The 62859-nt window shown below is 46.2% G+C and overlaps 2 protein-coding genes and 1 long non-coding RNA gene across 6 annotated transcripts; 2 read left to right on the top strand and 1 right to left on the bottom strand.

Annotated features, from left to right (window-relative positions):
* Nucleotides 1-5010: 5010 nt before the first annotated feature.
* Nucleotides 5011-28716, bottom strand: EZH1 (enhancer of zeste 1 polycomb repressive complex 2 subunit). Of its 4 annotated transcripts, none has more exons than XM_081883992.1 (20): nt 28592-28716; nt 26318-26438; nt 25786-25914; nt 24358-24477; nt 23024-23144; nt 22341-22514; nt 21649-21751; nt 20253-20416; nt 19216-19307; nt 15840-16017; nt 13954-14150; nt 13745-13836; nt 12786-12826; nt 12239-12364; nt 11905-12083; nt 10409-10504; nt 8940-9021; nt 8646-8726; nt 7188-7272; nt 5011-7087 (listed from the first exon to the last, which is right to left on the bottom strand). In XM_081883992.1, the coding sequence occupies exons 1-20, from the start codon at nt 28600-28602 to the stop codon at nt 7027-7029; spliced, it is 2253 nt and encodes a 750-aa protein (XP_081740118.1). In that variant the 5' UTR covers nt 28603-28716; the 3' UTR covers nt 5011-7026. The 4 variants fall into 4 exon arrangements, 3 of the variants coding, with proteins under 3 accessions (XP_081740118.1, XP_081740117.1, XP_081740119.1); XR_014162170.1 differs by having other exon boundaries at nt 7035-7087; nt 8940-9092; XM_081883991.1 differs by lacking the exons at nt 5011-7087; nt 7188-7272 and having other exon boundaries at nt 7792-8726; nt 8940-9092.
* Nucleotides 28717-34124: 5408 nt separating this feature from the next.
* Nucleotides 34125-46074, top strand: LOC309354449. Its single transcript, XR_014162311.1, has 3 exons — nt 34125-34237; nt 37440-37478; nt 46047-46074. It is a non-coding gene; the product is annotated as an uncharacterized lncRNA (long non-coding RNA).
* Nucleotides 46075-47602: 1528 nt separating this feature from the next.
* On the top strand, nt 47603-52758 carry LOC309354342 (receptor activity-modifying protein 1-like). The gene is made up of 2 exons (XM_081884501.1): nt 47603-47749; nt 52329-52758. The coding sequence occupies exons 1-2, from the start codon at nt 47703-47705 to the stop codon at nt 52672-52674; spliced, it is 393 nt and encodes a 130-aa protein (XP_081740627.1). The 5' UTR covers nt 47603-47702; the 3' UTR covers nt 52675-52758.
* The last annotated feature ends 10101 nt before the right edge of the window (nt 52759-62859 follow it).

Here is a 62859-nt window from a genome sequence, read left to right as displayed (position 1 = left end):
TAACTACAGTGGTACCTTGGGTTAAGTACTTAATTCATTACGGAGGTCTGTTCTTAACTTTAAAATGTTCTTAACCTGAAGCACCACTTTAGCTAATGGGGCCTCCTGCTGCCGCCGCACCGCCAGAGCACAAGTTCTGTTCTCATCTGGAGTCTGTAACCTGAAGCATATGTAACCTGAAGTGTATGTAACCCGAGGTACTGTACAGCCATGCGGTGCAATCATTGAGGGCGTGTTAAAGGTAAAGGTAAAGGGACCCCTGAACATTAGGTCCAGTCGAGACTGACTCTGGGGTTGCGGCGCTCATCTCGCTTTATTGGCCGAGGGAGCCGGCATGCAACTTCCGGGTCATGTGGCCAGCATGACTAAGCTGCTTCATGACTTCTGGCCATTTACCTTCCCACTGGAGCAGTACCTATTTATCTACTTGCACTTTGATGTGCTTTCGAACTGCTAGGTTGGCAGGAGCAGGGACCGAACAACAGGAGCTCACCCTGTTGCGGGGATTTGAACCGCCGACCTTCTGATCGGCAAGCCCTAGGCTCTGTGGCTTAACCCACAGCGCCACCCGCATCCCGAGGGTGTATTAGGATGGTTCAAAATCTCCACTGTTGCAAAGTTCCTGCTCTAGACTCACGTTCCTTTTGCACATAGAGAATCATAGAATCATAGAGTTGGAAGAGACCAGAAGGGCCATTGAGTCCAGCCCCCTGCCAAGCAGGAAACACCATCAGAGCACTCCTGACATATGGCTGTCAAGCCTCTGCTTAAAGACCTCCAAAGAAAGAGACTCCACCACACTCCTTGGCAGCAAATTCCACTGTTGAACAGCTCTTACTGTCAGGAAGTTCTTCCTAATGTTTAGGTGGAATCTTCTTTCTTGTAGTTTGGATCCATTGCTCCGTGTCCGCTTCTCTGGAGCAGCAGAAAACAACCTTTCTCCCTCCTCTATGTGACATCCTTTTATATATTTGAACATGGCTATCATATCACCCCTTCACCTCCTCTTCTCCAGGCTAAACATGCCCAGCTCCCTTATCCGTTCCTCATAAGGCATCGCTTCCAGGCCTTTGACCATTTTGGTTGCCCTCCTCTGGACACGTTCCAGTTTGTCAGTGTCCTTCTTGAACTCTGGTGCCCAGAACTGGACACAGTACTCCAGGTGAGGTCTGACCAGAGCAGAATACAGTGGCACTATATGTTGGGGTGAGAACGGCAGCAGCAACCCCCCCCCCCATCTTCAAAGTCTGTTCTTCCGTTTTCTGCTGCAACTTGTACTTTTTTTTATTTTAAAAAAGGTCCTCATGAAAATTCATCAGGTGTTGAAGAGAGGATGGAATCACCCGTCGTTGTAAATAGCCGCCCAGAGTGGCTGGGGAAACTCAGCCAGATGGGCGGGGTATAAATAATAAATTGTTTTTATTATTATTATTAGTAGTAGTAGTAGTAGTAGTATGAGTATTAGTATTATTAAATGTGTTTCCTCTTCCTAGGCAGCCTGGATGCATTCTGAATTGTGCAAAATGTCTGCTACTTCTCCCCAACGGTCAAAACTCCCATTGTTCTAGGTGCGTTTTGCGACAGGGAATTTTGTTAACGCGAGCAGTTTCTGAGCTCTGGGCGCAGTACTGAGCCTAAGATTTCAGATTAAAACTGCAGAGTGGAAGGAAAGGAGGACCTTTTTCTGCCTCTCCACCTCCAGCTACTCTCTGAAGACCAGAAGAGAGACCCTCTTAAGAATATTAGGGGTGTGGGCAGGGGAAGGACCAGACCATGTGAAAAATGAACATAATATTTTAGCTGCAGTTCGTTCATTCTCAGCTTTGTATTCTTGTTATAAAGAAAAAGCGCACCTAGACATTCCATTGTTGTGTCCATAACCTAGGTTGAAGGTACCATTTAGCTCCTAGCTTTCGTATCTCAGTTTCTAATGGTGCTACTCTGCCATGCCATCTCAAAACTCTTACCAAATGTCCACACCTTCCACTTTTCTCTTTCCCTCCTGCTTTCTCTCTCATTGGATTTTTTCTTACCATCTAGCGTTGTTGTTGTTGTTTAGTAGTTTCCGACTCTTCGTGACCCCATGGACCAGAGCACGCCAGGCACTCGTTTTCCACTGCCTCCCGCAGTTTGGTCAAACTCATGCTGGTAGCTTCGAGACCACTGTCTAACCATCTCGTCCTCCGTCATCCCCTTCTCCTTGTGCCCTCCATCTTTCCCAACATCAGGGTCTTTTCCAGGGAGTCTTCTCTCCTCATGAGGTGGCCAAAGTATTGGAGCCTCAGCTTCAGGATCTGTCAGTCCAGTGAGCACTCAGGGCTGATTTCCTTCAGAATGGATAGGTTTGATCTTCTTGCAGTCCATGGGACTCTCCAGAGTCTCCTCCAGCACCAGAATTCAAAAGCATCAATTCTTTGGCGATCAGCCTTCTTTATGGTCCAGTTCTCACTTCCATACATCACTACTGGGAAAACCATGGCTTTAACTATACGGACCTTTGTCGGCAAGGTGATGTCTCTGCTTTTTAAGATGATGTCTAGGTTTGTCATTGCTTTTCATTGCCACCTAGCCTAGGGATATCAAAAGCTTGCACGCCAGTTCATGACATTTCAGTCAGCTTAATAAAGACACTGGCTTAATATGGGTCCCCCCCCCCTCTTATGGACCTTTATTTGTAGGGTGACTGAGATGAAACATTCCTTTGGGTACCTCTGACTTCGTAAGGCAAGCATTTTCAGAGACACAAACCACACGTGCAATACAAAACGAAGTAGAAAGCACAACATCATCACCCCCCCACACTTTTTTGTCCTTTCCCCTCTGCTGTGAGACCCTATATACCAGTATTTCCCACACTCCAGCTGTTTCTGGACTACAACTCCCATCATCCCTAGCTAGCAAGATGATTGGGGTGCTGGGAAGCGTAGTCTAAAAAACTGCTGAGACCCAAGTTTGGGGAACGCTGCCCTGTGCAAATGTCACGGGGATGATTCTCAGGGTCCCTTCAATTCTATGCATGTGTATCTCAAGCTGTTGATGCATTACTCAGTTACAGTGCTGTCATCTCGAAACATGCATGTACTGTCCTGTCCCTCGGTCTCCTGAGGGTGTGGGAAGTGCCAGGGGGAGGGGGTTAGACCAGATCTCTCTATTTGGGCCCCAAACACCCCTGCTCTTTGCCCTCCTCAAGTGTTTTTGCCTGTCCTTGGCCTGTGCTAATACAGCCTGCTTGCTTGGATGGGTGGAGAGGACACCATGCTGCACAGAGAGGTAAGTATCCCAAAAACGACTGCTCTTATCAACTTTTGCCCGCAGGCTGAACAAAGGCCCCAACCCCCTGGGTCAGACAAACACTCACTCCAGCTTACTGTCCCCGGGCAAGCTGGAAAAGACACAGACTTAACTCAGCAGTCACTACAACTTTATTAAGACAAAACTCTTACAAGCCATAATATATAAAGTGCACATAGGTTGCCAGCAGCAAAGCACAGAGACACAAGCAGCCAGAGGAGTTGGAGCAAGAGGCCAAGACAAGAGTGGCTTTGAGAGAAATTGCTCTGTCCCCCCCAATTTCTCCCAACACAAGAGCAGTTCCATTAAACTTCCTTTTGGTGTGTGTTGTGTTGTGTTGTGTTGTGGGGGGTGGAAGTAAGCATACAAGTTCACAATGCTGCATGCTAAACCTGCTCTCGTTACCACGCTATAAATGTTCTGGGAGGCCTCTGCCCCGGCCAACCTCTGCTCCGTGCCTCAAAAGTGTCAAGCGATACAGGCTTGCATTATAAGAGGGAACAGAATGCACTATGGATGCGAGGTCCAAACACCCAAACAGCTGCACAAACAATGCCTTTTTATGGGTTAAGGTACTTTTGCAACGGAGATGAGCAGATGAAGCGCCTATTACTATAGGCCCAGCCAAAGTATTAAAACTTGCATCACCTTAAAACCAGTGGCAGGTTCAGCACTGGATAGCTCCTTTCTGAAAGGCAGCAGCTCAGTTTGGCACTTCAAGCCATTGGTCAAATCAGAGAGTTGCAGACCTTCCCACTGCAGTCGGCCCCAGGAACCATATTCTCCTTAATCTAAAGTTGGGTGCAGAGGTAGCTGAGGGGGAAAAGTGCATTTGCATCTATTTTATTTAGCTACAACCCCATAGCTAATCTCACACTCCAATTCCACCTTCCCTGCTACCAAAAATGACTTGCTGCTATGCAGATAGCAATCCGAACATTAGCCTCCTTCATGGCTTTAGGCAGCATTTAACGCAGTGTTTCCCAAACCTGGCCCTCCAGCTGTTTTGGGACTACAATTCCCATCATTCCTGACCGCTGGTCCTGCTGGCTAGGGATGATGGGAGTTGTAGTCCAAAAACAGCTGGAGACCCAAGCTTGGGGAACCCTGATTTAATGCATTGAAGAGTGGAAGTTCTTTTATTAACTTCGGCACCCAGCACGCACACAAGTAACCTCGGAAGCAGGCTGCTGCTCTAGAAAGCTCCCATCACAATTGGACTAGTCAGTTTTTTCGCATTTTCACAGATAAGGGCTCCTGTGGAGGGCCCTGTATGAGCAACAGCCAGGGAGAGGAGGAGGACTGCAATCTGGCAGCTGCTGGACCTCCTTTTCTCACAGCAGAATCAATATCAGTGTTGGGAAGCTGAGTAAAATGGGTTTGAGTGACTATGTGTGTGATTGATGTCCTCGTTTCCCCACCACCACGAGTACCGTATTTTTTGCTCTACAAGACTCACTTTTTCCCTCCCAAAAAGTAAGGGGAAATGTGTGTGCGTCTTATGGAGTGAATACAGGCTGTGCAGCTATCCCTGCTGCTTTCACTGCGCAGAGATCCCTCTTGCTGTTCTGGCTTCTGAGATTCAGAATATTATTTTTTCTTGTTTTCCTCCTCCAAAAACTAGGTGCGTCTTATGGTCTGGCGCGTCTTATAGAGCGAAAAAGACGGTATTCAGGTGCTGTGGAAAGATGAGCAACAGGGAAAGCGGCGCAATCACTGCTGTGATTAATTTCCGAGAAAGATTTGGGAAGTCTAGGCTGTCCAGCAATCGCAGCCCCACTGCCTGGAAAGCCCTAATCCCAGATGACAGAGGGAAGATTATAGCTATACGGGAGAAAACGCACTCAACGCATGTTTAGACACTATCCATGGGACAGGCAGGGGAAGGGATTTGGACAATGAACCCTTTCAAAGAGTGTTCTACTTGGGATAAATGCGGGAGCTTCTACAATTAGGCAGCTATCTTGATCTGAAATGGCTGAAAATCCTTCAGACTAGGCCAAAATGTTGCTCTCTGCCAGTAAGAAACCGCTCCCTGATGATGCAGGAGATAATTCTGTAGAATTCAAAAGCTCTGCATACTACTAATACGAAACCCAGCCCCATAGTGTAAATCTTTTGCCACCTCTAAATGGACAAGACTGTCACACGCAGCAGCTGCTATGCCAAACTTTGAGAAGAACGTCCCGTCTTCTGCTGGTGCCTGCAAATAACCTCAACAGCAGGAAAAGCTGGCTATTATTACCGCCAGAGCTGATGAGGATCCAGCCCTTACAGTAATTCACGCCATCGACTCATCTTTCCACCCTCTACAGCTCACGGAGTGCCCAGCTCTCTGCGGCCTACCCTTGGTGGAGCAAATTATTCTAAAGTGCATGCTAACTTGTCTGTTTTGTACATCGATAGACAGGGGGAAATCCTGATTTCTGAGGGAGAGGAATTTGGTCAGGAACAGACTACACATCCCATCATCCCTGGCCACGCTGGCAGGGGCAGATGGGAGTTGTAGTCCCGACACCATCCCTGAAACAGCATTTCGTAAGGCTTCATTCTAGCCGGGACACGTAACCCCCAAACATCCCTTGCATTAAACCTCCTGCAGCTTCAAAGGTGCTGATTTATTCATTCATTCACTTATTTATTTAAAATAGCTTAAAGGGGTAGAATCTGACCAAAAACGTGAACTCAGAAAGTGAGGAGGAGTGTTGCCAGTGCTGCAGATTCTGCTGGAGGGCTTGGGAGAGGACAGATGATGAATAAGCAACTTCCTTGCTTCAGAGGCGACGGGAGAATTGCTCACGAGACTCTGGGGGAATTATTCCTGCAGGATTGTAGCCACAGAGTCATTTCTCAAAAACAGCGGGTCTTGGGCAGCACCATTCTGCGCAGTCGCTTTGTCGCTACCAGCAGGGACTCTTGGTTCAGCCTTGCAGGACTGAAAACAAGCGGGGCTTCCTCTGGACTCCGAGAACGCTTTGTATTCCCCCCGTCTCCCAATATCTACCATATACTGATGGGATGGGAGAGACCCAAGTATGGCCAGGGAGAAGCCCCATTATGCCCTAATGCAACCAACGGAAGGGGTCAAATGACCACCATGGGAGACCCAAACCAGAGCCGATGGCGTCTGCGTCCCGTCTCCCATGCCATGACGCTTCCTACAGCCCTCTGCCCCATCTTATCAACCCACTTTACCTGCCCCAAACACTCCTCCTCACCTTTCTGCCCATATCTGTATGTGCCCATTCTCTTTGCTTTTATCTATAGCTCCTTAGCCTATACGAATTCCTTGCTCCCACGACCTCCTGTGCTTAGCACTTCATGGCCCATCCTTCCCTGCAGGTGGGGTTCTCGCTTGTGTTGCTCTTGCCTGCAGAGAAGGGAGGAGGCAGCCAGAGGAAAATACTACTTCCTGCAGCTCAAACCAGGCTTCCCCGCAAAAGACCAACAGAGCCCACAAAGCCCAGCGTCCCAACCCCAGGCTCATTCTGCACGGGGCAGGGCTCAAAACGCCTTTTCAGCAACTCTGAATTTTCCTCCGACGGTAACTGAGACGTGCTCCCCAGCTCAGGCCTTGGAAGTCAGAATCTCAGTTCTGTAGGACGTTTGTGGGCCTCTCCTGCTCCTCCTTTCCTTCTCTGAAGAGGGACCTGGATGGAATGAAGCGCTCACGACACAGACAGCAACAAGGGAAGCAGCATGGATAGGGTGCGGTGATGCTTGCTGGGAGCACGGCTAGATGATTTCGCCTTCTCTTTCTATGCCAACGTATTTGAGCGCGTCTGCCTGGCTGTACCTGCGGAGAAGAGAAAGCAACGTGGAGGTTCCTCCGCAACTTCTCAGCACCGCCCAGAGCTAAAAAGCTTGTGCGCCTTCCCTGTCGCACGCACTCTCACCTGTAATCGAAAAACAGCTCTTCGCCGGCCTGGATGGCTCTCTTGGCAAAGATCCCAATGCGGTGGTCTCCGTTCACCATCACCACTGAGTCAGAGCAAGAGAGAGAGCGCGTCAGTTGCTCGGCCACATCAATGTATGACAATCGCTCCTCCCTCCCTCCCCCACCAGCTCCTCAGGGTCCCGGCCGCCCACCAACCATCCACGTACGTGGTCCCGAGTTCAAGGTACTTGCTAAGACACAGCAAAACTTGGGAAGAAGGTTCCAGATGGTATCTTCACAGCCAGAATCTACTTTTGCACATAAGCATCAAACTGGCATAGACAACAGCAACTGGTTAATCCAAACCTCCCCCCTTCCCTCATTTTATTTACGAAGACTCCTGGGAAAGGATCTATTTCTTAAATTCATTAGACAGCCATTCTATTTCTTAAATCCATTAGACGGTCATTCTCTTTTTGCCATTCTGGATTTTGCAAGAGGAACTCAGTGAAGTGATTCTGGCTTCCAGCAGTATCTGAATTAGGGCTTTCAGACACGGAGCCTTCATCTCATCTAAGCTTCTTGTTTCTCCCCCACAGCTGCAGGATGTTACTCCCTTTCCCCCCAGAACCCCTGATAGGGCCCTCGTATCTACGGGACCGCCTCTCCTGGTATACCCTGCAGAGGACCTTAAGGTCCATGAACAACCATAGTTTAGAGGTCCCGGGCCCTAAGGAAGTCAGACTATCCTCCACCAGGGCCTTTTCAGTGATGGCTTTGACCTGATGGAATGCTCTGTCCCATGAGACTAGGGCCCTTCAGGATTTAACCTACTTCCATTGGGCCTGTAAGACAGAGCTATTCCGCCTGGCCTTTAATTTGAATTCAGCCTGATCTTTTATTTCCCTTCCCTTCCCTCCTCCTCCCCTTTTATGAAGATCACCTGCTCTGAGACCCCACAGCTAATTCTCCCCTGGCCTCCTCGCTGGCCCAAGTAGGACCAATTCAGCCAGCTAGCCCTGGGGGTTACCTAATGCTTATTTCCCCTAAACTGATTTTTGAATTTTATTGTTATTCATGTTTTTATACTGTACTTTATGTTGCTTTTATAATTAAGTGTTTTAAATTTGTCATTAGCCACCCTGAGCCCGGTTTTTGAACCGGGAAGGGCGGGGTATAAATAAAACTATTTTTTTATATTATTATTATTATTATTATTATTATCCGTGCTCAAAGCCTCCCCTTCCAGGAAAACCGATTCTACTGAAGATTTCTACTTTCAAAAACCTGCAGCCACATTTCCGAGGGTTTTGACTACAGAACTGCTTTGCTGTGGTCATCTTTATCTGACCTGATTATTTAAAAATGCATTCCCTACCATGTCTGCTTTATTTATTTAGTGGGGGGAGGGGGTTGAGAAAGACACCGAGGGGCTATTCTGCTCCCACAGAACAGTCGCTGAGCCCACCCATCTTACCTTTGGCGTAACAGTTGGGGTTGACAGAGTGGTTTGCAAACCGGATTTTGTTGCCTTTCCGGGTGGCGTCAACAACGAAATCTGTCCGGGGAAGAAAAACAGAGCTAAAGAGACCACAGACGCTACTGGGCCCTATTGAAAAAGCTGAACTGCCTCTCTCCAAACCAAGCAGAGGGGCTGGATTTTTTGGGGGGAGGGGTTCCCACATTGCCACTACCATGCAAATTGCTTCCCCCCATCCCCTTCCCCTTCTGTTACTCAGGATTGTGTCACTGATCCGACGCGGTCAGTTACCGTTATTGAGGTTGAAGAGGAAGCTGGACATGTATTTGTCATAGACCTTCCCACGTCGGTCAGCCTCATCTTGAGAGATGAGCTGAAGCAAGGAAGGAAGGAAGGACAATAGATAAAAGCCAGTGAGTGGGCAAAAGGAGACCGAGTCAGATCCTGTCAAGCAAGCAGATAGGGTTGTTACAGGGATCAACCTCCCTCAAAGAAGCCCCAGATCGGGCAGACAAGAGCCCCCCCCCCCAGCGGAAAAAGGCCAGCACACATTCCCTGCAAGAAACAGCACAGCGGGGGAGCTAATACAGTCGTACCTTGAATCCCGAACGCCTTGCGAGCCAAATGTTTTGGCTCCCGAGTGCCACAAACCCGGAAACGAGTGTTCCGGTTTGTGAACGTTCTTTGGAACCCGAATGGCTTCCGATTGGCTGCAAGAGCTTCCTGCGGCCGATCAGAAGCCGCGCCTTGGTTCCCAAACGTTTTGGAAGTCAAAAGGATTCCGTTCGACTTCCAAGGTACCACTGTATAGTCACGGAGGAGAAGAGAGCACTTAACCCTAGCTCAGCCTCACTTTCCCGTAGAACAGCAAAGACCACTGGCTATGCGCTACAATACGCCCCCCCTCCCCCAAGAGAATAGCATCATGGCCGCCTAGAAAGTTCCCCCCAACCACAGCCCACGTCAGCTGGCCACAAATGATCACAAACGCAGAGGTTGTCTGCCTGGATCTTCAAGCCCCAGGTGCCATTACTTAGAAGGACTGCTGACCCAGGAAGCGCCCCCAAAATCCAATGGTAAGCAATTTCCAGCTGCCTCATCTTAGCCTTTGGGCTATGGGAGGATGGGAAAACTGGTGCCATCACCAGAGCTAGCCACCAGAGCCATCAACTTTTCCCTTTTCTTGCGAGGAATCCTATTCAGAATAAGGGAATTTCCCTTTTAAAAAGCTATGCTATGACAGCTATGCTAGCCACAAAACACAGTTTGGGGAAGGATTTGACAGGTTTCCCATCCAACACCAGATCTACCATATTTTTCACTCCATAAGACACACCTAGTTTTTGGAAGAGGAAAACAAAAAAATATATATTCTGAATCTCAGAAGCCAGAACAGCAAGAGGGATCACTGCGCAGTGAAAGCAGCGATCCCTCTTGCTGTTCTGGCTTCTGGGATAGCTGCGCAGCCTGCATTCGCTCCATAAGACGCACACACATTTCCCTTTACTTTTTAGGAGGGAAAAAGTGAGTCTTATAGAGCAAAAAATACAGTACTTCCTGACCAAAGAAGGCTGCGCTTCCTCCACGAAGTCCCTTTCCCGCCTTTCTGCCTTACGAGATCGTGGAGGTGGGATGCCAAGAAATCTCTGATTTGCTTCCCCACCCCCTCCACCCGCCCCCTTTGACACCAACAGAGCAGAGGAAGGCCGCGCCAGAGAGGAATTTGGAGCTCCCATGCCACATCTTGCCTCCCAACTCACCTCCCCGCAGTACTCAGAGATAAATTCATTCTTCTGCACCGCCTCCTTGATGAAGGTTCCCCAGCCGGCAACATCCGATGGGGCGAGCAGCAGGTGCTAAGAGGAGGAGAGATGGAAGGTGCCTCAGCCTGCCCTGCCGGGTCCCTGGGAAAGTGGCGGCAGACCACACTGACCCAGGGACTCAGAGGGCTGGGAGGGACCAAATAGGTACTCCAGGCCCCCTTCAAGACATCCGTTATCCACTACCCACATCCCTTCTGGAAGATGCCTGTCCTTCAAAGACCCCCAATCCGTTGATGCTCTAACGCAGGCTTCCTCAACCTCGGCCCTCCAGATGTTTGGGACTACGATTCCCATCATCCCTAGCTAGCAGGGACGATGGGAACTGTAGTCTCAAAACATCTGGAGGGCCGGGCTTGAGGAAGCCTGCTCTAACACAAAGCTCGCAATCCGTTGGTGCTCCGAGCCTGGAGCAGCAATGCTCAGAGGATCCCCTTCGGAAAAGCAAGCTGCTTAGCCCTTACGGCTGTGGAAATAAGGCCAGAGACGCTTGTCGAAGCTGGGAAACTTACTTAGCATTCCCACTAAAGAATGGCGTTGGGCTTGAGCATTTCTCTTCTTCGTTTTCAAGTGGTGTTTAGTTGGTTTTTACAAATTCATTCACGCTCAAAACCGCAAATAATAAGAATTACACAGGATTCCCCCGAATCTCAAGGCTTCCCTCCTCCCTTCTGTGGGTTCTTTGGTTAACTTTTCCAGCTGCATTATTACAAATCCTCCTGTTTTTCCATTCCTCCATCGTATCCGAAGTCTATGTAACATTACAAGAGCTATTTAAGACCCGCCAAAGTGTTTACAGTGGTCTGTTTGCTTCCACTTGCTCCTCCCCATGGCTAGCGGAAGCAAACGAGTTACGCAAAACACACCAGTCTGTGAGAGAGCCAGTGTGGTGTAGTGGTTAAGAGCGGTAGACTCGTAATCTGGTGAACCGGGTTCGCTTCCCTGCTCCTCCACATGCAGCTGCTGGGTGACCTTGGGCCAGTCACACTTCTTTGAAGTCTCTCAGCCCCACTCACCTCACAGCGTGTTTGTTGTGGGGGAGGAAGGGAAAGGAGAATGTGAGCCGCTTTGAGACTCCTTAAAAGGGAGTGAAAGGCGGGATATCAAATCCAAACTCTTCTTCTTCTTCTTCAACTGATGTATTTTGCATAGCCCAGTTTGCTTCCGCTAGCGATGGGGAGGAGCGAGAAATAATGAGAAATGCTTGGGGTTGAGAATTGGTCATTACTTCTTGCTCCCCCCGATGGCTAGCAGAAGCAAAAGGAGTTATGCAAAATACATCAGTTGCACAGAATTCCTATGCAGGCTTTCCCCGTTCCGCCCCAACCCCTTCCACAGCAAATTCAAATATCCACACCTTTTCATTAGCACCAACCCACAGCATGCAATCTCGACTAACCTTCTCTCTCCTCCCCTCTCTCTGAACAGAGATATACCTTCTTAAGACCCCGCTGGATGCTGCAGTTCTTGCAGGAGACCACCTTGGATTCCCAGTGCTCCGAGGCGCCGCAGGTCAGGCAGAGGTCCGGGTCACACTCTCGGACCGCCAGGTAGCACGGGCACTGCTTGGTGTTGCACTGCGTTTTGCACCGGCAGCCTGGGAAACGGTTCTGGCCTTGTGGGAGAAAACAACAGAGAGACATTTCAAAGGGACTCGCGCGCCACGAGAAAGACGGAAAACAAACCCACGTGAGGCCGAGTGCCTGCCCACTCTTCCTGGAACGCCACGCGCCAGGATTTTCCAGCCCGGCCTAGTGCCTTGCCCCTTACAGTCAGGATTGCACTGGCAAAACTTCTCGCAGAAATTCTGGGTCATGATGCACGGGCAGGAGCTGTCGCAAGGGTGGTCCGGGTGGTCGCAGGGCTGGTAGTTGTACACCTGAGTGGAGGAGCTGTCTGCACAAAGAAAAAGGGGGGGAGCTGTGAGCTGAGCCCCGTAGAAGTTTGAGGGTCAGACAGACAGGAGACCCCCAACAGACAGTGTGCTCCACACGCAGAGGGCCCCACTAGCTTCACCTAGCGCTAGAATAGGGCCTGAATGACAAGAGTCTACCCTTTTGAGACCTTGGCAAGCATAGCTTCCCCGCTAAGGGTTTTTCTTTAAAAAACACTAAGGGCAATGAGGGAATACCTGCTCTGACTTGAATGGCACTGCCTTAGGGGTAGCGACCAGGGGATTCTGTTCGAGATTCAAACAGGAAAAAGTACAGGCATGGGAAAACCGGGTGCCTGTTGACATTCTGGACCCACCCACCCCCAAATTTCCAGTTGGGCAGAAAATCACACAGGGACATTGTTGGGGGAGAATGTACAGTACCTTTTTTAAGTTGGATCTTCCGACAGTGAGCAGCCCAGAGCCTTTGTTGGAGACAGGGGCAGGGGGAGAGAGGAGAAATAAAAGAATGCCCCAGTGTGATGTTACCATATGAGTGCTGGAGGTGAAAGAGTTAAACAAGTTACCCAATCAGAACCCAGGGGGGTGGAGTCAGAGGGACTATAAAACCAGCTCTGGGAAGGGCGACAGGGGAGTTTGTTGGGAGTTGGGTGGTTCGTTGGAGTGGGAATGAATTGGGATAGAGTCTGTGGGTAGGTTGAGTTAGTGCAGCGAAATAGGCTGAGTCAGGAACAGTTAGGGGCTAGGCAGACAAGTAAATATCGGAGAGGTGGTTTAGTGAGTGAGAGCAGGTAGCGGAAGTTATAGGTCTGGATAGGCACCCAATGAATGTAATTGACTGCTACCGTTTATGAAACCACACGCTTGTTAAACTGCAATAAACAAACAAAAGTTTATGTTCCAATTTAACCCCGACTGGACTCAGTATTGTACCAGCTAGGGCCTGGGTGGTGGCAGCGGGAAATAAAGTGGTGGCACAGGGATCAATAGACGGTGAAACGTCCAGGGACCCTGTGTGATTGCCACGCCCAGTTTTAATCCATGCTGAATCCCCAAGGCTCAGTAGCTTCTATCGTGATCTTTCCTGCCACATCCTACCCAGAGGAACTGGGAGGTAGGGGAACAGCAATATGGGCGGCAGGGGCTTTCCAGCCAAACAACACTCATGAAGCAGCCACATCTTAGATCTTTGACCCCTTTCCTCAATATGTGTGGAAAAGCAGAAACAACAGCTAGGGATTCATCTGTCCTGGGCAATCCCTGCCCACCCCCGACCCCCAGGCTTCATCAAGGGGCAACTATATTCTGTAGCCCAATGCAACTATTTTTACGCGGGACTTTCTCGTGAGCCTCCTACTGGACAGGCTGTCCTGGCCACACACCTGTGCTTCCTCTTCTTCTTCTGGGAAGGATTCAAGAGCTCATTCATGGGCAGCTTCATGATCAAGGACTCCTTTACTGCAAACTGAAAGACCTGCCAGGAGAGAAATGAAGCTTGTTCAAGGGACTTTCAGCGTCAGGATCTTTGCACATGCGATGCCTGGTGCTGCTGCCGGTCTGGTCTTCCCAGCCACCCAGAGGTCCACCATACCTGCTTGCAGGTCTTGGTTCCCAGGAGCCGAGAGATTGAGCAGAAGTTGTTGAAGTAAGTCCCGTGGAAGACGCGGAAGAGGGACTCCTCGGCTCCGGTCCACTCGACAGGCTCCAGCGGCATGTCAGCCATGAAGGGCTGCGAAGAGGCAGGGCTCAGCTTCGGCTTAGTTGGGGTCTGGCAACGTGAGTTTGCCTCTAGAGCAACACGAGAACAAACACAAAAGGTTGGAAGAGAAGCCGCCTAAAAAAGCAAGCTGCAAAGAAGCTGCTGGTCCCTTTTGCCGCGGGACAATCCTCAAAAGCCTACTTTTTTTTGAGGATTGTCCCACGGCAAAAAGGACCAGCAGCTCCTTTGCAGCTTGCTTTTTTAGGCGGGTTCAGATGCTTTTATCCCTAACCCCACTCCAGGCTTGAACCTGGACGCAGAAAGCAGGTTCTGGGATTAAGCTCTGTTTGGAAGTACCATATTTTTTGTTCTATAAGATGCACTTTTCCCCTCCTAAAAAGTAAGGGGAAGTGTGTGTGTGTGTCTAACGGAGCGAATGCAGGCGGGAGGCTCTGCTCAGCGCTCCCTTTAAAGAGCCACGTGGAGCGTGTGTGTGGCTCTTCGGGGCTTTTCCCTGAGGAGAGAGAAGGGCAGCCCGTCAGTCCCTTCTCCCTCCTCGGGGAAAAGCCCCCAAGAGCCGCACACACGCTCCACGCGGCTCTTGGGGGAGCCTTCATCCCGCTGCCCGGGAGAGGCTGCACGCAGCTATCCCATAAGCCAGGCCAGCCAGCTGCACAACGATCCCGCTAGCTGTCCTGGCTTAACACGCGCCTCTTGCGGGAGGTGGGGGAAGGGACAGAGCGCATGGCTCTGTCCCTTTCTCCCCCTCCCAGAAAAGCCCCCAAGAGCTCCCTTTCACGAGCTGACGGGCTGCCCTTCTCCCTCCTCAGGGAAAAGCACTTAGAGCCGCATGCACGCTCCACGCGGCTCTTTACAGGGAGCGCTGAGCAGAGCCTGGGATGCATACAGGCTCTGCTCTGCGCTCCCTTTAAAGAATCTTTTTTCCTTGCATTCCCACTCTAAAACCTAGGTGCATCTTATGGCGCAAAAAATACAGTAAATTCTGGAGGAACGCTGCCTTGAAAACAGCAGGCTGCACATCGCCTTCAATCTGTTTCACTAGGAACCCCAAGAAGCACAGGAAGACCTTGCTCAGCAGGAACTGCTGGGGGCCACGATTGCTGCAGCTCCTGCACACACACACACACACACACACACACACACACACACCCTTCCCACAGGGCAATGAGAAGATCTGTCAAGAGGCCTTCCTTCTGGGCATTGTCGGCCAATTGGTGTCAAAGAAGGACAGAACTTTTTTATGTACGCTACAACAGCAGCAAGAATACTTATTGCAAAGTACTGGAAGACACAAGACCTACACACTCTGGAAGAATGGCAGACGAAGGTGATGGACTATATGGGATTGGCAGAAATGACTGGCAGAATCCGAGACCAGGGAGAAGAGTCGGCGGAAGAAGATTGGAAGAAATTTAAAGACTATCTACAGAAATATTGCAAAATTAATGAATGTTAGAATGATGTTGGATAGAAATTAAGTGGTTTCCAGCTGTAATGCTTTAAGAGAATATGAAAAAAGGGTTATAAACAGGTGAAAATCTAATGGTAAGGATTTGCTGAACCAACAATTTGAAGTGGAATACAAAAAAGGGAGGTATGAGGAGGTCCGGGAAATAAGCTAAAGGAAAACTAGCAATGGAAAATCTGTGTGTTTTTAACTATTTTTATTTTGTTACTTTTTTTCATTTTTATTGTAATACTTTAAAAAATCTTAATAAATATCCTATTAAAAAATAATGAGAAGATCTGTCAAGTACCAGAGGAACTGGAGGCCCAGTCATTGCCCGTGTCTCGGTCGCTATCGCCTTCTTTCGCTTCGTTGCTCGTGGAGGCGGAAGCGCTAGAAGTGTTATTGAGTGTGAGATGCCTGCGGCGACGTCGTCCAGAGCACTTGGAGCGCGGGTTGTGCAGTGCAGCAAACTCCTTGGCTCCCTCCTATAAGCAAATCTTCATTAGAAGAGCCCATACAGAGACATGGGGATTCCCTAGTGCTGCGTATCTCAAATTTGGGCCCCCAGCTGTTGTTGGACTACAACTCCCATCATCCCTTGCTAGCAGGACCGGGCTAGCACCTGCCTTTGAAGTTTCTGTTGTTGAAGAAGAACGGTGGGTTTCAGGTCAGTATCAGAGTGCTGGGGGTGGGGAATTTGAAACATTCTTCCATTAGCAATTATTTGCCGGTAGTGCTTCTATATTCTACACACAGAACAAACAGGTCATTCTCAAAGTAAAATAATAAAAGGATGCCAATCTCACATAAAAAGGGCTTGCTTACTAGTGATTTTTGAAAGCCACATTGTGAGCTTTTTGTAGCTAAAGAACAGAGCTTTTAAATAAAAGTAAATAAAACAAACATTCGGAAACCACCTGGAGAACTTAACACTCTCCCAAGACATTCTGGCGCTGGCCTTGTGAGTTGCCATTCTTCAACAAAAGAATAAGGGAGACTCTGGCATGCAGTTACTTACTTGGAACTGATCAGGAAATTCGATCCTATTCATTCCGGTCAGAATGGAGGCAACGGTTTCATTTCCCACTTACAGGTGTTAACCAGCCCAACAAACCAAGGATGACTGTGTCATCCTCACTTGTTGCTGCTGTGAATGGCTACACTTATCTTGCATACATTCAAGGTTACACAGAAATTCTCTCTCTGTCAATGTGTGTGTGCATGAGACAGAGAGAACGAATAGTGCTACCTCTAATAAGTGGATTGTGGACCATGAAAAGGCATGGCACAATAAATGTGCTAGCCTTAAAAGGTGCTAAAGAATTCCCCTCTCTTTTTTTTTGCTCCAACATAAAGGTAAAGGGACTCCTGACCATTAGGTCCAGTCGTGACCGACTCTGGGGTTGTGGCGCTCATCTTGCTTTTTTTTTTTTTAAAAAAAATTTTTATTGGGTTTTTAACTTTTTTAACAGACAAACAAACATATAAAAACAAAACAAAACATGCATGATTTCATAACCTTACTTTCATTACCTTCTTTCATTGACTTCCCCGCACCCTCCCTCCCACATTCCAATTTCATAAATTATCTCAGCAAGTTATTTCCTCTCATCCCTTAAATATTTCTTATCTTTTCTTAATATTTGTCTCCTTTACTTAACCCAGTTTAACCTGTCCAATTTTACACAGTAAATCATTTCCCTAAGGGCGGCCTAAGTTTTCTCCCATGAATTTCTCCCTTCCCATATTACACCAAAAAACATATTATAACAATTCTAAAATCTCAGATATTAACTATTCTACTCTCCCCTCCCCCCCTGCCCCGGTTTCTGTCCCTTCCCAAACCGATGTCCCAATAGATTGGCTGCTTTAGCCCGGGTTTCTTACGTCAGAGGCTCTTAAGCCCCAGTTAGTCTTTCTCCACCAGTTTTGTTGATAGTCCATTTTGTTGGCCCTCTCTTCTTGGGAAGGTTTTGTCATCAGCCCCTCATGTTTTCCTCCTTCTAAGTCAATCAATATCAGTTTCTGTTCAGGACCACTCATTCTCCCATGCTCCAGCCAAATGAAGAAGTCCCTATCATGTTTGTTTACTCTTATATAGTCCAATATTCCAGTTATTCCAGGGGCATCTTCTTTTCTCTTTCCCTCCTTTTGCAGATTTGTGGTCCACTTGTCATTTTCTTTGTTTCCTTTGTTCCCAAAGGTTGTCGGCTTTTGATTGGTTTTTTCCATCAGAGATTCCTCTCCTTCTTCCTCTTCCTTTTCCCCCAATTTCAAAGTTATCTCCTCCTCTGCAGCTGCAGAGTTTTTTTCCATCAACTTTGTATCATTAGCAGAGTTGCACAGTTCCAAACCGAAAGTCTCCAATTGTTTACTCATTGTGGTACTTTGCTTTTGTAAAGTTCCCACGAGAAAGAACATCCTTTCAATCTCTGCCCATAGTTTCTCTTCTGCAGCCATTGCAATATCTTTAATTCCCTCCAGGGGGATTTCCATCATAGTCCTATTCCAACAATTCGTTACTGTTGTTTCCAGCCACTTTGTTATACCCAGTCACTTTGTTTCTAAAAATTCAATTTTAATGTAGCTCTTTTAATCCAAAGAAATACTAGCAACACAGTTCCGCTTTACCGCTCGTTTGACAGCTCTTTTGACAGCTGTCAAACTCTTGATTCTTTTTCCTCGGGCTCACATGCAGGGCACTCCCGGGTCCAGGGGGGGGATTGCCAAAAAAAAGGAAAATTTTCCGAGATTCTACTCTTTTCCACTCCAGCACAATAACTTTGTAATCCAATTCATGAGAGCTATTTATTTAAGCACCAAAGTCTTTTCCGCCTTAGTGCTCCTCTCCTTACTTTGAGTCTTTCTGTGGGGGGGGGGAGTGCGGACTTCCTTTTAACACCCCCCCGATCGTACTCAATTTTAGGTATAAAGCTTTTAGTGCCAAAATTTCCTTCTACTCACGGGTTCTTTGTTTCAGTCCGAATTTCAGGAAAAAAGATAGCGCTCTCCGGTCATGGCTCGCGGCTCCGCTCCGCCAAGGCAGCGATCGACTCTCAGCACCACACCACTCTCCGGTCCACTCCGTAGCCTTTAAAAAGGCTCTTCGCGGGTCAGGGAGGGCGCTTAAGGTGCCCACCGAGTCACCATGTCCGCAGGCTTCCGCGCCTGCGGTTTCTAAGGGTCCCCGTGTCGCCGGCACGGCAAGACCCGTCCTTGGCGGAGCCGATTCCCTCCGGAGCTCGGAGGGAATCCGCCATTACCCGTTCGCGCTATCCCGGAAGTCGCTCATCTTGCTTTATTGGCCGAGGGAGCCGGCATACAGCTTCCGGGTCATGTGGCCAGCCGCTTCTGGCGAACCAGAGCAGTGCACGGAAATGCCGTTTACCTTCCCGCCGGAGTGGTACCTATTTATCTACTTGCACTTTGACGTGCTTTCGCACTGCTAGGTTGGCAGGAGCAGGGACAGAGGAACGGGAGCTCACCCCGTCACAGGGATTCGAACCGCCAACCTTCTGATTGGCAAGTCCTAGGCTCTGTGGTTTAACCCACAGCGCCACCCGCATCACTTTGCTCCAACATATACCACCCTAGATTCTTCACTTTTAAGTGTTCTGAACAGAATATCTTCTTCCTAAGTGTACATCTCTCTCCCACCGTAACGTAATCTCTACCCAACATACCAACCACAAGAAGCACTCTGGCCCACAAGGCTCCATTTCAATTTTGGTTTCTCTGTTCTTCCGCTTGTAAACGTTGGGAGTAGCGTGAAAAGCTAGAAGACAGAAGCCATTTTGTCTGGGTTACAATGAGAAGCTGACAAGATCACCTGTCACTCTGGTCCTCATCAGAAGTCCAGCCTCCCCCTTCCTGTAAGAACACCCCAAATCCAGCACTAAATAATAAAAGCTACTATTACAAGTTTGTGAGAACTTGGTAATAACGCCACCCATATCCAGCACATCAGCGTTAAGAATGCAAGAGAGGGGGTGGATTAGGGGGCATTTAAGAAAGAAAATCTATCCTCCCAAAGAACTTGAGAAATTGCTTGTGCCCTTCACATCCTGCTAATTAATCTTGCAATGTTTCATTACAGATGAATAATCTCAATTGAGCCTGGCTGGCTGGCTGAGGTTACCATTAGTATTGCAAGAGCTAACCCAGGGTTTCCCAAACTTGTGTCTCCAGCTGTTTTTTTGGACTACAACTCCCATCATCCCTAGCTAGCAGGACCAGTGGTCAGGGACGATGGGAACTGTAGTCCAAAAAAAAAAAAAAAAAACAGATGGAGACCCAGGTCTGGGAAACCCTGAGCTAACCAATAGGAATTTTAACTGAAATGTTTGCCTGCAAATGAATTATGGTTTGTAATCATGACATGCATTTTACAGATGTTGTTAAACCACTCTGGGGTAGACAGGTGGGTGAATGGATAAGCAGGCAAGCAGGGAATTTCTCTAGGGCAACTTTTTGCAGAGGCACATTCCAAATGGTGGGTATGGATACATTTACAGAGGAGCAGTTGGATCTTGCCAGGGACTTGGCAAGACAAGATTGGCTAAGATCTTTAGGGAACGTTTCCCATGTCATAGGAAGCATCTGGGCCACCTCAAATACTTGGATGCAACCGCTTTGGAATAGCCACTGCTTCCCCCTGAATTTGAAAGCTGGAACAGAAAAGGCCGGGGTGGGAGAGGCAGGGATTGTGTCGGAAACTTACGATGGAGGAAACAGTCATACTTGAAGCAGCGCCTGCAGAAGAGAGTGTGGAAAGAGTGCAAGGCCTGCTCGCGCTGAACAGATTTGGCACACGGTCCATCGATGTTTGGCGTGCATTGGGGAGGGAGCACATTCGGGTCAGACTCTTTTGTCAGTTCTCTGTATCTGTGGAGGGGGTGAGGCGGATACAAAAGTCACTCGAAGGCACTCGAGAAGGCGCTCCAAATAATAGGAGGATTGCTCAGAGCCAGCTGGGTGGATGGACAGTTTGCATTGGTGACGGACTTGAAAACACCTGCCACTTTCTAAAACTCTTCTTCTTCTCTTAAAGGGAGTGTGCTGCCTTGTTTCCTTGTTAAGAGGCAGATGCCGCTTTGGGTGTTACTCAAGCACAAAGCACTACGCCCAGGAATACAACCGAACACATTCAAGGGAGCTCAAGATATCTACACAATCTTCATTACGCTGCAGATTCTGGGATCACAGAGTCAGAGCAGAGCCAAGAAGCCGTCTAATCCAGCTCCTTTTATGAACCACATTCATCCGCTGCCCAGTGCCCAAAGATCTGCCCACCTGGTCCAGACTTTAGCACACAGGAAGCCAAGTGCATGGCAGGGCATAGGCCTACAGAGCATATTGCTCAAAGGTTGGTTGAACAAGGAAGCGGAGTCTCACACTGCAGTGGCGGGAGGCCAAAATAAGGCAGCACACACACACCAGGAGGGAGTTACAGCCGCTTGAGGTTGCATTTTCTGGGTTGCGGACTGCCAAAATCCGGAAGTACTGGAATGGGTTACTTCCGGGTTTCGGTGGCCGTGCATACGCAAAAGCGCTAAATCGTGCTTTGTGCATGTGCAGAAGCGCCGAATCGCAACCCGCGCATGCACACACACAGGTTGTGAACGTGCATTCTGCATGGATCACTTTCACAACCCGAGCGGCCACTGTAAGGGGAAAACCTTGATTTAAGTTGAGCATCTCTACCTACACTGTGAAGCAATGGCTGAAACTCACAAGTTTAGCTGTACAGCTGTACAGTTAAGCTGTAACCATGTACAGTGGTACCTCTGGTTACGTACTTAATTCGTTCCGGAGGTCCGTTCTTAACCTGAAACTGTTCTTAACCTGAAGCACCACTTTAGCTAATGAGGCCTCCTGCTGCTGCCGCACCGCTGGAGCACAATTTCTGTTCTCATCCTGAAGCAAAGTTCTTAACCCAAGGTATTATTTCTGGGTTAGCAGAGTCTGTAACCTGAAGTGTATGTAACCTGAAGTGTATGTAAGTCGAGGTGCCACTGTATTCCAGTTACTGATCCTGGGAATTTATAACCCAGCCTACTCTTACAACCCATGACTAGAAAAGCCAAAAGACTGTGTCAGGAATAAAAAGTGGCTACCTCTCCTTCATATCCTCTGGAAAGCCGTTCTCTGGGAACATTGACGAAAGAGCAGTGAAGATCATGTCGTTTGGAAAGTGCTTCTTCAGACATTTCTTGTTGCCTGCATCACAGGGAAGGAGGGAAGGGTGGTGATTTCTGAATTAAAGCGCTTTATTCCCATCCTGGAAATTGTCTTCCAAGATAGGAGTGGCCTAGAGCAGAGTTAGAAAAAACCCTATAAAAGTAAAGCAGATGCTCGTACAAGCATTAGATAATACGCCAAGTGTAAGATAGAGGAATCCCTCAATTTTATTCTAGAAAAGCAAACAGGCTGCATGGAATTACTGTATGTAGTGTGCAGGTAGCCACTCAAGGCATCTTGATCTGAATGTAAGTTGAAATTTAGTTATTACAAGAAACGGAACTTCCGCAGAGGAATTGTGGAGTGTTTGCAACAGCCCTTAACCTGCTCCTTCTCAGATCAATAGCAGCAGCCTTGCTAGTGACAAAAAATGCTAGCAAATTTAGCGGAACCTGCGTGGGGTGGCTTCCATAAGATGACATCATTTCTGGGGTGATACAAGAGCTGTGAATTTTAGCAGAAATGTACTCCGATCTGTATAACAAGCAAGGCTTATATGGTTCTGACAGCATCATGGTGCGCCGTAATAGGAGTGGGGAGGGTGATGCTGGGAGGGTAACTGGTTTACCTTCCACGGAAAGCCACTTCCTCTTCCGGGTGACCGGCAGCTCGTCCTTTGCCGCTTCCTGTTTGCCTTCCGCAGCATCGTGGCCTTCCTCTTCCTCCTCAGAGTACTGATTGAGCGCATCCACCAGCTCCAGGAACACAGCATCGCTGATCAGGACGGACGTTGAGAGCATTTCTAGATGGGAGAATCGGGCGAAAGGTGGGATGGCATATACTCAAGCGTGGAAAAGATGCAGCTTCTCTGTCATCACAACGATGATGGTAATGTCAACGATGACACACAAATCCAGTACAGTGGTACCTCATGTTACGTCCGTTTCATGTTACGTTCTTTCAGGTTACGTCCCGCGGCAACCCAGAAGTACTGGAAAGGGTTACAGCCGGGTTTCGCCGCTCGCGCAGACGTGCAAAATGGCATCATGCGCAGAAGCGGCGAATCGTGGCCTGCGCATGCCCAGACACGCCGCTGTGGGTTGCACTCTTTTCATGTTGCGAACGGGCCTCTGGAGCAGTACCCGTTCGCAACCAGAGGTACCACTGTACGTGCAAGCAGAGTAGTGTCCGTAAGGGTGATAGACTCTTCCAAAATTGAAATGCTAAGAACTCAAGGAATCCCCCCTTCTGCCCACCAGACACCACCACATGGCCTCTTACATCCCTGTTGAAAACTATTGCCCTCATTACCTTCCTCTCCGTGGACTTTGCCGTCGTAGTTGTTAATGAGCTCCTCAATGAATGTTTCATCCTCTTCTTTCACCTCGTCCCCCATGTAGGGGATGTTGCACAGAACGGTTTCATCCTCCACCTGCAAACGGAGTAGACACAGCAGGTGGTTGTCCCTTGTCCACTCACCAGGAGCGCCTGCAAATGGCAGATTGCACGGCTACCTTAACAAGATCCCAGAGGGGTATTTGGTGGTCTCGCTGCATAGCCCCTCTCTTAGCACCAGAGAGCAGATCTTCCTTCCTCAGTGGGAGAGGGGATCCTGAATGCAGTATTCCCCTCTGCCACCCTCTGATGGCAAGGCCATGCACACCTGCTAGAGATTTATCCCTTCCTGTAGAACAGGGTTTCCCAATATTGGGTCCTCAGCTGTTTTTGGACTACAACTCCCATCATCCCTCGCTAACTGGACTAGTGGTCAGGGATGATGGGAACTGTAGTCCAGAAACAGCTGGAGACCCAAGTTTGGGAAACACTGCTGTAGGATGTGGCACACACGGTTCTGATCCTACCCACTTGGAAGCAGCAGGGCATTTTCAGAATTTCTGCTCCCTAATTATTTGTTGGTCTCCTGGATTAAATAGTTTTGAGGTGGGGAGACACCTAGACAAAGTACTTCCCCATACACCAGCACACACTCGACCATTGCAAGGTGCACGACTCACTCTTCTGGCTATCAGGCAAAGAGAAGAGACAGCCTTGAGAGATGCAGCTAGATGACGAGCGGCAGGCTTTTTGTAACCTTACCATCTCAACCCAGATGCAAGAAGGCAACAGGCGGAAAGAATGGAGGGGGCTCAACAGCTGGAATGGCATGCCACTTGAGAGCTTCAGAGACTCATACTTGCCCCCCAGGGATTGTTTCCTGCAGCCTCTGCACCTGGGTTTTTGCGAACGGATCGAAAAGTTCCTTATAATGTGGGGCTCTGAAGCCAGGCACCTCTGCTAGGATGCCTTATCTATCTCTTCTCGCTCTGATCCTCTCTGTAAGTGGGCAGGGAAACAGTCTCACATCGGAACGCAAGCTTCTACTGGCAGACCATTAATGGGACGTTCTTTTTTATTCTGCAAATCATGCTGGACCTCCTCAGTCCCACATGGGGCAGAGTGTGAGAGATATACCACCTCCTGCAGCACCCCCACAATATAGCCGGGCAATAGGCAAAGCAGTTCCATTTCCCCAACCAGACACTAAAGCCTGAATCAGGAACATTTGCTCAAAGTACGAAGTTCTTACGCAAAACTGTTTTTTGCAGCAAGGGATTCTGTATGTATGGTAGCAGCTGGTCACCTACCATGAAATTCTGCTGAAGTGGGGACCAGGAATACATGATAGGCACCAAAGCCACAGTGTTCAGAGTCCGCATGAACAAGGTCTGGGTGGTCAGACTGGGGAAAATGCTCTCGACTGTGCACTGGAATGGTGAGAAAAGATGTTACACAGCTGACAGGTAGCAATTTATTCAGTCATCCAATGCCAAGGCAACCTCAGCTCCACCGACTCTCAATGGTTGCTCAACCCAACTGAAGGTGCTGGTTCTTAAATGCCAAGTCCCATCTCCCAGAACATTGAAAAACACAAACATACTGTACTGTAGTCATTGTGTGTGGCTCTGCTGGTTCTTCTCTTTTGACCTATAAGACCTTGCTGATGATTCCTCTGCATTCAATCAGGCAACAAATTAAGATAATTCCATTCAGATGGGAATCTAGGGTGGGCTGTGACCTGGAATTGTGCCGCCGTATTAAAATGGGCTTGATCCTGTCTGCTGCCAAGCCATAACAGTGGTACCAGAGTTGGTTGTGTCTATGCAGAGACCAAAACAAGGCCCCTTAAATATGACCAGGTGCACCTATTTGTATTCCTTGGAAGGGCATCAAGACATGATTCTGGGGAGAAGCCCTCACTCATATTAAACCTGCTCAACTCACAAGCACAGTCTCACTACCTCTGTCCTAGACAGGCAAGTCTCTAGCAAGAAGGGACAAGAGAACAACGCAGGCTGAACAGAAATTCTCGACATCTGTTGTTTTGTTCAACCTCCTCTATTCTCTAACAGAAATCTGTTCCACAAAATGGAACAATGGCAAGGAATGAAGGGCACATGGCAGGAGGTAACAGCATTCTAAAAACAATATTCCTCTTTTCATCCTCTAGGTCTCAAAGAGACTGTGGTAACTTCCTTTCGCATCATCACTGGGTACAGCTGAGCAGAACGGACTGCAGCTAGCCAGCAGGAGGAACTGGAGTACAACTAAGCAGGAAAGCCTTTATACTATTGAAAGCAAACCATTCTATCCAAACCGATTTCTGCATGTTTCCCTGGTTTTGTAAAGCTTAGCATTTTTTATTGAAAGTTCAGACTGGGATTCTCCATGGGACAATACTTTGCATGAGCTGGTCTATTCCACACTACTTAAGCTTTTCAACAGCACTTTGAAAAAGATTCATTATGAATAAATTGTAAACCTGGGATGTGAAACCTGTGGCCCTCCAGATGTTGGTCAGCTCCTGTCAGCACTGCCAATGGTCAGGGTTGATGAGGATTGGAAGCCAACATCTGGAAGGTCACAAACCCTGCTTTATAATATGGCATTGCAGAACACAAAAAAGCAGAGATATCTTGGTGTGTGGATACAAATCCTAGGGGAGGAGGCAGAGAGGGTCACAACATGGCAGACTGGCACATCCACAGAACCCAACAGCTGCCTCCTCAACATACCTGTTTGAGAAAAGGATGCCCTCCAACCAGCTTCATTGATTGAATAGGTTGAACTCTAAGCTTCTTCCAGTCTTCGTTCAGAATGTTTATCTTCTCCTGAACCTTTGCGTAGTTAGACACAAACAGCGCCTAGAGAAAAAGATGATTGATTGCCAACCTCGCCCTTAAGAAGTTTCCAAATCCTTTTGCCACTGGGGAAGAAGGTGCTCCATGGAGACTGCTTGAACTTAGCTAGCTAGCAGGAAGTTGCTGTTAAGCCTGCAACCCTGATAAAGGAACGATTAACGATCTTATGCAGGTTGGCAGAATTTCAAAGATGAAATCCACACAATTTTTATGCTGGTTCAGCGGAGAGCAATCTCTCCCACATAACAGCCTGCTTGCCTTCGGTCTCAAATATGTCACCATATCTTTTCTATCAACTGGGAGACCTCCTCGCTCTCTCACACATTAATAAGTGAGTTCTGGTTTTCCTTAGTTAATAATTTTAAGATTTTTTAAAAAGGCAGTCATTCCCCTCATGGCTCTTTACCTTGGCTCCCATGTTTGCTTGCAGTCTCTTGAGCTGCCTAAGGCGCATATATTCTGACTTGACCTTCCTTTTCCAATAATGGATGCATTTGGACGTTGGTACGGCTGGAATCTCCATTTTCCTGGGGGCGGGGGGAGACAAGAAGGAGCATATGAGCTATGTGAACAGTAAATGGAACCAGAGCTGTTGTTGTTGCTAATATTATCGGCAACAAATCTCTTTCTCAAGAAAAGCTGCACCCCTCTGTTCTGTATCATTCATGCAAATTGATATATTTACTTGTTCTACATAGCTATTAGTCCCGGGAAAGTAGGAAACCTATGGCAAAGGAAGCGGGAAATTCTGATCAGCTGATATTCCACTTGGAATTACCTCTGGTTCTTGTTATTTCACTATGCATTGCTCCTATCTTGTGGCTTCTCTTCACACCAGAGTCTTCTCCCTTTATAATAAAATCTGGCATTCTCAAGATGCTGAACTGCACCCAGTAACAGCTTTCGTTTGGTGCAGTTGCAAAGCTTTAATCATAAGGTGGATGGGCCCTTAGAAATTCAATTAATATAGCACCATCACTACCAACACTTCTGCAATAACTTAAGAACTGCAAAGGCTGAAGTATGTGGGGATTTCAGGACGCAATCAAAAGGATATAATGAGAGTTTTGAAGGCAATGAGTGCTTGTGATTAACAACCAGTTGAAGAGGATGGCATGACTCTTCCTTCTCAAACAGCTGAACTATGAATTGGGGAGGCAAGGACTTCAGACCCTCAAAAAATGCAGAAGCCACAGTAGAGAGAAGGCAGAAACTGCTATGGATCTAGACATAGTTCCCTACTCCAGTGAAGAGCCAACCACAATCTCTTTTTCTTTTTTCTTTCACTAGGAAGAATAGGGCAAACGCAAAAGACCCTTTCATCTCTCCTCATTCAAGAGAACAGAGGAAACCTTGTAGAGCAGCTATTATTACTCCCTCCTTTGGCAATCTTCACAGAACTTTAGCCTAATGGTTGCCATCAATTTGAGTTGAATTAATTTTAATGAAATGATTTTAGAATGTTGTATTATTTTATTGTTGTTAGCTGCCCTGAGCCCGGCTATGGCTGGGGAGAGCGGGATATAAATAAAATTATTTATTATTATTATTATTATTATTATTATTATTATTATTATTATTATTATTCTTCTCCAGCCGTGCTGGCTGGGGCTGCTCCAAAATACCTAGAGGGCACCACATTTGGGAAGGCTGTTGTACCCATACCTGGGCGTTTTCAGGTGCTTCCACCAGCACCATTTATGTCAGAAAGCACAGAAACCTGCCTAGATCAACACCTGAACAAGTGTTGAAAATAAAGGGGTGGAGGAAGAAGCGATGAAGACTTGCCTATTGCCCACAAATTCCTCACACAGCAGCCAGGAAAAGCACCACACAAAAACAAAAAAATCTGAGCTTTTTCACGCCCATTTCTTTTTCCACACATGCCTTTGCCAAAGGCCAGGAAGCCGGGGAGAGAAGGCTGAAAAGTGCAAAGCTTTGGGATCATTCACAGGCATGGGAGATGCAAAGGGCCGTCCCTCCCCACGACGGTCAGCCCCAATGCAACCCTGTCACCTTATGGAAAGATGTCCTGAAACCCCCCACCTCACCTCCTTCTTGCACCCTCTTATGGGAAGATGTCCCTGACACCCCCAGCCCAACCCCCACCCCTTCATGCACCCCCTTATGGGAAGATATCCCTGACTCCCCTTCCTGCTTTTTTGCACCCCATTATGGGAAGAATTCCCTGACACCCCACCCCTTTTTGCACACCCTAATGTGAAAATGTCCCTGACACCCCTCAACCCTTTTTGCACCCCCTTATGGGAAGATGGTCCATGACACCCCCCAGCCCAACCCCCACCCCTTCATGCACCCCCTTATGGGAAGATGGTCCATGACACCCCCCAGCCCAACCCCCACTCCCTTTTGCACCCCCTTATGGGAAGATGGTCCATGACACCCCCCAGCCCAACCCCACCCCTTCATGCACACACACACACCCCGCCGCAAACACATATTTTCAGGGGTGTCCCTCTCCCCTCCGCCTCCTCCTACCCCGGAAAACCGTTTCCCCCCACCCTTCCCCGCCATTTCTGAGGAGGGGGCTCCCCATGGCACCCCAAATTGCCAGTGCTTCCCCCCTCCCTCAAAGGTCCTTACTGCATAGGCGTGGCGGCCCCCCCTTTTATTCCTCAACCCACCCCAGAGCCCCCCCCGAGGCCCCCCCGTCACTCACTCCACAGACATCGCACTCAGGTGACCTACAGAGACCACAGAAGCAAACACCCCCTCCTCCTCCGCCTTCCGATGCGCGCATGCGCGGGGAATCGCGTCACCGCTTCTTCCTCTCCGGCTCCCCGACGCGGCCCATTTCCCGCAAAGCCACGCCCCCTTTGCCGCAGAGACCCATAGACTCTCAAGGGTAGAGGTGGCGCGTCGGGGGCGGATTCCGGGATCCGTAGTCGTTTCCTCTCGTGCGGTGAATTAAGTGGGCATTGGCAATTGGTGGGGGGGGGGGCGACATGTTTGTCTGTCTGTCTGTCTGTCTGTCTGTTTTCAAAGTTTTTAGCGGGACTGCGTCTGGGTAGCAGGTATCCCCCCTCCCCCCCAGTTTTAAAAAAACAGAGCAGCGAAGTAAGACTTTTTTTAATGTGTGTATAATTTTTATTAATTATATTTATTAAATATTTATTATTTATTAAATATTATTCCGTTTTACGATTTAAAACATTCATTTAAACAACCTTAAAATGTCAATGACTTCGCTTCGTTCCTTTCCACAGTTCAGTTTGCATATCATGAATCATTGCATATTTTACATAAACTATACCATTCAGTATTCCGTTATTAAAAAGGTAAACGTACCCCTGCCCGTACGGGCCAGTCTTGACAGACTCTGGGGTTGTGCGCCCATCTCACTTAAGAGGCCAGGGGCCAGCGCTGTCCGGAGACACTTCCGGGTCACGTGGCCAGCGTGACATCGCTGCTCTGGCGAGCCAGAGCCGCACACGGAAACGCCGTTTACCTTCTCGCTGGTAAGCGGTCCCTATTTATCTACTTGCACCCGGAGGTGCTTTCGAACTGCTAGGTTGGCAGGCGCTGGGACCGAGCAGCGGGAGCGCACCCCGCCGCAGGGATTCGAACCGCCGACCTTTCGATCGGCAAGTCCTAGGCGCTGAGGCTTTAACCCACAGCGCCACCTGCGTCCCATATTCCGTTATTACATCCATCAAAACTTGTTTACACTGTTGAATTTATCTGAATGCAGCTCACGTTTTCATGTATACACATTCCCCCCCCCCCAATATATTCATTAAACGTTTTCCAATCTTCTCTAAACGTGTGTTCTTCTTGTTCTCTTATTCTATATGTTAGGTGTTATGTACTGAAGTTCTCACCCTGGGCTAGCAGGGGGATACTATAGATAGTTTTCACTCAGGTCCACATATGCAAATAAGGGATCGAAAGTGACGTTCAGTGATTGGATAGTTACAGAAAGTGGTTACAGTTGCGTGGTACTGGAGCTCTATATAAGCAGGCTGGCTGAACCCTTCAGTTCAGTTCTGTTCTGGCCTCTGAATAAACAAGAGCTGTTTGAAGAATCGCTGTGTCGTCTGATATGTTCACCCACAATTTAACATTAGGTGCTCAAGCTGCGCATATTGCATCAGTTTACAGTAGTTGGGAAGAAGTCAGACATTCTCATCCCCTCCTCTAATTTAAGGCGTTATTTAGAGAGAGGATGCTTTTGAAAGAATTAAGGGTTTAAAAGGGCAACGCCTCCGCATGCCAGTCAATGCGCCCCACGTGGTTTCTGCGTGCGGCAAGGTTTTGGAGCTGAGTTGATTTAATATTTGCACCACCACTTTTCCAACAGCGATTGTTGATCAGGAACAGTAATAATAAAAAAATGCAATCGCTATAATATCAAACGCAACAGCCTATGAAGCAAACAACAAGAAGAAATTCATCAAAGCAATCAATACAATTCAACAAAGTCATAGTTAACTCATAGCATGGCCAGGATACTTCCTAATTTCAGCTAGGAGGAGGGGAATTCACAAGGTGAGGAGTGTTTTACAGGAGGGATTTTCGACTGGAAAAAGCAAACCAGTCCACAATCCCAGCACTCTGCAATATTAGCAACAGAATGTATAGTGCAAGGTTGTTTTGCACAGCTCTGTAAACGATACCTGCTCGTGCTATTTTATTTTATTTTGTTGTTTTTAAAGGCACACTACTCCATAAACAACAAATCACAAGAAATAAAATCCAAATTGGAAAGAGTATAAACAACCCTGCTGTTTTGCAACTTATTACCAAACTTAAAACCATGGAGAGACCTGGTCTGAACAAAAACATTGGATTCTTATCTCATTATACATGACAAAGCCATTTTTCACCTTCTCACCCCTTGCTTTTTCCTGTAAGACCTATTGCAGTCGTTAAGAGTCGTCAACAGGCTCATCACAGCTATCTGCCAATCACCCGTTCCCACCACCCTTCTGAGTAATACCCCTCCCCACCTTCTCACTATATAGAAGGGTCTGGTGACTTCTGTTTCAGTGTATCTGAAGAAGTGTGCATGCACACGAAAGCTCATACCAAGAACTAACTTAGTTGGTCTTTAAGGTGCTACTGGAAGGATTTTTTTTATTTTGTTTTGACTATGGCAGACCAACACGGCTACCTATCTGTAACTCTACTATTCAAATTAGGCCCCAGTGTTTTTGTTACAGTCCCCTTCTCAATTAGGTAATCAATTTTAATCTAGAATTTAAATTCTCAAAACTTTCTTATCAGATTATCAGATGTCTTCTAAAGCTTGTAGAGTTACTTATCTCCTTGGTTCGTGGGTTGCATAACTCCATACCCTCCAACATTTCTCTGATGAAGATACGGATAGCCTAAGGAAGAGCGGGACATTCCGGGATCAAATCAGAAACTGGTACAGATTCTGTAAATCTGGGACTGTCCCTGGAAATTGGGGACACTTGGAGGGTCTGCCTTAGGGTTTAGCAGCTTCTGTGTTGGACTAGAATTGAGTAACTAACATCTGATAGGGAGCACAATTCCTCAGGTTGGAACTGGGAGTGGTGACAGTGGCATGGGCCTTGTGTTAATTGTGGGGGGGCTACCTCAGGCTTTTGAGAGTGAGACATGTTCACAGTGCAGCAAGCTTTTGGGTTCCACAGAATCTTTCAGGCAGGAGTAGGGAAGGTGAAGAGAAGCAAGTCTAAAATATAAATACAGTGGTACCTCGGGTTAAGTACTTAATTCGTTCCGGAGGTCCGTACTTAACCTGAAACTGTTCTTAACCTGAAGCACCACTTTAGCTAATGGGGCCTCCTGCTGCCGCCGCGCCGCTGGAGCCCGGTTTCTGTTCTTATCCTGAAGCAAAGTCCTTAACCTGAAGCACTATTTCTAGGTTAGCGGAGTGTGTAACCTGAAGTGTATGTAACCTGAAGCGTATGTAACCCGAGGTACCACTGTACTGTGGGAAATGACTATATATAACCACTTTGCCTTATTCCCAGAAAATGGCTGTACTTGCAGACCTTACCTCTACACTGCCTCCAGAACTGATCTTTTGTGGTTGGACTCACCCGTGGAACATGAGGTGATCATAACATGAGGTCACCTTAGAACTTATACACAATATAGAAGGCAATTTTCTAATGAAGAGGGGAGCGGTAAGGTGAATCATCCTCTTCTTATGAAGACCACCACGATTGGTTTCTGTTTTTCAAAAAAAAAAAAAAATTATTCAAAAGCTACAATACAGTTGAAATGCAATGCATTTAAAGACCACTATTGTTCTTTACCAAACTCGCTTTGTTTCAAAATGTGCCTCTGGTGAGAGCAACGATATCACTCATTGCTGCATACACATCCCAACAGGGAAAACGCTCACAAAATCTCTGACACTTCAGAAACCTGAACCACCATTTGTTTTGGCACTGGGACTTGGCTATTTTGAGTTTTTGCTGGAAAACAGCCAAGCAACCCCCCCTCTTGAAGTTTGTATATCTCTCATAGGGCTGAAGGGAAATCATTTGCCAATACCTCTCTCCCCTGCATTGCGGAGTGTTTATAGAATTGGTCTTATCTTACTGGCTTCAAAACTATGTTTTCCTTCTCATTGGTTCCATATACCTGAGCATAGGGGTAACTGATACATTTTCAGCATGCTGCTGGCTTCGTAGTTAGAGAGCAGGGCCATCTTAGCCCGAGGTACCACTGTATTGGTTAATATGATCCTTCCTAACTCACGCTAGCAAGTTTCTTCATATAGCAGAGTGCATCCCCCTATTAGACAGCAGGAAGTTGGTTGCAGACTCGTTAGAATCTCTTAAGACAATGAGCAATTCAATCTGGATTGCCCAGATTGGGATATGCTCCTGGTAACACCCCTTGAATCCCTCTTAAAAGAATAAAGATACAACAGTCTTATTCATAAATAACAAAAATAACTTGACTCATGATCAGGCAGAGCACAGTGTAATCCCTGAAGGCAGGCTTTAGGCTTAAAGTTACAAATACAGTGGTACCTTGGGTTACATACGCCTCAGGTTACATACGCTTCAGGTTACAGACTCCACTAACCCAGAAATAGTGCTTCAGGTTAAGAACTTTGCTTCAGGATAAGAACAGAAATCGGGCTCCGGCGCCGTGGCAGCAGCAGGAGGCCCCATTAGCTAAAGTGGTGCTTCAGGTTAAGAACAGTTTCAGGTTAAGAACGGACCTCAGGAACGAATTAAGTACTTAACCCGAGCTACCACTGTATGTACAAACAGGTCTACCCCATATGGAAGTTAACCCAGGGACTTCTGGCTGAGAGACAGCAGTGCAGTCCCGATGAAGCAGGAAGCAGGCAGGATGAAAAAGGAGGGAGGTGGCTGCAAGATTTGGCCTTTTACCAGGTCTGGGAAGGTCACGCCCTCCTACTGGTCACATGCAAAGGAAGGATGCTCCAGACCAGGTGTAACAGGAAGTTCGACTGGCTGGACCAACATCCCCTGCATGCCCACTCTAGCAAAACAGGTAATGTTGTACTTGACTTCTCCAGTGGATTACACCCCACAATAAAAGGCAGTGAAATGAAACTCACAATCCAATACGGAGTTATGTGTGCTTAAGGTCTCGATACAGTGGTACCTCAGGTTACATACACTTCAAGTTACATATGCTTCAGGTTAAAGACTCCACTAACCCAGAAATAGTGCTTCAGGTTAAGAACTTAGCCTCAGGATATGAACAGAAATCGGGCTTCGGCGCCGTGGCGGCAGCAGGAGGCCCCATTAGCTAAAGTGGTGCTTCAGCTTAAGAACAGTTTCAGATTAAGAACGGACCTCCGGAACGAATCAAGTACTTAACCTGAGGTACCACTGTATGCTTAAGTATGCCTTACCTTGTATTGGGATTTGGTCCCTGCATGTACTGGTAATTTTCCATTGTTCAGAAAACAAGTCTGCTGCCTACCTGTGCATTTTCTCAGCACGGCAGCATTAAGAAGCAAGGATCTCCCTGGAATCTGTGAACAATGAGATTATCTTGGAGCATGTTTAGGATTCTCCAAAGCCAGCTCACCCATGGAACTATCATCTTCCGTTCATCAAACCTCAGGATATTCATGCCCCTTGCTTGATAGTTATCTATGATGAACGACTCTTTCTTTCAACAACTGGTCCAGTTTGCAAGAGGCTCACATGGGAGGGTTTCACAGCCAAACGCCCAAGTCAATGCGGGCCATAGGGGTCTCAGACAGCCATTTGATAAGAGAGGAGAAAGGCTGAGTTTCTCCCCAAGATGGTGATGAGAATGTCCCAACCTCTCTGGCGTTGTCTCCAGTATTCTATCCTGCTTTTGATTTTTTGCAGAGGTAAGTGTCCTCTTTCCCGTGCCATTAGAAAAAATATATAGATGTCTTTCAGTGCTACATGGCATGAAAAATACCATGGTACTGGCAGTAGATTGGGCTAATGTGAGTATAATGCTATTGAGGGGGAAAACCAACCCTAAGATTTGCCTGAATTGTATGGGGGAAAGACCAACCTGTATATGTAATTGAGCACTGATCCTGCACAAAACTCCCATGGAAGTTAGAATTGCATCCAGTCTGTTATTGAGTATTTGTTCTGATTTGCTTGGAAACTCTACGAGTTTTAGCTACAGTGCCAGCCTAAGCACGCCTACTCAGAAGTAAATCCTATTCAATTCAGTAGAGCTAAGCCGTAGTTTCCAGTTTGGAGGGGTTCCTGTATATTGCATATTGATTTCCACAACCTGACCAAATTTCTGGCTAGGACTCTACAATAATTACGATGAATGAGGGCTTTGACATTTGCTGTTCTCCTTCTCTTGGAAGAACGTACATTAAAAAAAAAAAAAAAAAACACAGTGGAAATTGTGTGATTTGGAAACCCACAAAACGACTTGTTTTGATTCCAGTTTAACAAACATTTGGAACAAATTACAACAAATTTGCCTTTCTTGGTGAGCCCCTCTCTCTCTCCTGAATGTAAGAGGCCAGCTTCTCCAGAGAAGCTCTACCACACGGTTTATAAAACTATTGTATTTAACTTTGGGGGGTGGGTGGACATCTGCTGGTGTTTAGCTTGGATTATTTTAGTTGGCAGCATTGTCCGAATAAAGCAACAAAGTCATCCTGGCTTTAGCATAATAACGCTTTGTTGGTGCACACCTGAAGGTGACTCCTTTCAGGTGAACCTGAGGGACCTTGTTGTGGACCTGGGGTCACTTGCGGGGCAGAGAGAGGGGCAACGGAGCTGCCTGCTGTGCTTAGAACTGGCTTCAAAGCAGCTCAACGAAAAGAAACAAGGGAGCCCCTCTCCATTTCCAGCAGCTGCACAAACATACAATATGCAAAAAAAGAGCAGCCAAAGCAGTTATTCTGAACTGACAAGGGAAGTCCAGGGAAGCCCCAGCTAGATTTCTCTTTTCCTACTTCCTCCTTCACCTCTTCCATCTGTTGCACCATGAGGTGCAGCAGTGGCCTCGACAACGAGAGCTTTACATACCCTCCAACATTTCGCCAGTGAAATGTATTCGGAAGTTAAGTAACTGAGAGGGAGGGACGCGGGTGGTGCTGTGGGTTAAACCACAGAGCCTAGGGGTTGCCGATCAGAAGGTCGGCGGTTCGAATCCCCACAACAGGGTGAGCTCCCGTTGCTCGGTCCCTGCTGCTGCCAACCTAGCAGTTTGAAAGCACGTCAAAGTAGATAAATAGGTACCACTCCAGCGGGAAGGTAAATGGCGTTTCCATGCCGGCCACAACCCGGAAGCTGTACGCCGGCTCCCTTGGCCAATAAAGCGAGGTGAGCGCCGCAACCCCAGAGTCGGTCACGACTGGACCTAATGGTCAGGGGTCCCTTTACCTTTACCTAACTGAGAGGGAGGCAGCTTTCTGCAAACTGAACAGAAACATCCTTGGGGTTATTTTGCTTAAAAAACAGATCTCTGTGTAAGGCCTTAAGGGTTAATCCCATCTACGTGGAAATGGACTGTGTCAGGCTGCTGTGCACATTGTGTTTTCTTCCGGGACCAAGTACAGCACTTTGCCCCCCTCCTCTTCATGGTGCACACACAACCAAGATCTTGCCCTGAAAAGCACTCCTTGAGAAATTGGGGGGTATGCGGGAACCTATAATATCATTTATAATATACTGTATTTTTCGCTCTATAAGACGCACCAGACCACAAGATGCACCTAGTTTTTGGAGGAGGAAAACAAGAAAAAATATATTCTGAATCTCAGAAGCCAGAACAGCAAGAGGGATCGCTGCGCAGTGAAAGCAGCAATCCCTCTTGCTGTTCTGGCTTCTGGGATAGCTGCGCAGCCTGCATTCGCTCCATAAGACACACACACATTTCCTCTTACTTTTTAGGAGGTAAAAAGTGAGTCTTATAGAGCAAAAAAATACGGTAATTTGTTAATTGCGTTGTATTTACATACAGCAAAGGGAAGCCTAGAGCAATTAGATATATTTTAATTTAGGTAATCTAGGTAATAGGCTTATGTTAGAAAAAAAAATATGGATTTTGAATTTAATGTTTGTAATTTATTTATTTATTTTTGGTTTTGAAAAAAAGGGAAAAAAGAGAAACTGGTTTCATTTTGAAAATAAAAATTTGTTGCAGAGTGATTTGGCACACCCCCCCCCCGTATGTCCATTTGCGGGAAGAAAAAAATGTGAATCGCCTAATCAAAGGGAGGGTTTTCTAACGCATATCAAGTAAACCTACCCTCCCTTGTGGCAAACCAGGATCCAGGATCAATGTAGACCAAGCAGCATGTTAAGAACGAGCATGATCGCAGTGCTATTTTTCTAGAAAAAGAGGTGCTAGAACTCACCACGAACACCTCCCTCGTTCTCCTAGAATGGCAATGGCGCCCACTTGAGAGGTGCTGGAACTGAGTTCCAGCTGAAAAAAAGCCCTGGGGACGTCCTATTCCATGCCCTCCAACATTTCTCCAATGAAAATAGCGCGGGTGGCACTGTGGTATAAACCACTGAGCCTAGGGCTTGCCGATCAGAAGGTCGGCGGTTCGAATCCCCGCAACGGGGTGAGCTCCCGTTGCTTGTTCCCAGCTCCTGCCAACCTAGCAGTTCGAAAGCACGCCAGTGCAAGTAGATAAACAGGTACCGCTCCGGCGGGAAGGTAAACGGCATTTCCATGCGCTGCTCTGGTTTGTCAGAAGCGGCTTAGTCATGCTGGCCACATGACCTAGAAAAACTGTCTGCAGACAAACGCCGGCTCCCTCGGCCAGTAAAGGGAAATGAGCGCCGCAACCCCAGAGTCGTTCACGACTAGACTTAACTATCAGGGATCCTTTACCTTTACCTTTAAGGAAAAATGGAACATTCTGGGATCAAATCAGAAACCAGGACAGCTTCTGTAAATCTGGGACTGTTCCTGGAAAATGGGGGCACTTGGATGGTTTGGCTTTAGAGTGGGGCTGAGACAGAAGGGACTCCTGCAATTCTCCCTCTCTGACCTCTCTCTCTCTCTCTCTCTCTCTCTCTCTCTCTCTCTCTCTCTCTCTCTCCCCCCTCCTTCAGGATGCACAGCACTGACCTATGATGACTTTGAAGATGAAAGTAAGAGAGAAACAAGTATTTGTTCTCTGGGAACAAGGAGAGCAAACCAGTCCTTAGCACTGCCCTTTCCCATTTATCTTTCCGTTGCCATTTCCACACTTCTCATACAGAGGGTACTGGGCCGTTAAGAAATGGGGACACAGGAGGGCCTTCCCAGAGGCTGCACCCTAGATTTAGAAGACCCTCCCTAGGGACGTCCACATAGCCCAGTGGTCCTCAAAGGGTGTGGTGTGCCACACTGGTGTGGCAGGAGAGGGTGGCGAGTGTGGTGGGAACATTCAAGGACAACCAATATTATATTCTGGGAATGATTTGTGTTGTTACAGAGCCACAGTCTTTTATACAGTGGTTCCTCGGGTGACAGACACTTTAGGTTACAGACGCTTCAGGTTACAGACTCTGCTAACCCAGAAATAGTGCCTCGGGTTAAGAACTTTGCTTCAGGATGAGAACAGAAATCGTGTGGCAGCAGTGGGAGGCCCCATTAGCTAAAGTGGTACCTCAGGTTAAGAACAGTTTCAGGTTAAGAACGGACCTCCAGAACAAATTAAGTTCTTAACCTGAGGTACCAATGTACTTTCATATGATAAAGTAGTTGTGTTCTGTGCTATAAATCAAGCACTGCTAGGAGTTGTTTTGTTTTCCAATGTATTTCTTATCAATAAAAAAATTGTTTTGGCGCGAGCAAATTTTTATTTTGGAAGTGTGGCCCAGAATCCAACATTTCTCTAATGAAAATAGGGTCGTCCCATTCCGTAATGATAATTTTACTATTTATATCCCACAAATCTGACTGGGTTGCCCCAGCCATTCTGAGCAGCTTCCAACATATATAAAAACATAATAAAACATTAGAGATTAAAAAAACTTCCCTATACTGGATTGCCTTCAGACGGCTCGGAGATCAGATAACTCCATACCCTCCAGCATTTCTCCAATGAAAATAGGGATGTCCTAAGGAAAAGCAGGACATTCCGGGATCAAATCAGAAACTGGGACAGCTTCTCTAATTTAGGGACAAATAAGGACACTTGGAGGGTCTGCTAACCCAGAGAAAAATGTTTGAGAACCACCGAATTAGCCCCTTCTCTTTCCACTGTCAGGAAAACACATTTTAAATTCATCCAAATGTGTTTTAATGTGACCATTGTTTGGTCCTATTTTTTCTCTCTTTATATTTTTTAAAGTATTTTGATGTATTTTTAATGGTTGCTGTAAATCATCACCATCATAATTTTATTATTTGTACCTCGGCCATCTGACCGGGTTGCCCCAGTCACTCTGTGCAGCTTCCCACATATATAAAGACATAATAATAATAATAATAATAATAATAATAATAATAATAATTTATTTATACCCCACCCATCTGGCTGGGTTTCCCCAGCCACTCTGGGCAGCTTCCAACAAAATATTAAAATACAATAGTCTATTAAACATTAAAAGCTTCCCTAAACATAATGAAACATTACAAACTGATCGCCTTGGGTAATATATTGTAGAAAGGTGGGCCAATAAATTGAAAGAACGGAGAAACAAATTGTACGACAAGCAGTAGTTTGGCAGGTGAAGCGTTTCTGGTGTCTCTGGACATTGAGGAGGAAAGATTTCAGCTGCTGAATTTGTGCCTGCAGTGACGGTGCTAAAGGCACACAAATGCTGCCAGAAAAAAAGTGGTAATCTCTTCCCAAGACAGTAACAGATTCCCTCCCTCTTTAATGGGGACATCAGGTTAGGGCAAGGGGGAACTTTTCATTTGTGCTTTCCTCCCCACTCCTCCCCAAACTGGAAGAGATCCCAGAACTACGTAATATTTTTGGATCAGGAATAGGGAGCTGCTGCCTTGGGAAGGAAGGCGTTCGGTACTTTTTGGCTTTTGAACAAGGAGGTTCTTGAGAGGAAACCATGGATGTTTATAAAAATTATTCGGAACAATGTGGAAGGAGCCGATAAGGCAGGGATTCCTTTTCTCTCTTTTTTTAACAGTAACACTTAGGGTCAACCAGTGAATTTTAACGACACCAGGGCAGATAGAAGTTAATATTGCATTGTGCAACACGTAATGTATCTATGGAACTCATAGTCCCTGGGTGTTCTGATGGCAGAGACGGCTTTCAAAAGAATTGTTTTCTTTCTCTTTTGGCTTCTTGGGGAATGTTCATTCATGTCCATTGACCATTGCAGCCAAGAATAAAAGATTTACTTTCGAAAGCAGGATGATGCCGAGTTGCCAGATATACTGGCTTGGTTTGCAATGTTAATGTTATGTACTGAGTTGAGTAGGATCCAGAATGCAGCAGTCTGATTGGTCCTAGAACAATAGGATCCAGAATGCAGCAGTCTGATTGGTCCTAGAACAATAGGATCCAGAATGCAGCAGTCTGATTGGTCCTAGAACAATAGGGTCCAGAATGCAGCAGTCTGATTGGTCCACAGGAGCCACCCAATCCAGCTCCAGGTATAAGTGAATCCGCGACCTGATTGGCTAATTCCAGGATTCTCCTGTAGGCCAATCATGTGGGGCCCATTGTGTAAATAAATTATATATATATATATATATATATATATATATATATATATATATATGCAGGTTTTGGTGTCCTCGGGTGTCTTCCCGTGTAAAAGTTGGGGTGTCTAGGCGACGTTTCGACGAGGTCTCACTCGTCATCTTCAGGCTGGTGCTTTCGGCTTCTTGTTACTGGAACAGAGCAGGATCTCAGTGTTTGAGTTCCTATAAATACTGTTGAGGGGGTGTGGTGTATAGCCTCCAATGTTCTGGGCAGAGAGGAAGTTCCCAGGCTAGTGTGCCTTTTCTTCTTTTGTTCCTTAATTACTTGAGGGATATCTTGAGTGATTTCTTGAGTGATATCCTGAGTACCACTTAGGTGGGTCATTAGGTGTGGATTAGTTGCTAAAGTCTTTGTGTCTTGACCTCTTGAACTTTGTGAAGAGTTTTTCTGAGAAGATGGCTGTACTGCACTTAGTTGTGCTCTGGCTTGGCTTCGTGTATAGGGGCGAGCTGTGGTTTTGTGGCCTGTGTCAGCCAGATCTGTGTAGGGATTGCAGGGGGGTGCAGCATCCGGAAGTGCCACCATGGTTTGGCTACTGGATGGTGTCTGTAATTTATCTGTGGAGAGGGTCTGGGTTTGGGTTTGGTGTGGTTGATTGGTGATGGCGTTCTGTGTGCCTCTGGATCTGGTGTCAGTTTTTGTGGGGAGGGCTAATTTCCAGATGTCTGGCAAGCGGGATGTGTCGTCACGCTTGTTCATGTTGTGAGGGTGTTTCTCTATCTCGATGGCTTCCATGATTATTCTCTTGTGGTGATGTTCCATGTTAAAGAGCAATTTGGAATCTGCAAAATTAATTTCGTGTCCTGTTTCTTTCATGTGTTGGAAAAGAGAGGAAGTTTTTTCTGACAAGAACCTACGAGAAACTAGAAGTCCGAAGAGCCACCATCTTATGTGATCTCTTGTTCCTACGCAACTGCCGAGACAACAACTTAATTCCCACATGCTTCCAACTTAAATTCCATTCTAAAACCCCAGCTACCGAAAGGATCCTGAAACGAACTGAACTATCCCTAATCAGAAACGAACTACACAAGAAAAGATACCTACTAAACCAAACCAACAAAGATCTGCTCACTCTTCACCTCAAACTCTGTAACAAAATCCACCCTGCACTCTGGGACAAATGCAAACAACTAGCCGTCTGGAGAGCTGAAACGGAGACCTCACATAAGACAGACACACACACCAACAAACTCCACAAACTAGAGAAACGCCAGAAGCCCAGCCACCCTCCACAACAACCCATGAAACAAACAGTACATAACATATCAGACAGGATCCTCACCACAACTGAAACCAAAGTACTCTCCAAAGGTTTCAACTTTGCAGTCGCCCCGAGACGCATCCCCACGGAAAACATCATATGCGGAGTCGAAGCTAGCCTAACCAAAATCAACCCAGATGAAGCCAATAAAATCAGACTTGAAGTCACCAACATCCTCTGCTCCAGCAAACCACCCAGAAGCAATTTACACAAAGAAGAACAGAAAGCACTCACCAACCTGAGGAAAGACAACAACATAATCATTCTCCCAGCAGACAAAGGTAATGCCACTGTTGTGATGAACACATCGGACTACCAAGCAAAACTATCAAATCTACTCCAAGATCCTACCTACCAACCTATAAAAACAGATCCCACCACCTATCTGGAAAAAACCACCAAATCCAAAATAAAAGCCTCTCCTATCAGTGAAGAAATCCAGCTAAGAATCATCCCCAGAGAAAAATCATCCAGATGCCCCAAACTCTACGGCCTCCCCAAGATACACAAAGAAGGAACACCACTCAGACCAATAGTCAGCTCCATAGGCTCACCTCTACAAAATCTCGCTAAATTTCTCGCCAAGCAACTTCAGCCCTATGCAGAATCCATCTCTTCACACGTTCCAAACTCCTTCCAGTTCATAGAAACAATAAAGAAGCAAAACCTACATCCTAATGACCTACTTGTGAGCTTCGATGTTGTATCTCTCTTCACACAAGTGCCCATTAATGAAGCCTTGACAGCCATTCAAAACAAATACAATCCCCCCGAATACATCTTGGACCTGACCAACCACTGCCTAACCAACACGTACTTCATCCACAATGGACAAAGATACAAACAGATAGAAGGAGCACCTATGGGATCACCCCTCTCACCGGTCATCGCAAACCTGTACATGGAACACTTTGAAACCAATGCTTTAGACAAGTCAGAACACAAACCCAAACTTTGGCTCAGATATGTTGACGACACCTTTGTAATTTGGCCACACGGGAAGGAAAAACTGGATAGCTTCCTCACACATCTCAACAGCCTACACCCCAAAATACAATTCACTATGGAAATAGAAGCCAACAACCAACTTCCCTTCCTTGACGTCCTAATCTACAAAAAACCTGATGGCTCCCTAGGACACACTATCTACCGGAAAAAAACACACACCAACCGCTACTTACATGCACAATCACACCACCACCCTGCACAAATAAACTCCGTAGCCAAGACTCTCATCTCCAGAACCAAACGCCTGGCTGACAAAGACCACTTGACAACTGAGTTACAGAATCTCTCAAATGTGTTAATTGCCAATGGATACCAGCAAAACAGGGTTACGAAGCTAATCCAAAAAGAAACACCCCCCAAAAACCAAGACACAGAAGAAAACAATGGCATGGCCCTCCTTCCTTATATCAAGGGCACTACAGATAAAATTAGCAAAATCCTCCATAAACACAATATCAAAACAGCCTTTTGCACCAACCAAAAAATAGCCAATATCCTCAGAAACCCCAAGGATAAAATCCAGTTGGAAAACCAAGGGGTCTATGAAATACCCTGCAAAGTCTGCCCAGCCACGTACATTGGACAAACAAACAGACGAATAAATGCACGTATCGCAGAACACAAGAATGCCGTCAAAAAAGAAGAAAAAACTTCCTCTCTTTTCCAACACATGAAAGAAACAGGACACGAAATTAATTTTGCAGATTCCAAATTGCTCTTTAACATGGAACATCACCACAAGAGAATAATCATGGAAGCCATCGAGATAGAGAAACACCCTCACAACATGAACAAGCGTGACGACACATCCCGCTTGCCAGACATCTGGAAATTAGCCCTCCCCACAAAAACTGACACCAGATCCAGAGGCACACAGAACGCCATCACCAATCAACCACACCAGACCCAAACCCAGACCCTCTCCACAGATAAATTACAGACACCATCCAGTAGCCAAACCATGGTGGCACTTCCGGATGCTGCACCCCCCTGCAATCCCTACACAGATCTGGCTGACACAGGCCACAAAACCACAGCTCGCCCCTATACACGAAGCCAAGCCAGAGCACAACTAAGTGCAGTACAGCCATCTTCTCAGAAAAACTCTTCACAAAGTTCAAGAGGTCAAGACACAAAGACTTTAGCAACTAATCCACACCTAATGACCCACCTAAGTGGTACTCAGGATATCACTCAAGAAATCACTCAAGATATCCCTCAAGTAATTAAGGAACAAAAGAAGAAAAGGCACACTAGCCTGGGAACTTCCTCTCTGCCCAGAACATTGGAGGCTATACACCACACCCCCTCAACAGTATTTATAGGAACTCAAACACTGAGATCCTGCTCTGTTCCAGTAACAAGAAGCCGAAAGCACCAGCCTGAAGATGACGAGTGAGACCTCGTCGAAACGTCGCCTAGACACCCCAACTTTTACACGGGAAGACACCCGAGGACACCAAAACCTGCATTCCTGTACCCGTGAAAATCTACGAAAGCATATATATATATATATATATATATAAAATGTATATAAAGCAGACATCCTGGGGGAACTTCCTTTCCTTCTCATCACTATGAGCTGAATAAAGAGCATGAAATCCACTCTTGACTCTGAGTATATTTCAGTTAAACATAGTTTAAAACAGGGGTCAGCAAACGTTTTCAGCAGGGGGCTGGTCCACTGTCTCTCAGACCTTGTGGGGGGCCAAACTATATTTATTTGCCCCACAAATAACCCAGAGATGCATTTTAAATAAAAGGGCACATTCTACTCATGTAAAAACACACTGATTCCCGGACTGTCCATGGGCCGGATTTAGAAGGTGATTGGGCCGGATCCAGCCCCCGGGCCTTAGTTTGCCTACCTATGGTTTAAAATAAACTATAGCTTAATGTGCACAAGCACATCTCCTGCACAGCTGCTGCTCTTAACCTCGCCATGCAGAGGAGAAAACAAGCCCCAAGCAAGCTAGAGTGTGTCTTGTTGTGATGTGTGAAGCTGTGCTCATGGTTTGTTATCTTCAAATAAACCAAACGAGGTAAACTAAGGACATGGTGTGGTTGTATGAAACAAACCATGGTTCTGGGTTCACACATCACAACATTGAGACTCTGGCTAGTTTCCTCCCTTGAATGGCACAGACGGGACTAACTTCAACTCCATCAGTTTCAGTGGGTCTACTCTGACTGTGATTAACTCAGATACAACGGATAGTTTGTCTTTTAACTACAGTTTATTTATTTTTTTTATAATAATATTTTATTAAGTTTTAGAAATAACAACAAACAGAAAAAAGAAAAAAACATAAAAATATAAAGACACAAAAATACAACATTACAAAATACAAAAAATACAAACATTTAACATAAGAAAAAAAAGAAAAACAAAAAACACACAAAAAGAAAAAAGAAAAATCCCTCTTTTTAATTTCTCATCTTTGATTCACTTATTTTCCTGACTTCCTCACGCCTCCCTTTTTTGTATCCCTTTTAAAAATTAGTTCAGCAAATTCATATCCAATTAATTTATCTATTATCAATCCAATCTTATTTTTTACCTTGTTGCTAGAACCCCTTCAGTTCATTTCAATGTCATCAACGTTCAAAAATTTTACAATGTTTCTGTAAATAAATTTTAAATTTCCTCCAATCTTCTTCCACCAACTCTTCTCCCTGGTCTCGGATTCTGCCAGTCATTTCTGCCATTTCCATATAGTCCATTACTTGCATCTGCCATTCTTCCAGAGTGGGTAGGTCTTGTGTCTTCCAATGCTTTGCGATGAGTATTCTTGCTGCTGCTGTAGCGTACATTTAAAAAGTTCTAGTCTTTTAACTACAGTTTAACACAGCATTTGAACGCAGACATTGGGGCTTAAAGTTGCCTGGATGCCTTGCTTGCGGGTCACTTCAAAGTTCCTCATTCCTGATCTTTGTAGTTGTGACAGGAGGGGAAACCAACATGCACATCCTCAGAGAGGCACTCGTGAACTTAAGCAGGGTTTCTGGGCTGAGTCTTGGTCCTCCTCCAGATGTTTGTCCCCCCAGCAGAGATTTAATAATCTCCATCATCCCTCGCTTGGGAACCTCTGGGGTGAGGGGAGGTCTCTGCTGGAGAGAAAAGTGCTCTGCCAAGATATATCTTTGATCTGATCTACAGAGCCTAGGACTTGCCGATCAGAAGGTTGGCGGTTCGAATCCCTGCGACGGGGGAGCTCCCGTCGCTCGGTCCCTGCTCCTGCCAACCTAGCAGTTCGAAAGCACGAAGTGCAAGTAGATAAATAGGTACCACTCCGGCGGGAAGGTAAGCGGTGTTTCCGTGCGCTGCTCTGGTTCGCCAGAAGCGGCTTAGTCATGCTGGCCACATGACCCGGAAGCTGTACGCCGGCTCCCTCAGCCAATAAAGCGAGATGAGCGCCGCAACCCCAGAGTCGGCCATGACTGGACCTAATGACAGGGGTCCCTTTACCTTTACCTTTATGGATCAGTAGTTGGGCTGATTCCATCTTTCTTCCTCTTAAGTTTGTGTCAGTTCTGGAGCCAAAACTGAAGGTGAAATTGTGTATACAGAACAGGGGAGATGAAGCAGCCTTCACAGGTTCCCCTTCTTTAAATAGATCTTTCTTGAGGAAGGTAATAGTTGAGCTAGTGAGTTCCCAGGCCTGCCCTATCCCTGTTATTCATCCTACTGCTGTTCCTAGACTAACATCTACCTTCTCCTTCCAGTCTCCTACCTGTATCCAGATGAAGAAGGTAAGCAATGATCTCTTCCTCCCATCTCCTCTGTTGCGAAACAGAAGTCCTTGCTCTTCTTTTAGCCACATGCTTCTGTTTTAATGAGATCTGCGTCCCAAAATGGTCTGTTTACCCAATATCTCACTTTTTATTTTGTGACCTCTGTTGGACATTTTCACATGTGACACACCCTGCATCATAATAATAATAATAATAATAATAATAATAATAATAATAATATATTTTTATTTATACCCCACCCATCTGGCTGGGTTATAGCGAACCAGGCAGAGGGCCTTCTTGGTAGTGGCACTCGCCCTGTGGAACGCCCTCCCACCAGATGTCAAAGAGAAAAACAACTACCGGACTTTTAGAAGACATCTGAAGGCAGCCCTGTTTAGGGAAGCTTTTAATGTTTAACGCAGTGTTTTTCAACCTTTTTGGGGCAAAGGCACACTTGTTTCATGAAAAAAATCACGAGGCACACCACCATTAGAAAATGTTTAATATTTTTTTCTTTAATGGCAAACAAAAACGTTGTGGACCATTCTCTGCTCAGCGAGGATCGATCCGCTGATCCCCGCTGAGCTGGCGGATGACAGCTCCTTCTCCGCACTATGTGCGGAGAGGGAGATGTCAGAGCCCCGCTGCTCTCTATGGGGAATCGGATGAGAGCGGACCCCCTGTCCGCTCTCATCCGATCCCATCCGATCTGATCCCCACCCAGGACGGATGGAAAATAGGGTGGACACAGTCCGGCACCCGCCTAGTGGGCGAAAATTTGACTTTTTTTTTTAATCTTTCAAAATTTTCAATTTTTCCCACGGCACACCAGGCAACATCTCGCTGCACACTAGTGTGCTGTGGAACAGTGGTTGAAAAACACTGGTTTAACAGACTGCTGTATTTTAATATTTTGTTGGAAGCCACCCAGAGTGGCTGGGGAAACCCTGCCACATGGGCGTGGTATAAATAAATTATTATTATTATTATTATTATTATTATTATTATTATTATTATTATTAAGATTTGCACATCCCTAGTTACATGCACCGTTTGCCTGTTGGGTTGAATGTAGAAAGCTGGCTGGAATGTGATTTGATTCCTCTCCCAATTCAACACCATTTGCACACGGTGTAGAATCGGGCATACTTTCTGTTGCCTGCAATGTTTGATACGCTTTCTTCCCAGAGCCAAACTAGAAGTGATGTTTGTCAGGTAGTTTGCATTTGTGTAGCTGATGTTTAATAAATGAATTCCTGGCAAGATGCCATGAACTGATTTTATAATGAAATGATTTTAGAATGTTGTATTATTTTACTGTTGTTACCCACTCTGAGTCTGGTTTTGGCTGGGGAGGGCGGGATATAAATAAAATATTATTATTATTATTATTATTATTATTATTATTATTATTATTATTATTATTAGAGCAGGGGGTGGGGGCACACACTGAGCTGCATGGAGATGTAGGATGGGATGGGGCAGGGGATTTTTGCCTGCCATAGTCCCAGTCAGAATTCTCTTCCGATCTCTCATTCTCGGCTAGGGCCTTTTGAAGAAGAGGACGACCAAGCCAGTGACTGTGGAGATACCTACTATGACTGGGTAGCGCTGTTCTGCTGGCCCAAGTTTCATGCCTCCGTCATGGCTGCAGCAGAGAGCAGTAGGTGTATCTGGGAAACAACTGGCAGGTATAGATTTCTCAGCCGCAGACCTGGTTCCTGGTACCTCAGGGGGGTTGGTTTCTTGATTTATTTTATATATGGGCCTCCCCCCCATTTATGTGGGGGTTAAATTCTGGTGTGTTGTTCCCTCTATGGCAGAGACCATGCCTTCCAAGATTTCTCCAATGGAAACAGGGACTCCTACCACACTCTTAAAAAGCAGAGACATCACCTTGCCAACAAAGGTCCGTATAGTTCAAGCTACCCGGTATGTTTTCCCCAGTAGTGATGTATGGAAGTGAGAGCTGGACCATAAAGAAGGCTGATCGCTGAAGAATTGATGCTTTTGAATTATGGTGCTGGAGGAGACTCTGGAGAGTCCCACGGACTGCAAGAAGATCAAACCTCTCCATTCTGAAGGAATGCCCCAAAATCCAACTATTCTGGACAACAATCGTACAAGAAATATGCAAAATAACTAAGCAAGTATTAGAAGTCACCCCAGAACTGGCCCTGCTAAACGTCTTCCAAGGCAATAATGCCCACTCACATCATAAAGAGCTCATAACCCACCTACTCTCGGTAGCCAGAAACATCATAGCCAGACGCTGGAGAGACCTGTCAGGAGTAAGCATGGACCAATGGTACCAAAGAGTATTAGAAAAACTAACCAATAACCTGAAGCTGACATGGGGACAAATAGAAGAAGACACCTTCACTCCGGTATGGCTCCCCTTTATCACATATACAGCCTAGAAACATTCTTTGGAGGTAGGAGTCTGTCAAGCCAAGTTTCTGGATCCTAGTGATCTGTCCATGGTCCTGTAAGCCTCATTCTGACCTCCCTGCTTCTCCTGTCTGTACCCCCACACCTCTTTTTCAGTTACCTTTGGATATGGCACTGATGGTCCTCATTTCTGACATATCCTGGCTCTTCTCTAGGCAGAAGTGGCTCTTCCAGACAGAGGGCCTTCTCGGTAGTGGCACCCGCCCTGTGGAACGCCCTCCCTTCAGATGTGAGGGAAATAAGTAGCTATCTCGTCTTTAAAAGACATCTGAAGGCAGCCCTGTTTAGGGAAGTTTTGAATATTTAATGCTGTGCTGTTCTTAACACTCGATTGGAAGCCGCCCAGAGTGGCTGGGGAAACTCAGCCAAATGCACAGGGTAGAAATTATTATTATTATTATTATTATTATTATTATTATTATTATTATTATTATCTTCATCCGTTGGTTGTGCCATTAGGGTGTGTTGAATTTGTCAACTTTCAAATTCCATAAATGGGAATTTGAAAACTTTGAAAACTTTGGAATTCAAAGAAGAAGAAGAAGAAGAAGAAGAAGAAGAAGAAGAAGAAGAAGAAGAAGAAGAAGAAGAGTTTGTATTTGATATCCCACCTTTCACTCCCCTTCAGGAGTCTCAAAGCGGCTAGCATTCTCCTTTCCCTTCCTCCCCCACAACAAACACTCTGTGAGATGAGTGGGGCTGAGAGACTTCAGAGAAGTGTGACTAGCCCAAGGTCACCCAGCAGCTGCATGTGGAGGAGCAGGGAAGCGAACCCAGTTCACCAGATTACGAGACTACCACTCCTAACCACTACACCACACTGGCTCTCAAAGGATATTTTGGTTCAATTAATCTAATTTAGTTTTGGTTGGTGAGTAAAATGTGTGTACAATTGAACCGCAATCATTAAAAACGATTGCTAAGTACTTGCTGTTATGTAATATTTATTTATTTATGAAGCATTGCCAGACATTTTCAGACAGCAAAATTAAAACTCTTTGGCTTTCCAAAAGCACTTCATGTGCTTCTTCAACAAATGTTCTTATTATTATTTATTAAATTTCTATACCGCAACTCATCTGAAGAGCACAGGGCAGTTTACAATATAATGTTGTCCAATCACAAAAATAAAAGCAGTTTTGATTCCCTCACACCTAAAAACTTATTTTTAAGGCCCCCTCACTAAAGACATTTGCAAAAAGAGAGAGAATGAGAGAGCATAGAGTCGTACCTTAGAAGTCGAATGGAATCCATTCTGGAAGTCTGTCCGACTTCCAAAACATTCGGAAACCAAAGCATGGCTTCTGATTGGCTGCCAGAAGCTGCTGCAGCCAATCAGAAGCCCCGTCGGACGTCCGGCTTCCAAAAATAGCTTGCCAACCGAAACAGTCATTTCCGGGTTTGCGGCGTTCGGGAGCCAAAACCTTTGAGAACTAAGGTGTTCGAAAACTAAGGTCCGACTGTATTTGAATTCCTCCCACCCAAATGCATATTTTAAAGACCCCTCAGTGAATAAATTTGCAAAAGTCAAGTTTTTCCCCCTAAAGTGACATGCCCTAGAATCATAGAATCGTAGTTCACCCACCTGCAGTGCAGGAATCTCAGCTGAAGCATCCATGACAAAGCGTGTTCTCCCCAAATGAGAGCACGGGTTGCGGGGGGTTCTGCCAGGCCAAACGTCTGTTGCCAGGCAGGTTAAATGGTTATTGCCTGAAGCAACGATTGGATGACTGGGTTGCTGGGGCAAATTGCATGTTGCAATTTGGGTGGGTGGGACCAAAAGTTTTAAATATTGGGGCACTCTGCCTTTTCCTTTCTCTTTCGCTGAGTGCATCAGATCGCCCGCCCGCCCGCCCTGTGTTCCGGTTGACCTTGCTATGCCTGTCATGGGGTCGTCTGCCTTGGGGCAGGGGCCTAGTAGGAATTTTGCCATTTGGCTGATTGGCTGGTGCCATCTGGTTTTTGCCTACTACTTAGCAATTCGTCACAACTTGTTTTTTTTTAATAAATATTTTATTAGGTTTTTAATAAACAAATTTCCACTTTCAAATACATACTTCCATAAATCCAATGGACTCCCCCCATCTCCCGGGCACTGCATTCCCTGTATAACCAAAACCTCAGCAATTTGTTAACTTGTTTTATACATAACAATATATCTTCCATTTTATCGTGTTATCTAATGTGAACATTTCAATACAATTGCATTAATTTTTAATTTCCACACAATAAAAATATTTCATTACCTCACTTCTGTCTTATAGTGTCTTATTTATCAATTCAGAAATTTGCCGATACTGAAGCTATACCTTCCTAGAGAGGAGCATTTTTTAACATTCATACAACTTATAATGCTTTTTCAAATAGTCCTTAAATTTTTCCCAAACTTCCTCCGTTTCTTCTTCTCCCGAGTCTCGAATTCTGCCAGTCATTTCAGCCAGTTCCATATAGTCCATCAGCTGCGTCTGCCATTCTTCCAATGTGGGTAGATTTTGTGTCTTCCAGTGCTTTGCCAACAGAATCCTCGCTGCTGTAGTAGCGTACATAAAGAAAGTTCTATCTTTCTTGACCATCCTCTGGTCTACCATGCCCAGAAGGAAGGCCTCCGGTTTCTTAGGTAAGGTGAATCTCAGCACCTTTTTTAGTTCATTATGTATCATTTCCCAGAAGGCCTTCACTTTCGGGCAGGTCCACCAGAGGTGTAAAAATGTCCCTTCCTCTTCCTTACATTTCCAACATTTATTATCGGACAGGTGATATATCTTTGCAAGCTTGACTGGGGTCATGTACCACCGGTATATCATTTTCATAATGTTTTCCTTCAAGGCAGTACAACTTGTAAGGTTGCAGTTAGGCATTGGTTATAAAAATTGGTGGAGGAGGGGTCAGGATAGGCTGGGCCTGCCCCTCCAATGGTGGTGGAAAGGAATTCTGTTAAAGGAATCCTGGGGCTTGCCACGATTTCGTCCAATCCCTGAAATGGGACCAGGGCCAGCAAGCCTTGGGGAGCAGATTGGGTGAGCAGTGAGGGACTGACGCTCAGCTCAACTGATCCCCAATATTGTTATCCTTTCACTGGCTTCCGAGGGAGTTCAGATACAGTGGTAACTCGCAAGACGAAAAGAATCCGTTCCGCGAGTCTCTTTGTCTTGCGGTTTTTTCGTCTTGCGAAGCAAGCCCATTAGCGTCTTAGCGGATTAGCGCTATTAACGGCTTAGCGGGCTTAGCGGATCAGCTGATAAGTGGCTTAGCAGCTTAGCGGATCAGCTCTTAAGCGGCTTAGCGGTTCAGCTGATAAGCGGCTTAGCGGATCAGATGTTAAGCGGCTTAGCGGATCAGATGTTAAGCGGCTTAGCGGCTTAGTGGATCAGCTGTTAAGCGGCTTAGCGGATCAGCTGATAAGCGGCTTAGCGGCTTGGGAAAAATGGGGGGAAAGGGAAAAAACCCCGCAGGAACTCGCAAGACATTTTCGTCTTGCAAAGCAAGCCCATAGGAAATTCATTTTGCGAAGCACCTCCAAAACGGAAAACCCTTTCGTCTAGCGGGTTTTCCGTCTTGCGAGGCATTCGTCTTGCGGGGCACCACTGTAGTCAGTTCTGTCCCAGGTGGGGGGGGGGGACAGATAGTGATAACCAATGCCTAAGCAACCACTCACAGATTATGTATTTTAATAAAGTTGTGGCCCAAAATTTTATGCCAAAAACCTTAAACTAAAATTATGTGTGATTTGTGAATTATTTTGAGGGGTGGCTTGGGGACCTCCACAAATAGCCTATCATGTTCCATCCGCCACAACCTTTTCATTTTGTCCCTCTGCAGCATGTATAGTGAGCTGGTCCTCTGCACTGGCCTGCTGGCTGAAGGGATGGGCTGCCCGGGGGCCAGTCCCACGTTGGACGCCTTCTTCATGAGAATCCACGCGGAATACTTCGCCAACTGCTCCCTCCCCCGTGACCCCACAGAGCTTCAGACACCCACCGGAGTGGTCATCATCCTGACCTCCCTGCCGGTCTGTTTGGTGCCCCTCTCCATCGCCCTCGTTCTCCGCAAGGCACGGGGTCCCGAAACTACACTGCAAACTGCCCCACGGTGGGCAACAGTTCGAAAGGGAGTGGTACTGCTAAATGCTGAGAGGTGCGAGACGTCTAGCCTGGAAGACAACTGAGAGCAACTGGGCTGAAGTGTGAAGGAGAGGCGGATTTTATTGTTATTTTATTTTGACATCACATTTTTATTAAATATCTTTAAATTCCAGCTTTCAAGTTTTGCATTTCTCTTTAAACTTCGCTTAAACTTTTAAGTGTCCATATGCTTATCACGTTTATAATTTTCAAATTTATTGTTGCACATTGTTTTAAATGTTTGTTTTCCTTCTATCTATCTTTAAACTTTGACTTTCTGCCTTTCTTCCCTGCTGTTCTGAATCCCATCCCATCTACATACTTCCTTCTAATGAACATTCCACCTAAAAGATATTCTTTCATTTCAAATATTATCAACTTTCTTCCGCTGCTCATGTTTCAAATCCTGCTTGTGATTTCATCTGATTATGGTGTTTTTCAGAGATTCCAAAAAAAGGCTTCTATTCTTCCACAAATAGACCATCATGCTGGTTTTTTTTAATTTTTGCTGTTTCCTTCGCCAGTTCTGCATAGTCCATTAGTAGCTACTCCCTGTCCCTTGAATTTTATTTCTGAAATTACATATTCGTAGTGCTTTCCCCCCCTTAAAAAAATTGTTTAGGGGTACTCTCATTTTCCTGCTCATATTGAAATACTGCCCCTCAGTGAGGCCAAGCTTAGATTCACAAAATGTTTGGGGTAAGTGTACCCCTGCGGCCCCCCCCAGAAAAAGCATTGCATATTCTACTTGTCTGAAATTATTTTTTTTAATAGAATATTTATTAAGATTTTACAAAGACATAAATACAAAAATACATAAAAAAATAAAAAGACAAAAGACAAAAAGATAAGAAAAAATTAAAAACAAATCCATATTTTATAACTTTAAACTCATTAGCTTGTTTCCTTGACCTCCTCACACCTCCCCTTTTTGTAATCCCATTTGCATAATCAAATCAGCAAATCCTTGCCCTCTTTCATTTATCTTAACTCTATATCTTAGCATATTATAAGTCTATATTTCCATCCATTATCAATTCCTTTTTGCGTATTCTTATTAACTTTGTTGCTAATGCCACTTATTTTTAATCCAACATCATTTTAACATTCATTAATTTTACAGTATTTCTGCAAGTAGTCTTTAAATTTCTTCCAGTCCTCTTCCACCAACTCTTCTCCCAGGTCTCGGATTCTGCCTGTCATTTCCGCCAGTTCCATATAGTCCATCACTACTTGTCTGAAATTACACATTAGCCCATACGGAGACTTTTCTGCAATAGCAATGTTAACCCAAAGCCCCAGAAGAACGGAAGCCCTTTTTCGGACTACTTAAGGGAATATTGTAGTTTGATGAACTCACAAGCAGGATTTGAAATAAGAGCAAGAGAAGGTATTAGAGAATACAGTATTGATGTTATGGTAAAAGATAGAAGGTATTGCACAGCAGAGGGGGAGAAATAGAAACACCATGGAAAATGAGGTGGGAAGTCAGAAAATGATAAATTTATTTTTTTCCCCAATTTTTTTTTACTGGTTTTCCAAATTTACAACAAGCACACAAAAAAGATTTTAAAAATAAAAAACAAACAAACAAACAAACAAACATATAAACACCTAACTGTTTGAAGCCCAATTTGATGTTCATTGTTAAGTGACTTCCTCAAATCCCCCCTGACTGAGTTTCCCTAAACCTCATTGTAGCAGTTTTCCAATATCCACTTTCTAACAAAATTAACTTAATCAAATTGCTATCTTTCTTTCTCTTCGTGGTAATTTCAATCCATAATGTTATACCATTCAACATATTTAACCCCTAGGCCGATTTGGTACTTACAAATAGTTCTACTTACGTTATATTAGAATATCTAGCTAAATAATCCTTAAATTTCTTCCAAGAAATTGGAAGAAAATGGTAAATTTATTATGTACTGTATTGAAGTGTAGATGTTAAATCTTTGAAACCTTAATAAAAAAAAATTATGGGGAAAAATAAGCCCCATATTGTAGGGCACAACATCTGCACTGTTTCTTTTCAAGTTGCCAATAGTGCCTGCCTGTCTTTCTCATTAGGCAAAAGCGCCACTCTGCATTTCATTAAAAGCTGCAGTTTCTCTGCTGACCAATCTTTGTATTCCTTCTTCGGTTGTTAACCGAAACTTCTCCCTTCTCAGAAGGAAACGCCACTTTATCCAAAGGCACTTCCTTCTAAGTGTGTGCCTAGACTTGCAGTCTTTTAAGGCAACCCCGCCCCCCCCCAAAAAAACAGCCGCAACTTTCCGCCGCAAACAACAGTACAAGTGGGCAGACAGACTCCCTTCTTTATTCTCAGAGAGTTCTTGCAATCCATTTCACAATCTTTACTGTATTTTGTACCAGTTACCTAATTAGTTTGATCACCACAGCCAGATGACGATTTGCAGATCCTCCCACCCCCCGGCTTCTATTGAGGGCTTTGGCAATAATTTCCTTTTTAAAAAGGCAAAACAAATCCCAGGGCTTGTTTTTCCACATTTTGCTTTAATATATATATATATATATATATATATATATATATATATATATATATATATATATATAAAGTCTCCCACTTCAAAGGAGAAGTGAGTTTTTTAAGCCCTCAAATTCATCTGTGATTGATTAAAATCCAAGCCATGGAAGAACTGCCAGCCACTTCACTACTCCCACCAGCCTTTGCCCTTAATAAAACACATCCCCCTCTCATATTCCTTGCAGAAGAAGCAGCATTCTTTCCCTATGGAATATCATGCAATATGTAAGGTGGAATGACCTGTGGGATTCATAGTCTACACAACAGCTCTGTTGTGTTGTGTTGTGTTACTTACAATTTTCAGGTTGCACCAAGGGCTGTGTTATGTACTGAAGTTCTCACCCTGGGCCAGCAGAGGAATACTGTAGATAGTTTTCACTCAGGTCCACATATGCAAATAAGGGATTGAAAGTGATGTTTATTGATTGGATAGTTACAGAAAGTTGTTACTGTTGCATTGTACTGGAGTTCTTATATATCCAAGGCTGGCTGAACCCTTCAGTTCAGTTCTGTTCTGCCTGCAAATAAATAAGAGCTGTCTGAAGAATCTCTGTGTTGTCTGATATGTTCACCCACAACTTAACAGGCTACTTGGGCCAATCTATTCTGGTCTCCATTGCTCCTTCCACAGTTACTCCATTGTCTTCAAGTGTCCCCTGAAAGTTATATATTTGATTGATAGCATGTAATCTCAAGCATGTAGTATGCTACACAATAACTGTCTGTATTAGCAATCTCAGGCTGAGAGCGCCAACCAAAATCGACCACTAAGAAAGAAGAGGAAACTATCAGTTTGACTGAGGGAATCCCAAGGATTTCAGTAGAGATATCAATATAGATATAGATATGGATATCGATTACATATACATATACATATACATATATATGGATGTCTATTAGGTATAAAAGGAGCAGTTTCTTACGAATGCTATGGTTAGGCTGAACAGGAAGCAAATAATGGATGAAGTCACAAGGAGGAAACTTCTAATTAAAGGGACAAAAGTCCTGAAAAGCCTTGATTCCACAAGACAGGAACTGCATTTTAAGTGAGAAGATTAACAATAAATCAGGCCTGGGGAAAGAATGTAACGTAGCACCGAAATCAGGGCGATGGTTTGGCAACGGTGTTATTTAGATTCTCTGCTTTTAAAAAAATGAATGAAAGATGACAACTCCAGACTCATTGTGTTTCTGATTTGATCCCAGAATGTCCCATTTTACCTCTGTTTTCATCAGACAAATGTTGGAGGGTATAAAGTCATGCAACCCCCCAAGCTATGGACATAAGTAACTATTCAACAGGCGTAGGCAACCTAAGGCCCAGGAGCCAGATGCGGCCAAATCGCCTTCTCAATCCGGCCCGCAAATGGTCTGGGAATCAGCGTGTTTTTACATGAGTAGAATGTGTCCTTTTATTTAAAATGCATCTCTGGGTTATTTGTGGGGCATAGGAATTCGTTCATTTCCCCCCCCCCCCCCCAAAAAAATATAGTCCAGCCCAACACATGGTCTGAGGGACGGTGGACCAGCCCACGACTGAAAAAGGTTGCTGACCCGCTATACAGCCTTTAGAAGACATCTGAAGGCAGCCTTTTATAGGGAAGGTTTTTTTAACGTTTAATGTTTTATTATGTTTTTATATATGCTGGAATCCACCCAGAGTGGCCGAGGTAGCCCAGTCAGATGGGCAGGGTATAAATAATAAAATGATGATGATGATGGAATTAAAAGGTAAAGGGACCCCTGACCATTAGGTCCAGCCGTGGCTGACTCTGGGGTTGCGGCGCTCATCTCGCTTTATTGGCCAAGGGAGCCGGCGTACAGCTTCCGGGTCATGTGGCCAGCATGACTAAGCCGCTTCTGGCAAACCAGAGCAGCACTCGGAAACGCCGTTTACCTTCCCGCCGGAGCGGTACCTATTTATCTACTTGTACTTCGCGCTTTCAAACTGCTAGGTTGGCAGGAGCAGGGACCGAGCAACGGGAGCTCACCCCGTCGCAGGGATTCGAACCGCCGACCTTCTGATCGGCAAGTCCTAGGCTCTGTGGTTCAACCCACAGCGCCACCCGTGTCCCTTGATGATGGAATAGGACATCCCTGTTTTCATTGGAGAAATGTTGGGAGGTATGCACATAACAACCCATCTTATAATGAAGTTCCACTTATTTTGTTTGTCAGTTAGCGTACCCCCTACAGTGGTACCTCGGGTTAAGTACTTAATTCGTTCCGGAGGTCCGTTCTTAACCCGAAACTGTTCTTAACCTGAAGCACCACTTTAGCTAATGGGGCCTCCTGCTGCTGCCGCGCCGCTGGAGCCCGATTTCTGTTCTTATCCTGAAGCAAAGTTCTTAACCTGAAGCACTATTTCTGGGTTAACGGAGTGTGTAACCTGAAGCGTATGTAACCCAAGGTACCACTGTATTTCCGATCTGCAGCTTACAGTTCCCTGGTCAGAGACGTGATTATGATGATCCCAATCTGAAGTTAGGAAGGCTGTGTGGACCCCTTGTGAGGTGCTCTCTGGGCTCAGGTTGAACTGCTAAGTTTTATTTTAAGCAAAATATCCTCAGCAAAAGCTCCAGGACGTCTGTGCCAAGTCTGTTCGTTAAATATACTCAGAGTCTAGAGTGGATTTCATACTCTTTATTCAGCTCATACTGGTGAGGAGAAATGGAAGTCCCCTCAAAGTATCTGCTTTATATACATTATTTACACAATGGGCTGCACATGATTGGCTAATTCCGGAATTCTCCTGTAGGCCAATCAGGTTGTGGATTCACTTCCCTCTGGAGTTGGATTGGGTGGCTCCTGCCGGCCAATCATACTGCTGCATTGTTCTAGGACCAATCAGACTGCTGCTTTCTGAATCCTATTGTTCTGGGACCAATCAGACTGCTGCATTTTGGATCCTGTTGTTCTAGAACCAATCAGACTGCTGCATTTTGGATCCTATTCAACTCAGTACATAACAGTTCGCAATTTATTTCCTCGTATCTCCGAATGGCACATGGCAAGCCGGCAGAGTTGTGTCATGGGGAGCTTGGCTTCTGCCTGTTGAGCCTGGCGGTGCCTGCCAAGGGATGACCGGCTCAGGGTACTAATTGGCCTCCTCAGACTCTAAAGATGTTCTGACTTCAGTGGGTGTGTTTGCGGCAAGTAAGTAATAGGCACAAGCTGTTTTCACCGAGGGCTTGGATCCAGCTGCCATGACCTCAGCAAACAGCATCAAAGGTGCTGACAGGCCTGGACTCCCTCCAGGATACAATCTGTTCCAGATGTGGGGAGGGAGGGAGACTCCTGCTTGCATACAGTCCAAAGAAAACGGGTCTCTTTCTGTGAAAGCACGGCGCTCTGGGTGATGAGGGTGGGAGCCATCTTGCTGGGTGGTTTCTGTCTCATAAATCGCACACGGACGGGAGGGGAGAGAGGGAATTGGCAGCAAAGCTTGGATGGAGCTGCTGTCTCTGGCCAGGAAGAACTTTGGGCAGAGCTCGGTTCTGCCTGCTTCTCTTCCAGAGTTGATCCAGAAAACCGCTTCATCCTAAACAGCCACATTTGCTTCTAACTCAGAAAGGCTCGAGATGGGCACAGCTGGGGGCTACAGGCCAAGGGGACGGAGTTGTACCTGGGTCTGTGAAACTGAGGTTCAAGTCTTGCCTCCGTAACAGATTTGCCGTGCCGCACCGGAGCACGTCCTACTCTTGGCCTCAGTTCCTCATCTGTGAAATGGGTGTGTGTGTGTGGAGGGGGGTGTTGCTCAGAGGTAGAAGATGGCACAATGGCTTGGTGCATCTGGCTGTTAACCAGAAGGTTGGCGGTTCGAGCCCACCCAGGTGCACCTTACCTGCCCACAGGCTGTCTTGCCAGAGTGGTGCATGCTCTGGTTATCTCCTGCTTGGACTACTTCAATGCGCTCTACGTGGGACTAGCTTTGAAGGTGACCCGGAAACTGTAACTAATCCAGAATGCGGCAGCTAGACTGGTGACTGGGAGCGGCTACCGAGACCACATAACACCAGTCTTGAAAGATCTACACTGGCTCCCAGTACGTTTCCGAGCACAATTCAAAGTGTTGGTGCTGACCTTTAAAGCCCTAAACGGCCTCAGTCCAGTATACCTGAAGGAGCGTCTCCACCGCCATCGTTCTGCCCAGACACTGAGGTCCAGCGCCGAGGGCCTTCTGGTGGCTCCCTCAATGCGAGAAGCCAAGTTACAGGGAAGCAGGCAGAGGGCCTTCCTGGTAGTGGCGCCTGCCCTGTGGAACGCCCTCCCTTCAGATGTCAAAGAGAAAAATAACTACCAAACTTTTGGTAGACATCTGAAGGCAGCCCTGTTGAGGGAAGCTTTTAATGTTTAATAGGTTATTGAATTTTAGTGTTTTGCTGGAAGCCGCCCAGAGTGGCTGGGGAAACCCAGCCAGATGGGTGGGGTATAAATAATAAATTTTTTATTATTATTATTATTATTATTATTATTATTATTATTATTATTATTATTCCTGCCTTGCACTAGATGGGTTGGGCTAGATGACCCCGGGGTGCCTCTGTGATTCTATGAAAGGAGTTAACACCATAACACACTTTGCAGTTTTAAAAAGGCAGCATCTGGTGGGGGTGGGGCAAATAAACATGGAGTTAGGGCCTGAGTCACAGCATTATTCACCGATTTGTGCGCACCCTATTCCCAAAGGTTTAGATCCAGTAGCAACATTAGAAACAAGTAAGCAAAACTCTCTGGACACTTAAAACATAAGCAAGCTAACACCAGTAACAGGATTCTAATTTTCTCATCCACTGGGTGTTCGCTGGATGTTTTTCCGGGTTGAAACCCTTTTAATTTTTTTTTGACGCCAGCCATGGTGGTACTTGGCTCACTGTGCAATTTTGAGATGAGAAGAGCTATCGACACGACCGTCAAAAAGTACCTGGTCTGACACGGCGGAGTTCTTTGTGTTCCCTGGTTCTCCTCCAAGCTAATTGCAAAAAAGCCCTCCACAGACCCTGGGGAGTTGGACAACTACTGCCCAGCCTCTAATACTCACTGTAGGCACCATTGGGGGGGGGGGACAGAGTATCTGGACCCATTACAGCCCAAGTTCAGGAAACCAGCCCTGAGTGCTCACTAGAAGGACAGATCCTGAAGCTGAGGCTCCAATACTTTGGCCACCTCATGAGAAGAGAAGACTCCCTGGAAAAGACCCTGATGTTGGGAAAGAGAAGGGGGAGAAGGGGACGACAGAGGACGAGATGGTTAGACAGTGTTCTCGAAGATATAAACATGAGTCTGACCAAATTGCGGGAGGCAGTGGAAGACAGGAGTGCCTGGCATGCTCTGGTCCACGGGGTCACGAAGAGTCAGACATGACTAAACGACTAAACAACAACAAGCTGCTGGTCACCACCTCATCTTTGGGTAGCAAATTGTAAAGTGTAACTATGTGATGTATGAATCTGTTCTGAATTTCTACAGTTCAAATTCACTGGATTATTCCAGTTTCTAGTATTATGAGAGAGAGAGCGAAACATCCCCTCTATTCACTTTCTCCACAATATGCATCATTTTAGATATCTCTTCATGTAGTTATACATTGCTTTACAGACACCTGCAAGTAACGACAAGTACAGAGCAACAGGAGGCTTAATCTCAACTGGTAGTAGATTTCTTTTCCCCTTTTTGCAAGTCACTGGGTGGTGGGGCTGCTATCGCTCTCCTCCCCACTGCCTACCAATAACAACCTCTTTCAAAGTAATTCCGGTATGTTTGTGCTGATGATGATTATTTCAGCCCTGAGTGCTCACTGGACTGACAGATCCTGAAGCTGAGGCTCCAATACTTTGGCCACCTCATGAGGAGAGAAGACTCCCTGGAAAAGACCCTGATGTTGGGAAAGATGGAGGGCACAAGGAGAAGGGGACAACAGAGGATGAGATGGCTGGACAGTGTTCTCAAAGCTACCAGCATGAGTTTGACCAAACTGCAGGAAGCAGTGGAAGACAGGAGGGCCTGGCGTGCTCTGGTCCATGGGGTCATGAAGAGTCGGACACGACTAAACGACGAAACAACAACAACCCCGGACAGATGACTTCCTTCAGGGGAGAGATGGGAGGAGTCAGTGAAACTGCATTCAGCGCCAGCCCACCCATGAGGCAAGGGGACGTGACTGCCTCAGGCGGCAGGATCCACAGGGTCAGCAGACCCTGATGTAGATGTTTATCTACATTATCTATTTATGATCCTTAAGATCCTTATTTAGACCTTCACTCACCTCATCTTCCCTGGTGGGGAGAAGGGAGAGGCACCATTTTGTGGTTTGCCTCAGGTACCAAAAAGTCCTGGGCTGGTCCTGACCATACTGCTGTCTCTTAACTGCCCAGAAATCAGCTAAAGGGACACAGTTACTTTTACCATGACCTGATTATTATGGGCTTGTGGGAACAAAGAGCCAGGCTTTTCCACTAGTGGCACCAGTGTTGCGGAATGCCCTCCCTCCTAAAATAAGAGAGCCCCCACCAGCCTCCTGAAGGGAAACCTGGTTTTTTTTAAAAAAATGTTTTAATTATTCTGCTTTTTAGTTGTTTGTATTATTGTACATTTTAATTAAGGCTGTTTTAATGTCCCAGTGGAATTGTTAGTGTGCATTTCAATGTCTTGATTTTATAGCTGTAAACCACTTAGGAACATATTTAGGCATATTAGGTCAAGGGAACCCCTGACAGTCAAGTCCAGTCGCAAACGACTCTGGGGTTGCGGCGCTCATCTTGCTTTACAGGCCAAGGGAGCCTGCGTTTGTCCACTCTGCAGACAGTTTTTCCAGGTTATGTGGCCAGCATGACTAAGCCGCTTCTGGTGCAACGGAACACCAACACCAGAGCAGCGCATGGAAATGCTGTTTACCTTCCCATCATTACCTTCCCTATTAATCTACTTGCACTTTTGGGCATGCTTTCAAACTGCTAGGTTGGCAGGAGCTGGGACCGAGCAACGGGAGCTCACCCCGTTGTGGGAATTCGGACCGCCAACCTTTTGATCGGCAAGCCCAAGAGGCTCAGTGGTTTAGACCACAGCGCCACCCGCATCCTTGGGCATATTAGCAGAATATAAATTACTATATAATAACAACAGCTCCCATCAGCTCCAACCAGCATGCTAGCTATGGCTGCTTGAAGTTGCAGTCCAAAAACATCTGGAAGACTCCAGTTTGATACGGAAAGTTGACAAAGTTTTGCTGGATAACTTCTCTGCGTTGCTGTTTGCAGATGGGGAAGCGTCCAGAAGCCAGAAGGGAGTTTCATAGCTGGGCATCAAAGAGGGGATTTTAGCAGGTGTGGCAAAGTGCCATGCAGCAGGCACCTGCTGGGAAACCCAGGATGAAAAGCACAAAAGCTCTGTCCTGTTTGGTAGCTGGCCACCCTGCACCCAAGGCCAGGGCTACGGTTTCTGGTCGAAGTCAGCCCTAGTCATTTTGTTGCCTGAGGCAAAGGACAAGAGCCACGCCCCCAATCTTACCTACAGAAGCCAGCAGGATTGGCAGCTGAATCTTGCTTCTTCACCCCTGGCAAGGAAAATAGGGGGCTAAGCTTAGTGGGGAGGGTGCAGGGCAGGCTGTGTGGCACATACGGCTCTGCCCTCCAACCAGTGGCGTAGCGGGGGTGCAGCGGGGGCCGGCCGCACCGGGCGCAAC

Source organism: Podarcis melisellensis, assembly GCF_964234715.1.
Source record: "Podarcis melisellensis genome assembly, chromosome: 13".
NCBI lineage: Eukaryota > Metazoa > Chordata > Lepidosauria > Squamata > Lacertidae > Podarcis > Podarcis melisellensis.
Note: the sequence above shows the minus strand (reverse complement) of the source record. Positions and strands in the feature narration are given on the sequence as shown.

Excerpts from the sequence above, each read along its gene's own strand:
- LOC309354342 (XM_081884501.1), top strand. The coding sequence starts at position 47,703 with ATGGCTGCAGCAGAGAGCAGTAGGTGTATCTGGGAAACAACTGGCAG. Across the intron at positions 47,750-52,328 it reads ATCTGGGAAACAACTGGCAG|CATGTATAGTGAGCTGGTCC; the intron begins GTATAGATTTCT and ends GTCCCTCTGCAG.
- EZH1 (XM_081883991.1), bottom strand. Across the intron at positions 13,837-13,953 it reads GAACCAAGACCTGCAAGCAG|GTCTTTCAGTTTGCAGTAAA; the intron begins GTATGGTGGACC and ends CTCTCCTGGCAG. Across the intron at positions 12,827-13,744 it reads AAGAAGAAGAGGAAGCACAG|GCTCTGGGCTGCTCACTGTC; the intron begins GTGTGTGGCCAG and ends TCTCCAACAAAG.